This window comes from Tyto alba, unplaced genomic scaffold (assembly GCF_018691265.1).
Source record: "Tyto alba isolate M040663 unplaced genomic scaffold, T.alba_DEE_v4.0 Super-Scaffold_6, whole genome shotgun sequence".
NCBI classification, from domain to species: Eukaryota; Metazoa; Chordata; class Aves; order Strigiformes; family Tytonidae; genus Tyto; species Tyto alba.
In genome coordinates, this window is record NW_024881327.1 from 20,856,746 (window position 1) to 20,908,465 (window position 51,720).

Consider the following 51,720-nt stretch of genomic DNA (forward strand, 5'->3'; position numbering starts at 1 on the left):
CAATGATGAGTGAGCAGCCTTAAAGGAATTCTTGTACCCTAAAGGTAACTGACCAGTCAGATTCTTCAACAGCACGATTAAGCTTAGCTAAATTCATGTAATCACAACACAGAAGCAGCATCTGTTCTCCTGTCTCGGGAGGTAGATACAAGCTAAGTCTGTCTGCCACACTGTCTTCCCTTCTAGTTGCCTTGATGTTGCAGGAAGTCCCTTGTCAAGACTTGCCTCAGATCTTAACTGTTCAGCTCTGCTCTTTCCTGCTTTCCTTCTCTTGGTACCTAGGCTCACTTCCAGACTTCTTTAGATTCTGTTTGCATGAACCCATTTATTGCTGCATGGGATGTCGGACTCCAACAACAACATATGGCACTTTCACCATTCTAGTGGCTGATAATCATGGCAAGTGTCTGCATGTGTTCTGTCACTTCAGGTCTTCCCCCCGATGCTTGAATTTTGACTTGCAGTTTACAAAAACAAAGTCCAATTAGCCATGTGCTAAGTTAATAGTCTTGTTTGTATCTGAAGATCAGGTTAAGACCAGTAGGCTTCCTTTGTGCTTTTTTCTAGGCTAAGTTTTGGTGGCCTGTTTGCTCTGTGAGACACTGCACTTACCTCCCCACCCTTCTGTGCTTATAGCCCAGAGAAGCTTAAACTAGTTCTGTGCAGCAAGTGGTTACTCTAATGTTAAATATATATGTGAAATGGCTACAACTCCAGAATTTTGCCTCACTGCCTTTTGTCACCATTGAGAACCAACTCACTCAAGTTGCTTTCCTCAACCACAATGTGGGAGCATTGCCTAGTTTTTGCACTGTTCTTTTCCTAAATTATTCTCTGGACATGTGGATTGCTTTACTTTCTCTTCCATTATGAGTTTGCCATGTTCTTTCCTGCCCTTGAAAACATAAGTATAGTTTAAAGTAAGCTACAGTGGACTTATGGCAACTTGAGAGCCTGATGTCATTTCACACTACTGAAAAAAACACAGATGTGTCCATTTTGTCCTCTGTCTCAGAAATACTGTACTTGCTGAACCTGCACTAGTTTTGTATGCCCTAGAGTCTACCTTGCACAGTAGTATGTGCTCGTTCTTGTAAATCATGCTGCAAAACATCTACAAAAGCTTTGTTTGGTTTTGTTTGTTTTGTTGGTGTTGGGCTCCACAGCAAATCTGTCAGTAGTCCCAGATTTAATGGGATATAGGGTAGAGTTCCTGGTGGGCAGGCAGTTAACATACTGCTGGGGGCTGTAATTTCAAACACTTTGAATGAAGAATTAGAGCCCAAGTTCACTCTTTTTTGGGAGAGTCTGCAGCTACCCACTCTCCACTCAAGAGGGACAGCGTGACTACCTAAAAATGTAAGGGGAACTCAGTGGTGTTGGTGCATCTTAAGTATGGCTGGATGAGCCCTGCAGAGGATTCACCAGTGCCAATGCAGGTGAAGCAGCAGCACCTTTTGTCACATCCAGAAGCTCGTACTGAGGAAGTCCTCTCCAGGAAACTGATGGTCAGGTCCCGGGGAAAGCAGGGACATGTGAATTCACAAACAGTATGAAAAGGACACACATCTAAACCCAAGTTCTTATTTTTAATAAAATAAAAACTGTTTTATTACCTCTCTTAAATTTAATGTATTTCTCTCTCACATAAACAAATTCCCTTTTAGAAAGGGATGCTTTATGTGGCTCTGTAGGAACCTATTGCTGCTTTGTTTCTACATTAAAAGCGCAACATTCTTATGTCAGAACCTGCTTTTGGGGTACATCCTCGAGGATTTTCAGAGATTCTGTAATTAGCTAGGAAGAAATAGTAATTGAGCTGTAAGTAAGCTCGTGTGATGCTGCTCCTCCGTGACACGCCCGTGTGCTTTAAAGCGGTTTCTGTCAGCAAACGACAAGTGTCAGCTTCGGAACGACCTCCACCCTCGGCACCTCCGAAACCTTGCCGGTCAAGGAAATGGGGGGCGGAAGGGGGTTTGGCCCGGGGGATGCCCGTCGGGGCAGGGACGGGGCAGCCACCGCCTCCCTCCCCTCCTCTTTCCTTCCCGCGGCGCCCCGGGCTCCGTTTTCGGTTTCGCTTCTTCCGGCGCGGCGGAAACCTCTTTGCTCACGGTTTGCGGGTGCCGAGCAACTCGTGCTGTGCGCCTGGATGCCTCCAGACTGAGGGAGGTAGAGCCTGCCGCGGTAAGTGGCTGCCATTCTTCACTTCTTAGGAATAAACGCCAATATCAGAGGTGCAAAGCCAAGGGTACCGCTCGGGAGTTTGGGCCATCTCTTCGATCTTGTATTTCTCTTAACTTGCAAGTTAGAGGAGTCGGGCCACTGCTCTTTGCTCAATGACCGCGCTTTAGTGCTGATGCCCGTATGTGGTGTCCCTGTCCGTCTGACAGGAGGTGTTTTTGTGTCTTGAAAAAAAAGAAAAGGCAACATAGGTGAGGTGGGAATGCCCCAGCTTGGGAGATGCTGAAGGCTCCCCTGCTAAATTCTCCAGTTTCTTAAAGTTCTTGCTCATTAAAACTGTCGTTCTTTCTTTTGCCCATTAAATGTTATTCTGTAACACTGTCCCTTAAGTCTGATAATGGATGTGTGGTTTCTTCACTGGATCCCCAACCAAAGCATGAAACACCTAAAGGTGACTTCAGACTTCCTGCAATGAAAAAAGCAGGAAAAAGCAGCCCTTCAGGCCTCACTGGAAGTCAGCCAAAGAACTCAGTTTGTGTTTGTGCAGTACATGTCTTGCGCCTTTCAAACTTAAAGATGAACTGGCAACAGCTGCCGAGGAGCCTGAAAGCTCCTGATTTCCTTAAAAACAACCCTCAGAAGGATGCAGGCCAGAGGTAAAGCTTTTGTTGGGGACAAGCTCCCCCTTTGTTTTCCTCAGCTCTTCCAGCTGCTGGGGTGCAGAGGGATGAGGCAGGAGAAGTGGTCCTTTATTTTCCTCAGCTACAGGAACACGGGTGCTGTATTCAGTGGCAGCTGTAGCAGGTCAGGCTGTCTGCAGGACGGTCAGGTTCAGTTATTTGCTGTTCCCTCGGCTTGCCAGAGGCAGGTGAGTGGGGAGCCAGGCTGTGTGAGCTGCAGGAGATGACTCAGGCCCACAGGCAGAGCCCAGCAGGGAATTGTTTTTTCACCCAGGTTTATTTTGAATCATCTTTTGCAGTCCTTTGTGTATGCCCTTGCAATGCGTTACGTCCCTCTTTCCCTTGCTTGTATCCCCACTCCCGTTGGATTTTACTGATGTCTCTCCCCAGGTGGCCCGGTTGCTCCCAGGTTTCCCCTCTGGCCATTATAACATGTTTTTCTGGGTTCCCTCTGAAAAGGCAAGTCACCTACAGAGCCAAACTCTCCTGGGCTCTGACCTGCTAAACTCCTGTTTGGCCACAGGTTGCAGTGTCAGTTCCTCAGCTTGTTTTTTTTACGGTAGTGAAAACTCTTCTCTTCAAAAAACATCAGTTCTGAAGGCTTTCTCTTTTTCTGTGCAAATGTACCGGTTTAATTTCCTGTTTCACTGTGTGCTATTGAGCAATAATCTAATGTTCTCAGAGCTAGATCATGTTAATTAAACACAGCTAAGGAAAATGCGAGCTGCAGAACTAAGAAAGCTCATACTCCTGGGAGTTGGTCTTTTGAGAAGCTCTTCTAGATTTCTGTTAAGTCTAGTAAGGTTAAATTCCCCTCTATAGCCTGTTCTGAAGTGGGGCACTGATAGTCTTCTCTACCTGGGAGCACATCATTCTGAGACTTAACTTCTTGGTAACATGAGGTTGGCAGGTAGGTTCCGAATTTGTTGGCAGAAGCACATACAGATATGTGTATGTGAAGATTGTGGAGACACTCAGAGCTTCAGGGGTGAAATATAAGCTTTATATATTAACAAAAAAAGGAAAAATTTAAGTGGAGGAATCTAAGCTTACAGTTCTCTGCTGAGGCGTGGAAAAATATTCTGGCAAGCACTTCCAAAGTATTTGTTCTCCCCCTACTAAAGATTAATTTTATAGAGAATGATATGGAAGATACACTGGACTCTTATCTTGATTAGCAGAAATGCTATTTAATTAGAGAAGCTCTGTTACTCAGCATAGTCAAACACTTCTGAGCTCTTACAGCTCTATTCCCATCAGAATTTGGGTGGAATTAATTTTCTTCCTTATCCAATAAAGCTGTATTACAAGATCACCAGGTGAATTTAAATATTATTGATACTAAACTGAAACTGAATAAAATATGAAAAACTCCAAGATTTTTCAGAAATGTAATGCCTGAACAGGCAGAGCCATTGACGATTAGAGCACCAGTGGACAGTGACTGATATCCTAGGAAATGCTCAAAAGGTATGGGGTATATAAATTCTTAAATGTGTAAGTTTTTCTGGAAGTATTTGGATACATGTATTGAATCTATGGACAGTGTTCTCTCTACACCTTGGCTCTTTTCCATTTTTTTCTCTGATTAAGTTGGTACCGATCTCTTTGGTCTGTTCTTACTTTCTCATACGCCTTTCTATAGCCTGGTATTCCTTCTTTCGCTATGAGATGGAAAGATGGTTAGAGTTTTGTGTGGCTTGCTTGTGAAACAAAAAATGGCAAGAACTCCAAAATAAAGATGTGGTATATTAGGCATTCTTACTGCATATAACTATAAATATTTTAAGAGTAGCTAAGCTCAGAGCATAGTGATTAACACTGAGGGGCCTGTGTATAAATATTTATCAGTGTGGTTAAACTCAGAGCTCAGTGGTTAACGTTGAGGGACCTGTGTATAATTTGTCATATTTATTGTATTTTATGCATGCTAAAGCAATACAAAATTAGAAAAGGGAAAATGGTTGGAAATTTGCATTGATAATAAAGTGTTGGTAGCTTTTTGAACATAATCATTTTTATGTAAGACAGTACTATTATTTAAAAAAAACCCAAACAATTTAAAGAGATTATTAGACAGCTTTTCTGCAGAAATTAATGCTACTTTATGGGTAACAAATACTGAGTGTTTGCTCAATATAAAACTACATGGGTTTTGAACCTGGCTTACTTAGCCTTCATTTTAAGATCTGTGTTGTGTCAAAATGATTGTAACTGGTACTGTGTTCATTTTGCCTTTGCAGATAAAACAATGGGAAGTGCCATTCTTTGGTGGAGCAGCTTATCTGTCAGACTGATGTCTGCCTGCTTGCTGTGTGCATCTGTTGGAAAGCCATGTCAGATCCGAAATGAAATGGCTGACTGCAGTCACCTAAAGCTGACTCAAATTCCTTCTGATCTCCCAGACAATATAACGGGTTTGGACATTTCTCATAATCAGCTAAAACAGCTAGGTCCTGCAAACCTGACCAAGTATAGCCAACTGGTTTACTTGAATGCAGGCTATAACAGTATCTCTAAACTGCAACCAGAATTGTGCCAAAATGTGCCCCTGTTGCAGATTCTGAAGTTAGAACACAATGAATTGTATAAGCTCCCTGACAGAGTCTTTGCTTCCTGCACCAACCTGACTGAGCTCAATCTAGGATACAACAGAATAGATATAAAAAATGATCCTTTCAAACCCCTGGAGGTAAGCTTTAGAAATGCACCTTTTCATGTAAATAACGCATAGATGGTGAATTTACTGTATTTTCCAGTATGTGTACAGAACAGCTGCCTATTTGCATCCAAAAATACCCAGCATATAATCTTCCTTCATTTTTTTTCTAAAGAAAAGGCCTAGTGGCTTCTTGTGTTAGAGCACATTGGAGTCTCAGCCATCCTTATGAGTCATTGCTCTCCATCCCCTTTTCCCTGTTGCATCCTGCTGAGGCACCTCGTGTGCATCAGATGACATATAGGGCGAAGTGGATAGTGTGGAATCTGAGTTGCCTGGGATCTAAAACTGGTAGCTGGCCTAAATTCTCAAGGTCAAGGTATCATTACTAAGATCAGGAAGGTCAGTGCTTAGGCTGAATGTATTGCCTCGCGGGACTTTGGGGACTGAGAAAGAGTAAAATGGTTTTTAGTCTACCTTTGTTTTTCCTGGTAGTTTACATGTGGTTAAATATTCTTCTCTGTGGGATCTATGAGGTTAGGGGACCAGCACAGGAGGCAAGAAAAGACTATTCCATTGCCTTGGACCAGGCAGGGAATCATGCAAAATGAAGGGCCTACGGGCAAAGAAAATGGAAACAATGTGTGGGTATTAAATGTACGGTGTTCTAATGGGTGTGCGTGTTGTTTGGAACAAGTCTGAACTTCTCAGTATTCCAGATCAGTTACGTAAGACGTACTTGCTTGCGTCACAGGACTGCTAACTCTCAACTAACTACAAACGAGTACAGCCAGCTTTGGTGCTGGGAGCGGGACTGAAACTCTGGCCTTCCTCACTTTGCTGCTGCCCCGGTACCGACGGAGGCCGGGCTGGGGGCACCTCAGGGCACACTCTGTGGAGTCACCTGTAGGGCAGCACCTTCTCCTCTGCAGGTGCAGGAAGAGTCTGAGCACAAGTTGGAGTATTACAGGGCGCACGGCACTGATCTTTGTAGGCTGCTACTGCGCTCCTCTTCACACTCCTCTTCACCCTCCTCACCTTTATTTACAGGGGTGGACCACAGTACAGGGGGTGGAATGCAAGGTTGAATTCTGCAATAGTTGTAACTACTTATCTGGAGCAGGAGGGCTTTCAGTGAATTAAGGAATTTTAGATAAAGTAATTCTTTGGTTTGCAATAGATATTTTAGCAGGTTAAGACCATGAACACAATGAAATTTACAGGTGTGGAAGATACAGAAGGCTTCTTCCTGCAGGAGCTTGAAAGCTGCCATTTCTCTATTACAATTTTTTTTAAATTGTAGGATTGCAACTAATTTCTAATAAATTAGACTAATGCAGTATTTCAGAATGGTTTTGTATTACATAAAAATAATATTACACTTTTCTGTTTGCATCTTCTCCCCAGAACTTGGATATTTTGGACCTATCTCGTAATTTTTTGAAGTCAGCAAATTTAGGATTGGAGAAACAGTTGAAGAACCTTCATGAGCTTGTGTTAGATAGCAATCAAATCACTGAGTTAAAAAAGGAGGACTTCAGTTTTCTTAGCAACACCTCATTGAATAGTCTTGATTTGTCATCAAATCCACTGAAAGAGGTAGGAAGCATTTTGGAACTATCCTGATTTATCTTTTATGATTGTATGGCATTTATACTACACTTTTGATCCACCAGGGTCCCAGATAAAACCATTCTATTGTATACAGCATTACTCCTGACCTCCAGTAGTGGTACACAAAATTATTTTTCTCTTACTGAAATCAGCAAGAGCTGGTTCCATGTAGATCAGAGGTCTCAAGTAAGAGCGAGATCAAGTAGCTCTGTGAACCCTTACGAGGTATTTTCTGTGCAGGATTTTTTTTTTTGGTTTTGTATGTGCTGAAGGTGAACAGCTGACATACTTCCTAAGTGGGGAAAAGTATGATATTGTGCAAAGCAAGTTATACAGTCGAGATCTCACTTCCTAGGTAATCAAAGAGAATATTAATTTGTGCCTGTGGAGTACCCCAGAAAAATTATCACTGCAGAAAAGTATACTCACTCCTTTAGAAAAACACTCTGCCACGTACCTCTCTGTTCTCTCTGAGCCCCTTCTTGTTGTTATGCTGCAATTCTTTGAAGAGTGATGGTAAGTGTTGCAGTTCTAAGCTGTTTGACCCGCAGCATATAAATTTGCACTGAATTTGCCTTTCCTCCCTCTCTGCCCCTGCAGTCGACTGATCTGTAAAGAACATGAATCTTGAAAATAAAGGAATATTTTAAAGTGCCATAAGCTTGTACCCCTGCTGAGAGGCAACCCCGCTGTCCCCTTTCCCTCAGCTGTCTCATCCCACCCTCTTGCTGGTACAAGCTTTAATGAGGCTATGCACTGGGTCACTGGGGAAACTACAGATTTTTTGGCTTGGTTAGCTTGTGGTCAGGCTGGTTCCCTAGCTGGTTCACCCTGGGACTGCATATATGACCATACTGACACAAGGGTACAGTGTGTGGATAAGTAGATGGGACTGCTCCTTTCTTAGGCAGTGCTGCTTTATGCTATCTAAAGCCGCCCTGATTTTACAGTACTGCTGTCTGAAAAGCAGCCTTATGCATTTGAATCATTCTGAAAAACAGAGTACTTAATCATTCAGCTGATAATTTGAATCAAAATGAGGGGTCAGCGCTACATTGGAGACTTGTAATTTATATTGTGGAAGCAAGAATGTAGTATCACATTTCATGAGTGTAGCTTCTGCTCACACAGAGAAACTGGGTTTCTTCTTGGCTATCTGAAGGCCTAAATAACTTTTTTACAGTATATCTGGCTTTGCACTAGTTTGTCGGTATCCCTAGCAGATACCAATAAAAGCTGAAGAAAGAGATTATCTAAATTTCTAAGATACTTCTAGTGAAAGAGTTTTAATTGTTGGATACAAAATTGTAATTAACTTGCATCTCACTAAGAAACTTTCTATCGTCTTCTGAAAGAGTACTACTCAGAATGATGATAATCATGCTCCAAATTTTAGAACTATTATTACAAGTAGAAACTCCAAGAAGTGTTTGTCTGAACTTGGCTCTGGAAAAATCTGAGTGTAGGAGTTATATTCTGCTTGAAAATCTTGGTTGAAAACCTTTCCAAATTTTAGCTTTATGGGTCAATTTTCTTATGTAATCCCCTTGTTTAGGTCAAAACTCTTTTTTGTTTTTCTTTCAGTTTCACACAGGATGTTTCCATGCAATTGGAAATCTCTTTGGTCTTGTACTGAACAATGTTGAACTTGGTGAAAACTGCACAAAGAAAGTTTGTACAGAATTATCAAACACAGCAATTCAGAACCTCTCACTGAGCCACGTGAAGCTTTCACACATTGGCAAGTCAACTTTCCAGGGACTGCAAGGAACAAACCTCACCATTTTAAACCTTTCCCAAAATTCTCTGTCTGTGATAGAAGATGACTCATTTCAGTGGCTTTCAAGTTTACAATACTTAAACCTGAAGCATAATAACATTCATGTATCTTCACGTTTATTTTATGGATTATCCAACCTCAAACATCTGAATCTGATAAATTCACTTACTGGGAAAATAGAAGACTTTTCCTTTCATTGGTTATACCACCTGGAGTACCTTATAATGGATAATAACAATTTTCCAGGAATTACTGATAATATGTTCACAGGTCTGAAGAACCTGAGATACCTGAGTCTCTGTAACTGCAACATAAATCTACAAAGACTAACTAATAGAACATTTTCATCACTTGCTAATTCCAGTTTGCAGGTTCTCAACCTCACAAAAACAAGAATCTCTACAATAGAAAGTGGGGCATTTTCCTCCTTGGGACAGCTGAACATTCTTGATCTTGGTCTCAATGAAATTAGTCAGGTGCTCACAGGTCATGAGTTTAAAGGTCTCGATAATATACAAGATATTTATCTTTCCTATAATAAAAACTTGTCCTTGCAAAGTGAATCATTCATTTTTGTCCCAAGCCTTAGAAAACTGATGCTGAGGAAGGTAGGTTGCAGTGATTTGGCACTGTCTCCTTCGCCTTTCCATCCTCTACAAAATCTGACTGTCCTCGATGTCAGCAACAACAACATAGCAAACATAAAAGAAGACTTGTTTAATGGACTTCATAAACTTGATATTCTGGATCTGCAGCACAATAATTTAGCCCGACTTTGGAAGCATGCAAATCCAGGTGGCCCTGTTCTTTTTTTAAAAGATCTTCCCAACTTGCGTATTCTCAATTTAAAATCAAATGGGCTTGATGAGATTCCAGTTCAGGTTTTCAAGGGTCTGTTTCAATTAAAAAACTTGGATTTAGGTTCGAATAATTTGAATTTGCTTCCAGCAACTCTGTTTGATGACCAAGTCTCTCTGAATTCATTGAACCTTCAGAAAAATCTGATAACCGCAGTTGAAGAAAAAGTGTTTGGCCCAGCTTTCAAGAGCTTAAGAATACTAGAGATGGATTCCAATCCATTTGATTGCACCTGTGAAAGCATTGCTTGGTTTGCTGATTGGCTTAATGTGACCCAAGCATATGTACCTGGATTGCTGTCCCAGTACGTTTGCAACACCCCACCTAAATATCATGGTAGTCTGGTGTTGCATTTTGATAGCTCAGCCTGCAAAGACAGTGCTCCGTTTAAACTTCTGTTTATGATCACTAACAGTATTGTGATGCTATTCATTTTTATCGTTCTTATCATACATTTTGAAGGCTGGAGAATAGCCTTCTACTGCAATATTTTAGTAAATCGAATACTTGGTTTTAAAGAACTTGACAGACAACAGGAAGAGTTTGATTATGATGCTTACGTTATTCATGCAAGACAGGACAAGAACTGGGTGTCTAAGAATTTTATCTCTCTGGAAAAAAATAACCACTTTCAAATTAGGTTTTGTTTAGAAGAACGGGACTTTGAAGCAGGCATATCTGAATTTGAAGCCACAATTAACAGTATAAAAATGAGCAGGAAGATTATTTTTATTGTGACTGAACACCTCTTACAGGACCCCTGGTGCAAAAAGTGAGTATGAGATAAAATTTGATATGTAAGGGGAAAAATTTCTTAACAGATTTTGTTAACAAGGCAGTCTTTTTTTTACTGTGTAATTTAATAAAAAAAATGCAAATTCTGCTTTAATGTATTTACTTAATACATCATAACTTCAGAATAATTCCTAAGTTAATAAAGTTAATAGCTCCACACTCCACTAGTGGAAATTTGAATCTCTCAGTAAAAATTATTTTCCTAAAAGTCAAGCTGTCACCTGTGCAGATTGCTTTCCTTAAAATTACATGTTTGAGAAAGAACAATAATGGGTGACACCACTGGCATCTGAAGATGATTTTTTACTTGCCTCTAAACAAGTCTTTTCACCTTTCTTATGTAGCGATCTTGAAAAGAACTTTGATAAACAAAGCTACGTCAAGACAGTAGACTTGGATTATATTTTTAAAGGATGATTTTTTTCTGTAGTTAGAAGGCAACTAATTTAAGTAATGACAATTTGATATCATAGAATAGACATTAAGACTCCTGTTTGAGTCCAGTCCTTGCGTTTGCAATGTGCTATTATGTGAGCTATTAAAAGAAGTTTGTCATTTTTTCCTTCCACATGAAATAAAACATGTATCTTTGTCTTCTTTTTGCTTCAGTTTTAAGGTGTATCATGCTCTTCAGCAAGCTATTGAACAAAGTCGGGACTCCATCATACTGATCTTTCTTCATGATATTCAAGATTACAGGTTGTATCATGCACTTCACCTGAGAAGAGGAATGTTCAGATCTCGCTGCATCTTGAACTGGCCAGCCCAGAAAGAACGAGTCAGTGCATTTCATCAGCAATTAGTAATGGCACTTAAATCTAATAGTAAAGCACACTGAATTTTGAAACTACGAATTTGGATTGTGGGGTCATTTTATTGCAGATTTCCTATCACTGAAAAACTGACAAGCCTTCAGGAAGATCTGAAAAAGTCTGTCCGGCTGGAAAGATACATAAGAGTCACTATAATTTAAATTTACTTGTCTACATTCATGTTTTTGCTGACGTTTTAATTTACTTGCACTGAAGTGACATGTTAAAATAGATCATGATTGATAGTCATTTCAGTCTATGTATCAAAAATATGGTAGAAATTTTGAAAAGCAGTGAGAATGACTGATGTTCTAGGAAAAATGTCCATCTGATGTAGTGCAGAAAAGACATAGACTTTCTACTTTAAAGGGATATGCAGAGGAGAATGCAATAATGATAAAATAGTAAATTCTGTGTAGGAGGTAGAGTAGACACTACTGTTTGTCTTCAAAACACAGAGAGATTCAGTGAAAATAAAATTGGAAAGCTTTCCTTGTGAAGCATAGTAAGTAACATGGAAAATTATTTCTGTAGTTAGAACCAAGAAACATAGAAGAGTTTCATAGTGAGTTTTAAAACCTTTGTTTTAAGAGAAAGCCACAGAAAGAAATTTGACCCTGTGAGCAGCTTGTACAGAACATGCAGTGAAGGATTGCTTATGCTCTCTGGGTGGGGCTAGTACTGGTGACTATTAAAAACAGATTTTCAGAGTAATGAGTCAGCTGATGTAATCAATGTGGCGTGATTTTAAAAAAATTTTTTTACTCTTTCCTGCTGAAATTCAGAGAGCTGGCAGAAGGGTATTTATACTGAGAGATGTCACCTTAATTCTTTGAATACGCATAAAAGTATATGCGGGCTCTTAAATAGAACTTGAAATCAGTGTGAAACATGGCCAAGGCACAGCTGGTGGACCTGTGTAGAATGTGTAAAGGCATAGATATTTCTGTAGCATCACCAGAAGATAACTTTGTGGGAGAGGTGGTGCTACTGTAATTTCATTACTGAACACTTTGTTATTGGTGAAACAACAACTATAAAAAAAAATATAACACCCCCCCACCCCCAAAGAAGTAGTTTTAAACTGTATCAGAAATATTACTGTGACCACAGATACAGGTAGAGTGGGAGAAAAACTTCAGGAGTAGATTAATTTCAGGTTTTTTGTTTCCTTTTTTTTTATGACTGTATATAGTTTTGCCTGACAGCTAAAAAGAAAAATATAAAGAAATTGCATAGAACTGTGTAGTTTAATTTTTTATGTATTAATCTAGCTTGTTTTTTCCTTAACATACTTTATAGAAACATGGGGTAGTTGGCAATTGCCAGAGCATTAAGGTTCAAATGTATGGGCTAGTAGCTTCATCTGGTGAGAGCTGAGAACCAGCAAAGTGTGCTCTGAAAGGATGTTTATAATGTTTGAGACTGGTTGCAATTTTATGGAGTGTTTGAGCACAATTCATTGTAAATTAGACACTAAACATTCATTTGTATGCTTTTGTTAATATTTAATTGCTGCTTCAAGGACCTTATAAAACTTTGTCAATTTTTAGTAAGTGTGTGATCCATCAATAGCTCTGGAAGATTTTTAAATTGCTTTTTGCCCCCTATTATTTCCCTCACCAATTTCAATGCCACCATTACTCCAAGAATGCTGTTTTACTGCTTTAGAAAACAGCTTTCAGATAATTCAATACTTAACATTTTAAGCAGCTGTTTCCATGATTTGTTATATGCATAGATGCAAAACATTAGTTTTTACTAGGTTTGTATATCCCATTGTGATAAAAAAAATTTAAATGAGAAAAATAATTCATGAAATAGATTTTGCATGCACTGGAAGAGCGAAGGGTAGGTAGACTGTCTTCACTTGCCCAGGAAGTCATGAGTGAAAACAAAAAGGCTTTGTTTACAGTTGAAGTGATAGATGATGATTCCCTAATTACAGTAATAGGATTATCCCCATTGTGATGCTTTCATCTCATCTTTCTGATCTTTTCAGGTGAAGTGACAAATTCTTTCTTCATGCTTAGGCTGTGAAAGTTGAGGAGGCAAGTTAGTAAGGTTGGGGCGCCAGGTATGCATCATGTCAGTTGTACTGTCTCTTATTTAAAGACTAACATGTGAAAGGGTTCTTATGTTTCCTAAATCTGTAATGACACATACTAGCAGAATTTCTCATTCCATGTCAATATAAGTTATTTAGAAAATGTTATCAGTTCACATGGATATTAAGGATTATATGAAGATGCAGAGAATGCATGGGGAAATGCTGAGGTGAAATGTGATACGGAGAGGTTAGACTAGATGATCAGATGGTCTTTTCTGGCCCCTAAACCCTGACAAATGACAGTGAGTCTAAATTCTATAAAGATTTTTCTTGTTGCTATAAACACCCCAAAAGTCGGTCTCAGAACAGTGAAAAAATGTGTTATGGATGCTTGGTTTTGTAATATAGCCAAGAATCCAAACTACAAATGCTTGCTGATGAGTGAAAATTGTTTTAAATGATAAAAATATTATGATGCATTCTAAACAGGTGTTTTAGTATCTGCACTCAGTTTTAAATAATTTACAGCAGAAAAAGCCATTATAAAGGCTCACAATGAAAGACACAAAAGCAATAAGCACAGGGGCAATAGTAATCATCAATCATACTTGACATAAAATTTTCATATAAATTTCCCCTATTTGTCTGGAAGTTACCTGCTTCTGCTCTACTCCTGTGCATTTGTTTGACAATACTACTGAGAGTAAATTAATGGGCTTACCATGGCGAAGTAAGTGCTTTCAGGATTAACTGTCTATATCTAAGCTGGGTAGTTTCTTTGCAGTGGGCAGCATCAGACTGTACTATGCAGATTTGCTGAGGAGCTGGATACCAAATAAGTGAAAAATAGTTCCAAACCTGTAGCGTCAAAGACATTACCTAGGACTAGAAATCATCTTGTATTGAAAGCAGAATAACTAAAGGAGTTGCGTGAGGCAGAATGCTCAGGTCTGTAAACTCTGTGTGGAACCTGTTTCAGTGGTTCTTGAATGATGGAGAGTAATGAACAAATTACAGACAGTGATATTCATAATAGGTTCTATTCCAGGTCTTCATGCAGGGTTGCTTTGGGGCTGCAGCTGAGAAAAATACTGTACCTTTTCAGGGCAAGTGACAAATTCTTTCGTCATGCTTAGGCCATGAAAGTTGAGGAGGCTACTCACTAAATACTACACACCAACGTGCTCAATTATGTTACTTTCACTCTGGCTCAGTCGAGGCTATTTGACAGGGTGAGGAATAAATGCAGATTGTGCTGCTGTTTAGGTAGGTCTGTGTGGACCTATTCCATAAGGTTTGGTCAGAACGTATTCATTTCAGTTTGTAAGAAAAAAAGGCCAAGAATCTTCCAATTTTGAATCTCAGTCCTCTGCACGGTGTCATGGGTGCTCCACTCTGCCAGCTTATTGCACCCCTTGATGTTCTCGGAAGACAAGGCAGGGATAAAAGTCCCTACTTTTTACCCTTGGTTGTTGTCTACCAGCAGCTGCCAGCTTGAAGTTGACAGTGCAACTAGTTGCTTGATGAATGATCCTGGTATGTATAAAGCAACTGTGCTACCCTTCAGCTGGTGCTGTTCTTTTGGATGCTGCCAAGGGCTGTGCTACTTGCCATATTCTGAGCTGATGCAATGTTTGCCCCATCCCCAGTACCATCCATTACAGTGCCCCCAAACTGCTGCCGGCATGACCGTGCTTCTCTCCCTCCAGACAGACAACCACCTGATGTTGCAAAGCTTGGGCAGTATTTGCCCCAGACTCCAGCTGCCCGGTCAGTGCCACTGCTGCTGGTATTTGTAGCAGGAGAGAGAAAGGTCCTTGATCCTGACCCCCTCCTCCCCGGCTCTCCAAGCTGCCTGGGGCTGTTGGTAGCATCTTTGCACTTGGGCTCTGGCTCCTCCACAGCTCCCTCCCGCGGTTGCCTGACATGGCGCGGCAAGGTGCCTTGGCCGGGGTCCATCTCTCTCCCCATTTCTGTTAAACTCTTGCTGCACACAAGGGTGGGAAGCGGGGGCCCTGGTGACCCTGGCCGAAGGAGCCGGTTTCTTCCACTTAATGTCAGGTGGGGTTTTAATTAAAGGGCGAAGGCCCGGCTTTATTGCCTTCCCTCACAGGCTGCCGCAGGCTCCCGCCCAACTCTTCCCCAGGGCTGCGGGGTGCGCAGGCCGAGGGCGGCCCCTCAGGCTTTTCCCCTGGGCGGTGCAGCCCGCCGAGCCGCGCACCGCCCCCGGCGGGGTTTGTTTCGCCTGGCAACGCCCGCCGGGCCGGGCAGGAGGCGGCGGGCCGCTCCGGCCGGGAAGGGAGGCCGGGAGGGCCGATCTCCACTCGCCCACCCGCTGCCCGCCCGGGCCTGCGGCGGCGGGAAGGGGCTCCCGCCCCGCCGCCCGCCATGAAGGTGGCGGCGCTGGAGCTGGGCGCCTTCCTCGCCAAGCTCCGCCGCGCCCCGCCGCCGCCGCCGCCGCGCCCCACCTCCGGCGGGGGCTGCGCCCCGGGCAAGGCGGCGGCGCCGCCGGGGGGAGCGGGCGGCCGCCCCCTGCGCCCGGCCCCCCCCGCCGCGGCGGACAAGGAGCCCGGCGGGCGGGGGGGAGCCAGGGCGCTGCTCCTCACCCTGCCCGACATCGGGGAGGAGGAGGCGGCGGCGGCGGCGGCCGACAGCGACGGCGAGGAGGCAGCCCGCGCCCCGCGGCGCCCCGCGTGAGTGCGCGACCCCCCAAACCCGGGTGGGGGGGCGTGGGTGGGTGTGCGCGCCCCCCCTCTCCTGTGGGGTCCCCCCCCACCCGACCTCCCCCAGCCTATGTGTGAACATCTCCCTGCGCTGGATTTCCCTCCCCCGCGGTGTGTCAAAGGCAGTGTTTTTCGGAAAGGGGTAATTAATTCCCTCTCTAAGACTCAATTTTGGAGTTTTAGAAAGCAGGCATTCTGTATTACAGCGCCAGACGCACAGGGGATAGCTCCTCCTAATGTGCGTATGTGAAAACAAAATCAACAAGCATTTATACTAACTTAATTGTGCATATTCATTGCATTTTTATCACATTTTTATCATATTCAAAACTTTCCCCGGAGCTCATTAGCATTTGTTAATGTCGCTGGTGTGTGTCTGTTGGAGGCTTCAGGTGGTTGTCGGGGATCTTTAGATGAAGGCTCATAGTCTTCGTCGCTGTGTTCACCAGTTGACCCTAACTTCTGTGCAAACTCAGTCCTGTGGTCATGTACATTTTGTCCTCCAAGGCTGGCCCAGTCCGGTTTTGTGCTAATTTGCAGCTTCCTTATATTTCTGTTTCTTTGCACCTGCTACTACGAGGCCGAACCGTCTCAAGTAAGATTATTTATGAGTTCCTCATCCTACAGTTATTCTAACTATTCCTCAAAAGATCACTATTTGTTCTGCAGCATAATGGTTACATGGGTAAAACAGGTTAAATTGATTTTAAGAATTCCATTCCACAAATATCTATTTTCTAATCATCTTAGTTCACAGGTATCAGTAGGACAGCACACCTTCAGGAGTAAAAGGGCGGGGGGGTTCCAGGGGGGCTGTTTTCGGCGTCCGGAAGAAGTGAAATACTGGGCTGTGCTAGAGGTCCCGCTTAAAAGGCGGGCGGCGGTATGTTGAGGGAGCGGAGGTCAGAGCCTGGCCCCCCATGGGCATGAGGGGAGCCCCTCGTCCCTGAGGGGAGCAGCGCCTCGGGCTTGGGGGGGCTGAAGTCCGGGGCGAGCGCTGGGGGTGCTGAGCGTGGGTGGGGATCCACCGCCGGCGGGTGGATGAGGTGTATCGGCCTGTCCCGGAGTTACAGCTGTGCATCAGAGCCCGCATTCCCGTCCCTGCCTCGTGGAAATCTGAAGCGTCGATAACGGGTGTGAAACTTCAGATGCTTCTGTGTTTAGTCATCAAGCTGCACCTTGTTAACGCTTAGGTGCTGCTGGAGGTAAAAGAAGCCTGTTGAGTATGTGTGCTGTAGGATTCAGTTGGTGATATTTTGCTGAAGCGAACGTGTAAAGCAGAAAGTGGTTTTTTAGCATATGTAAAGCAGAAGAGCTTACTAAAGTGACTGATACTTGTATTACTGAATTGGTGGAGTATTTTGTGTACTCTTACCAAAAAAAAGAGGCGACTGTATATGTTACATGAACACCTGTAACTTCTGCCTCTGTAGAACTAAACTATGCTAGTCTTTGATATTACTGACAATCAGAAACGCATTACTATTTTGTCACATGTTGAAAGGAATTAATTTATCTTGGAAAGTTAAGTTTTTAACTCTTTAGGACTGAAATCTCTTTAGTACACTGTTAAACTTTCAGATCACCTTAAGGACCTCTACTTTTAGTTTGGTTTCTGTGTAGCATCATATTTTAATGGCAGTCCTCTGATTTTTATGAATTAGTGTCTAGGTCTTCCCTGGCAGAGAAACTGTGCTTATTCCCCAGCATCCATGGTCATTAGAGTAGCTATGTTGGAAGGTAGGCACCTATTTTTTGGAATCAGTTTATGGGCCTGATGTCTGTGAATGTTGCTGATCTGTTTTTGAATGTGCTAGCAGTATTTCCTTCTGTAAGCTTTAGTAGCAACAATGTCTTAAAAGTCACTGCTTGCTCTGTTTAAAAAAAAAAAAAAAGGCTTTTTTCTTTAATGCCTGCTTAAACAGATCTACTGATTTCAAGGAGTGTCTCTAGTTCTTATGTTGTAAGGTATAGTAATCATTCATTCATATTCTAATTTATCTACCTTCTTTATGATTTTTTTTAAACCTTGAGCACGTCATTTCTTAGCCTTCTCCAAGAGTCCCAGCTTTTTAGCCTTCCTTCTGAAGGTGGCTCTCTATTCCCTTAATTATGTTTGTAGCCCTTCTCTTACCCTAGTATATCTTTCTTGAGATGCAGGGATGAGAACTGTTTGCAGTATTCTGTTTGTGGACACAATGAGGTTTTACACAGAAGCTAAGTGATGCTTTCCATTTCTTCCTGATGTGGATCAGTGCTTTGGTGGTGGCTTTGGTTGTCATTGTATATTGAGTCCATGATTACTCCAGGATTGCTTTCTGAACTGTAACTGCCAGTCCCAAAGTCAGCATCATGTAAAGGTGCTTTGGGTTAGTTATCTGGGAGAAAAACATTGGCAATGCTTATTTGTAAATACATACTTCTTTCTAGGTATTTATAAATTTAATTTAGCAAATAGTAAATTAATTGAAATATTATAAATGCCAGAGAACTAAGCTATGTAATGCTGTGGAAATAATACAAGTAGGAACACAGAGCTTCCCTGATGCACTTCTTTTATTTCCCCCTACTCCCATCTAACGTGTTTGATTTTGTTTCAGAGTAAATTTTAAGCTCTTTCAGGTTTAAACATTTTCTGCATTTGCGTAGAATAGCCTTTCTGGAATAGGGAGGTTAATCTGGTTTGAAGTGTATTGACAGAGTTCTGTTTAGAAGGTATTTGATGCTTTATATAAACAATAACAGAGCCAAATCAGTGTTGTTTGTCTATGATTTTCCGCTAGTTGTTTCTTTTTTTAGTACCACACTTAAAGCCTAGTATAATGCTGTATGAGCTGTTATTCCTGTTGAAGTGCTGATGACCTTCATCCTTCTGTTTTTTTTTTTTTTAATGATAAAATTAATTCTTAAGACAAAATAATTAGTTGCTTTGGGATGAAGAATCAACCCAATTACACTAAAACTGGTTGTGTGCAGCAAAATGATTATTTTCGCTTGCTATTGAAACACTTCTGATATCCCCTAATTATCCCTAACTCTTATACTTTTGTACGCATGGTGGCATTTCAAATATTTTATTTATAGCAGTCAAGCTTATTCTGATAAGGTATTGTCTGTCTTCAAAAAAACAAAACCAAACCAGAAAGATGTAGAAGAAGGAATAAGATACATCACTTTGACAAGGAAAGTCTATACCTCCACATTAGCATTTTTTAATTAGATGGTTCCACTTAAGCTTTTAGAAGAAGCATCTTAATTAAATATTTAAAACTTTAGTATTCCTTGCCTAGAGTTCAGATTCGAATTTGTGAGTTACAGAATATGATATTATTGATAGTTACACATAGGAAGCCTTATCCAAATGAAGTTCCTCTGTGACAAGTTTTATTGCCATTTAAATGTTTTAAAAGACATTATCAATGGCCAGTGTACTTTAATTACTAGCAACTTAACTAGGAGTACTTGGTTAATAAAGGAAAGGATCCATTTTATGTCTTTTTTCTTAGACGCTGACAAGTTGATAGCAATCAAAATACACTGAGTGCAAAATAGTGAAAATCTGGCAATGTTTTTTTTCCTGTCCTTCCCAGGTACTCTGAATTTTCTGAACTCTGCAGCTACCAATAACTGGTCCTAATACTTTGTAGGGCTAAACTATAGCAGTACTTTATTAAATTTTACACTTACTGTTTATTTACATAGTGATTTCATATCCTTCTAATAACATTGAAGGAGCAGTAATGAATAAATCTCATTTTCTTCAAATGGAGAAAAAGAAAATCCACTTTTACTACTATTTTTTTTTTTTAATAAATATTTTCTACTATATAAGATCATTAAATTCCTTGGGAGGATAATACCTTGCCTTATGCTACACTTACCACAGTATGCTGGTAACACCAGGACACAGATTCCTTTATTAAGAAACATAGTTATTGCTATCCTAACATGTTGCAGTAGCTAGAGGAGACAACAGCCCTTCACTGATCTAAAGGTAAATTGGGCAAGGCTTAAGTTATGCTCTTTAGAAGTGGGTAATATTTTGTAGAAATTAATTGCACTGCTCCCCATTTTCAGGATAGTTCTAACACAGGGAAAACGTGTTTGTGAACTTGGTATGAGAATAGCTTTAGCTGTGATGTAAAAATGTCACAATCTTCTGTCAGCTTTCATTTCTCAGTAGCTCAAGCTTTATCCTGCAAAATGAATAACTGAAAATGTGGGTATAAGGAACTTGATGAGCTGCAGAAGAGGATGGAAACTCAGATTCCCTGTCTGCCGTTTTAACCACTAACAGCAATAGATCTTTTTCATGCTGTAATGCATACTAGCCTAGATAGAACTGCAGTGTTACTTAGCTGCTCATTTCCATTGTTGTACTGATCGAAAAGTAAGAGTAGTAATGTGGTAGTTTGCCATGGTCTATTTTTTTCTTTGCAGATAAGTGCAAAATGGCTTAAAAGTAAATTTTAGTTTTACATGATACTACGGAAGTCAATATTTCTCCAGATGGATGGAACTAAAAATAATTCCTAACATTTTATAGTATTATATGTAACTTTAGGTTTTTGGTAAAGTCCACGAAGTTTCCAGCAAGCAGCTAATCAGCAAGAGAATAAATGTCAAAAAAAAAAAAAAGCTGAAATCAGAGAATCCAAATTTTCCTCAAAGTGCTTTTATTACTTTCAGATGCTGAGAATTTATTCTTGTGTGCATTTAACATTAGTCTGTGTTGTTTATAGGAAACTAAAGTGATATAACCAGGCATTTTATTTCTGATCCAGTGCTCAGTGAGCTGGATCACTGGTGTTAGCCGTGGAAATGAGAAGAGAAAGGGCCCTTGGCTTGAGCTGTTACACTTAACTGTGATTGTGAATTCCTCTAAAATCTGGTGAGTTGGGGGACTAGAAATGCATTCTACTTTATAATGTCTATAACTTTTTTTTAATTGATCATCAGTGTAGAGTTCAGTGTGCAGTTGTTTGTGGGGTCACACATTTTTGTTTAGCTTTGGGCTGTAGTGGCACCAGCTCAGGTTTGGTTCGATTTGTTGTTTTTTTTGTTTTTTTTTTTTTTTTTTTTTAATATTTCTGGTAAGGTACATCCTTGGATCCTGCAGTAGGTTGTTGGAAGTTCATGATATTTTCAGTGGTGATATAACTCCTGTCAGCTTGATTAAGTTCTAGAGGAATTTGAGATTTCTTGTCTTCACAAAATACTGAATTTGTGACTGAATGAGTCAGTCTTTTCTAGCTGTTGTCATAATTTTGTTGGAAAATTTTATAAGTGGTGTGAATGTATACTTGTGTATGTGTGTATATTTACACTATATGGATAATAGGGGTGGGGATTTCTGTGCTGTTTTGACTCTTTAATTTGAAAACAAATCTTTGTAATGTACATGAGTTGGCACACAGTTCATTTTTACCAGATAATTTTTTCTGAAGGGGAAGTCTTAAGTAACCAGTACAGGAAGTAATTGCTAAAAATTAGGGTTTCTTTCCTCTTAGCCCTGATTTTTTACAATAGTATGTTCTAAATAGTTCTTAAAACCTCTGTAACTATGCAAGGATTAACATGTAAAGCTTTTTAGCATTTTTGCTAAATATATATATGTATACACATACACTTTATACTCCATTCAGAGAGTTTGGAATGTTTTGGTAAATTCTTTTATTCTATAAACCGTAGGGGATAAATCCTAAATAGTATGCTTTGAACAACAGCATGAGTTATGTTGCAGTGAGACAGTTTAACAATCTCTGAGAATATCATGACAGTGTTTTCTTTCCAACAGAAATCTTCATAGCAAGGCAAAATTAAATGCAGCATTCAATTGTATGGTAAGGAGATAACTGTCCATTGGTAAATAAAAGAGAAGCACATATAAAAGTGTTTCACAATTTTAGTCAATTAAAAATAAGGGATTATGTACATCAAGGTTGAACAAGTTCTATCTCAAATCATCAGCATGACTACGATAACCTGTACTTCTCACTAAAATGTGTCCCAACTACCTAAGCAGTGCAGAAGTAAAAGGTTAAATAATGCATAGCTACTGAGATGGAGTACAAGCAAGCCATGTCTACTGTTTTAGAGAATACAAGTTTAGAGTTCTACATATATTTACAAAATATGTCTGGTTTGTTGCCAAGGAAGACACATTCCAATCAAAATATTTGATGTGACCAATTGCCCAAAGTGACTCTGATTTACTATTTTAATATTTTGAATGACATGACGATATCCCAGCTCTTTACAAAGAGCGTATTGGGAACTTTTCTACACCAAAATGTAAATCCATATGGTTTGTTTATTATGTTATTATGCTACATGACTTAATATAGAAAACCTAAAACATTACAAAAAGAACCCAAACCTTCAGTGGCTCTTCTTAATAATCAGAAAGTGGCAGTGTGCATGAGGGATTTCTCATGGACACACAGCAGGAGATTACCTAATTGAACACTATCCATCATCAGAGTGTAATCCCACTGCTCTGGCTGATACACCTCTATTTCAGTGTACTTAAATAGTGAGCACTTGTGCTTTAAAATGTGTGAAATTTGCTGAAATTTGCTCCTGAATACCCTGATATGAAAGAAAAACATTGAAATAAGGATGTGCTCTCTGAGAACTTATTGAAAGATTGATTAGTACTTGAGAGAAGCACTGGAAGAGATGTGTACACAGTACTGACAACATTTCAATTGTATCCTTATTTTTGTTGCTCATGGCTACAGAATTGGAGGGAGAGGCTTCTGCTCTGTAGTATTTTAGCAGAGTATTGGAGCACTTGCTGATGTTTGATACCAAATGTTAATGGTAAACTGGCAGATAAAATATTGAGCATTATCTGATAGTTTCAGTGAACAAAAGTGAAAGTACAGATTTGATCATGCAAAGAGCAGACTAGATGTGGTAGTTATCTTTTTTAACGTTATTAACTCAGTGTCTTGACTTCGATGCAAAATTCTGTAAGGTATTTAAAACAGAGACTATTAAGCAGCTTTATTGCTTGAAATGAAAGTTGTTTGTATTGTAAGCAGACAGATCATGTTACATTATGTGCTGGGTGTAGTGATCTTTAAACTTTGTGAAATCTGGAAATTTCAACATAAAGGGTATGTTTTATAAAAGGAAAAACAAGCCTTAAGAAGTTATTAATTTTTTTTTTTGAGGAAAGGAGTTGATGTTGTAGAATAGATGAAGTGTCGTTCCTTTTTCAGTAGTGCCTTTCTTCCAGTGCAACACCATGGAAGTCACAATATAGCAGGAGTAGAGTAGAAGTTTCAGGTTCTCAAATCTGTTGGGCTACAGAAGGTTTTAGAGACATGATGTGACATCGTGACATCTCAGGCCAGGGGTGTCAGTGGTCCCAGAGGAAGGAGAAAGGTACTTAGTATACCTCAGTATATACAGACTAAGGCCTTCCCATACTCACACTGCTTCAGTCTGTACTGTAGAGCTATTGCCACACAACATTTCACAAATTTTTTTTTAATTCAGTGTTCAGAGAGTAAGAAGTTCTGCACCTGTTCTGAATGGCTTATTATATGTCTATTTTTCTTCAAAGATTAATGAACAGAATGGAGGCAGATATTCTGATCTCTTTGATGTTATGCTGATGAAAGAAATCTGTTAAAAACTATTAACTGAATTTCCAAATGTACATCAGTAACAAGCATATACAGGGAAAATCTTGTGGACCACTTCCAAGTGTTTTGTTAGGGTGCTACTCCCTTTCTGTCTGTTCAGACATTTGATCCTGCAGCAGTAAATGCCTCCTATCAGATCCAAAGAAATAAAACACCTTCTCTAAGACACTAATTAGCATTCTTTATTATTTCAGTTAATTAAGGTGATAGTATTTTTCTTAATGTTAATTCATAATTTATATTAAGAAATCAGATTTACTTCTGTAAATAGAAGAGGTATTTAACATGCATATCTTGCTCAGAAATTGTTTAAATTTCCTAGAACCAAGTATTATACTTGTCTTTAATCTCAGTTCACAGTGAAAATGTAGGAATAGATTTAAAAAAATACTCAGTAAGCTTATGCCATTTTAAAGGCTTTATAATTTTGAAATGCATTAAAAATTTGCAGAAGAATAAAATGACTATATACAAATAAGCCTGTCTTCAAAATTGGAACGGTTTATTGTTACTCTGTCTTGTAAAGATAGGAGCAGAACTCAACTCATAGTTGCAGAAGCCTTAAATCTATTTCAGGATTCAATATAAAAATGCCTAATAGTAGGCATTCCACTTCAGTGTATGTAGGACAAATATCCACCAAATATGCTGTGTTGTATGTACATGTATTGTTATTGTATTAAAAATTATGGCTTGTTTTTCCCTTGTTCCACTTCTGTCGAAGTAGACTTGAAGATGCAGGAGGATGCTGTATGTGTGCTTCTCTGTGTGTTGTCAGTGGTTTAAAAAAAAACAAACATACATATGTTCACTTTTATTTTTTATTTTTCTTCATTCCACATGCAATAACAAGTGAAGACCTTAACCCTAAGGAGAAGCAGGTCTTGGGTAAAAGAGGTGATTTTAAGTGCAGCTGGCTAATGCTGCCGCAGAGGACTAACGAACTGCCGCTGGTGGTGGGGGCAAGCACTGGGGAACCTCCGTGCTCTGGGAGACAGGTTCTGAGAGAACCTGCTGCTGCCTGGAATCGAAGAGGAGTGGTAGCTCTGAGCTTCAGGGGGGCCTTCTCTTAACATACTGCTGGCCAAGACTTTGTTTGTTTGTTTGTTTTGTCTAGCCTTTATTCAATTGTTCCCCAAAACTGAGATACAAGATCAAATCATAGTCTTCCTGGAGGCCATCTGCCTACATAGTCATTGCAGTGTTGTTAGGAGATAATGAGGATGTATATTGCTGGTCAGACCAGCAATGATATTCCTTTGGCAAAGACTTTCAAGGTTAACTCTGGGGCTGAAGGCAATGTCTTTCAAAACCATCTTCTTTTTAAAGCAAATGTAGCTTTTCTGATTATTTAGCAAAAGATTTTTAGCTGTATATGAAGAAAATGTACATTGTGGCAAATTGTGTTATTTTGGTCAAATCAAAAAGATGGTCACCTGAAAACTCACTCACAGTTCAACTGTATGAATGCTCCCAGGGTAGTCTAATCATTAAAGCACCAGTAACCCACATACAGCTTCAAAGATAGTAAGTGCCTTTTACGAAAAAGGTAGGGCCCAATCAAGTGGTATGATTAAACACTAACAGTAGGAAAACTCTGATAAAGGTTTGTATTTTCAAATTTCATATAAAGCCAATACTTCTTTGAACAATGACTGATGACTGAAAGCAGTGAAATGGTTTTGACAATGCTCATTACTAGATAAGAGAGCAAAATTAAAATAATTTCTGGGTCTGGAGTGGCATTTATTAACAAAGATATGTGCTATCATTTTTTGGGGTGTTATCTTTGCTAGCTGTCAAGCCTCTGGCATGTTCAGTAATGATGATGGTAAAGATGTTGTGTTGCTAGGAGCTTAGAAGGTAAATGTTTGCTCTACCACCTTCCAAGGCAGATATTTTTTTTCTTCCCCTCATTGAGCCATGCCATTTCTAAGCAAACAGACCATATGGATATTATAGCTGTTTTAAAATAATTTTCTGTGGAAGGCTGGATGAAAGATCTGTTAAATTTCTCAAGATTCTGCTTCATTTGCTGCACACCTAGGGGGGTTACCTCAGCTAAACTGTTCTGGGGATGACTTCAAGATATGCCACAATTGTTTTAACTTTGAGAATGCTGAGGAAAAGGGACTGTAAGCAGGAACAGGCATCGTTGTCATCTACCTCGATTTCCTTTGTATCTCCGCAATAACTAATTAAAGGCTGAGCCAAAGTGGCTGCTTTCAACAGCAGTAAAAGTCACGGGATCTGTCAAAGGTCCAGACTGCTGAGGGGAGAATTCAGTGCAGTTTTATTAACCATACGTAAGTGTGCTCAGCCCAGAGCACAGTCATTGCAGCAGTCTTCAGATAGATCTCCTGTAGGATCTGCCAACGATGTTCAGTACTGTCTGTCATACTTGGCAGTTTGTGGTTATTGAAGTTGTTAGAAGAGGGTAAAAGTGCATTTATCTTCTTGAAGGTCCTCTGAGCCTGTTTAAAACTCTGTTTTGTCAAGCAATACAGGGAGAGTGTACCATGGTTGACTGCAACCAAGTTGGACAGATAAATACCTGGCCTGGAGGCAAAAGGATGTGTGTATTTTTTATCAACTTTGTACTTTCTGTGGTATAAATGTTCAGCTGTAATGCTGCATTGCATGACTGGAATGTTGTTCATCATTGATGCAGAAAGTAATCCTGTCATATCTGTTTTTTCCTTGCTCCACAGGTGGAGCAGCGTTAGCTGGATGTGGAAGGGCCCTTTTGTACACTGGTGATAACTGTGTCGTTTTAATGAAGTTTGTAGGTTCTGCTCTGTGAACAAGAGAGTGACCAGGAATGGTCTGTTCACTTCCATGAAAATGCTCCTGTAAGGTGGGCGCTGTGTTGGGAGTAACCCTTTACAGAGGAATATTTAAGCAGGCTGGATTTGTGGAGTAACAACTTCTGTTCATTGTATCAGTTCAAAGAAGAATAAGAGATAGACTTGCATGGCAGTTGTCCCAAACCAGTGTAAGAAAGGATGGAGTGATTTCTTAACCAATTTCTTCCCACAAATGTATACATTAATGCTAGAGAGAGATTATATTTTGACTTTTTAAAATAGTTTTACTCATATCAAAGTTTTCTATAAAGCTGTCATACAAATAACAGTTATCTCTTGGTTTTACAAACTAAGTGTGGGATAGAACAACCAGCAGAAAGTGCAAATACAAATGAAATTAATAATGTCTGGTTATAAGATAAAGCCTCTTCTTATTTTAGGTTAATTCAGCCTAGCATGGGATTATTTTTGTGCATTGACTCTGTGCTATGAATGTTGCTTTTAAAGGAAACAAATTACATGCAGTAGAACCAGTTTAATCACATTTTACTGTTATGGCTGTCCCACAAGCTTTTGGGATTTAGGGAAAAGAGCGCAGGGTTTCGTTCTGTTTTTTTTTTTTTTTTTGTTTTGTTTTTTTTGTTTTGTTTGTTTTTTTGTTTTTTTTTTTTCCTCTTTTGTTTTGTTTTTATTTATTAGTATTATTAGGTTTTTTTTTTTTTTTTTTTTGCTTTCATTTGTCTGCACTGTGGAAGTGCTTCTTTTACTTTTTCAGCTAGAAAAGGCTATCCCACTGCCCTGTTTGTGCTTATGTGTTCCCCTTCTGATATCTTTTGTTGAGCTGAAGTCAGTGCTGCCTTCAATGTTTTGTGCCCCTGGAGGTAACACAAAACTGGAGTTCTGCCACTGTGGAAATGCATTTTTTTAAGTGTTTTAAAGTGTAAATTTTAAGGTATATTGAAGGGGGAAGAAGCTGAGGTGACCACAGAAGTGAGCTGGAGGACAGATAAATACTGTGGATGTCACTCTTCCTCTTGGTAGTGATTTTGTAGGATTGTTATGTAACATCTATACCCTTGACACAAGGATTAAAAAAAAAAAGTGATTGATAACAAGCAAAAATGCAGATACAAAGTTATCCTCTGCAGCTTGCATATCTGAACAAGAGAAGTCTGCAAATACACATTGTCCCTGGACTGACAGTGTCAATCTCTGCTGCAAAGCCTCCCTGCTTGCACTTTGTGGGGTGCCTGGTCTTGGCCCTTTGATAGACAGTATGTTGCTTTACTTCTAATTTGTTCTAGCAGACTATAAAATAAATAAATAAATAAATAAATAAATAAGTAAAATACTCTTAAAGGGCATTTATGTACATGTGTGGGTAGGTCTTTAGGACAGAAGTCATCAAAAGCTAGATGATAGCAAAATCCCTTTACAGCCTGCATAGCACTACAACATTCAGTTCCCTTAGCTCAAAACAGGCCTTCAGGATACATTGAAATAAGATGTAGAAAATCTTCAGAAGGTTTCAGAGAAATAATTTGCTTCGTGTTCTAAATATTCTTAGAAGCAGAGTTGTAGTTCTCAGAGATTTACAGTGTTCTGTTTGTAAAAGTTGCATTCCATGAATGTCTATCTGTGCAGTGATTTAAAATTGCATTTTCTTAATGTGGAGGGAATTTGCAATTCTAGATCTTCAGCTGCTTGTTGGATACATGTAGTTTGACAAAGAACTATGCTTTTTTCTGTGTGCATTTGAGATTTTGGACAAAGCTGGTCTTATAAGAAGAACGATTGCTAAGGACAAGGTGTGTTGTTACAACACATGTAAAAGTAAAATCTTTCTTAATGTTTTACTGGATCAGAAGAATGTGGAACTTTTTTAAGGCTATGTTTGGCAAGAATCCTTTAAATATCAGGGGAAGAATGCATAGTCATTTTCCATACACCTTTTTTAGTGTGTAGTATTTTGTTTGGTTAAGAAACTTTAAATATCATTTGAATGTTGCTGTTTGTTTTCCTGTAACAACAGGTTTCATACACCATACTTTTTCAGTCTTCATTTTCAGCATTTTTAATGTTGCCTTTCTGCTTCTTTCTCAGTAAGAATACTTTTCTTCTTGCTTATGAGCGGATGTACTTCCTCTTCTGAGAGAGGCTTTCAGCAGAATACGTAGACACCAGAATTTATATGCTGGAGCTCGAGATGAATGGTGTAGTGTAAATCTGAAGCTGCCAGCCTACGCTCTGCCCTCTCACCCATGCTCTGGGAGATCGATGATTTGCACAGGGATAGTTTGGAGTAGAACTCAATTAATTAACAGGGAAAATTATTTATTCAACTGTCCAGCACTGCATAATTTTTTTTTTTTAATGTCTCATCTATAAAGGCAAGGGAAACCTTCTGTTGGCACAAAGACCCTAAATTGAGCTTTTTTTGGCCGCCTGTTCACAGGCGAGAGGTGTGTGGGGGAGGGGAGACGCGCACCCCTCCCGCTCAGGCTGAGGGTTAATTTTGGGGGCGCCCTTTTGGGTCGGCGGCCCTGAGGGGGTGATGAGGGGGAACCCAGACCTTGTCCCCGGGGCGTGTTGGGGGCGGGGGGGGGGACGACACACACACGCTACCGAGCCACCCCGGCGCTGCCCGCCCGCAGGGCGAGGGCGGGGGGCGAGGCGAGGCGAGGCGCTGCGGGGTGAGCGCCGCCGGGCCTCCTCCTCCTCCTCCTCCTCCTCCTCCTCCTCCTCCTCCTCTTCCCCGTCCCGGCCGCCCCGCAGCAGCCGGGGGCGGTGCGAGGGGCCCCCCCATGCGCAGGACGCGGGGCGCCGGCCCGCCGGGGGGCTGCAGCCGCGGCCGGGGGCTCCTCGTCGTGGGGTGAGTGCGGGGCGGGGGGCTGCACCCCGGTTCTTGCCTGAGTGCGAGGGGCTGCGGTGTGAGGCGGGGCGGGGGGGTGGGCCGGGCCGGGCGGCTGTGACCCCTCCCGGGGCGGCTGTGACCCCTCCCGGGGCGGCTGGAGCCCGGCGCGGGTGTAGGCGGACAAACGTTGTCGTTTTGTACCGTCATGTGTCTCAGCTACCGCCTGCAACAACCGCAGGGACCGCGGTTGGGGCGGGGGGGGGGCAGGCGGGAGCTGGGCGGCTGCGGTCCCAGCGCTGGAGGGGCGGGGAGGGGTTTGTCCTTTCGTTTTGTTTTGCTGCCGTTGTCTCCCGGCTCATCTTCTAATGGCATGTGGTCCGGGGAGCCAGGAGGAGGAGGACCACTGCATGAGGTGGAATAATGCGGGAGAAACACTTTGTACCTCCATCTCACATCATGTATTATGCCATGAAGTATAATGCATATGCTTTGTTTCACAGAAAAAGTCCATGAAATTTTATTGGTGCAATTTCTTTTTTTTTTTTTTTTTTTTTTTTTTTCATGCTTGTAGGTTCAGATTTCCTTCAAAGCCACAAACACCACCCCACCCCCATCCGGGATCTTTGAAAAGTCATCAAGCCTTGTAGATATAGATATCCAATCAGCGTAGTCAACTCAGATTGCCAAAAATCTGTCAAGTAAAAGGAGCAGCTGGAATATAAGAGGAAAGGGCTCTTGCACAGGCAAATCACTGCAGGAGTAGAGAGGGCAGCGGTAAATGGTTTCATAGGAATCTGCCCTGGGCAGTGCAAACCAGCAGACCAGGTAAAGGGGTGAGCAGTGAAGTGAGAAGGCCTGGTGGTGATATAAGCTGTGGAAAAATACTAAGGACAAGGGTCAGCTACGAAAAAAATTGAGAAAGATGTTGTAAGGTTGCCTGGGCAATAACATGGCAGATGAAATGGCAGTAACCGAACAGAGGGAACCAGCTTTCCACATAGAAGATAGGCTGTGAGCTCACCGTTATTGCCTGGGAGACAGGTCTTACGACAAAATGAAGTCTTCATGGGACTGGACTGTGTCACTTTTCATAAAGGCCTCTTGGTTCTGACAGTGGCCGAAAGCAGATGCCTAGGGATGAGGGAGGAAGATTAGAGCAGGCTCATAGAGCTGCTTTCCACTGCTGTTGTCTCAGCTTCCGAGAATTTGCCATTCAGCGTCTTCCCTGATGAGAAGTTTAAACTTGTGGTAGGTTTTGGGTGGCTTTATTAGCCAAGGCACATGGTATAGCATGTGTTACGTGGCCTGTTTGAGTGGGGAGTTAGATTTTTGACATATGCATCATTGTAATCTGCGTGAAGACAAGAAGGCAGAGTAGTCCTAACTGTTGCAGGGCCGATCTGCAGTTCTTGGCTAAAGAAATCAAGGAAACTCTTAAAGCTGTCAGCTGTTTCCTTAGTTACTCATTCACAAATGTGCTTTGGTGCCATCATGTTGCTATTCATGGTTATGACCTGAGGATTTTATTCGATGAAAATAGGAACTTCCACAGAGGAAGTAATCTGTTGCTCTAAAAGTGTTTTTGAGGAACATTTTGATACATCTGAATATCTTCTGAAGAGGTTTTGAAGTTTGAGCATGTGTTAAGGTATTTGGAGTACCAAAAAAGGCAAGTTCTAGGCATCTCATGCTGGAAAGGCATAATATTAGAAGGCCTGTGTCTTGGTTTTTAATACAGTGTTAAGGAGTCTTTGGTATTGGAGGAACTGATGCTTTGTGGCCTGTAAATGTATTGAGAATTTGCCCATGTTTCCTGATGTACTAATATCTTGGTTCACTTAAAACAGCCAAGTTAAGAGTTCATTGTTTTAGTAAAGGCCACTGTTTGCTTGGCACCATATCTGTAACTTCTTTTTATGCAGAGAGATATCTGAGAAAATGGTCTCTATGTTAATGATTGAACGGAAACACATAGGTAAATAGCTTTGGTGTGGACAATTACTGGTTTGTGCCTTTGCTCTGTTCCTGCAGTAGTGAGGTACTGTTGTGGTTGTGTGCACTCTGTGCAAATTTTAAAGTGCAAAACTGAAGGAGAATGCCTATGGAGTAAAATAAGTCTCAAATTATATGTTAATTTTTCTGAAAAATATTTATGTAAATAAAAATTATTTTAAAATAAGGGAGCTTGCTTCAAGCAAATGTTTGTGTTGATGGGTAGGATTGAAAAATTGAAGAGAGTTGCTGTCATCCTTCTTTTTTCTCCAGTGGAAGTGTGAGTTAACCTTGTTTAATGTTATGGAATTATGTGTTTCTGTATTTATAGGAAGGGATTGTCCAGAGGTTCCACACATCAGTGTCTTTCTGGAAAAAGTGGAGAGTCTCTTCCAGCAGTTTTTGAGAGAAATGTGCAGGAAGCCATTGACAATTACACTTGGTATGCATTCATTTCTGAAGTTGTACTTCATTAGTAGACTCTTGACTTAAATAGTTATTTAGATTGGTACGCATTTGCACTAATCCTTCTTCTAGTCATTCTTGTGGATGACAACTATTAAGTAAGGAATTTAACTTTAGAGATTATTTGAATTTGCAGACAAAACAACACTTTAATCAGGTGGGATAGCTGTGTTCAGGCTTCTGTATATGTCAATTTAATTTATTATTAGAGGACTAAGAAAATATGTCTGTTAACTTTGCTTTCTGTAATTTACATGCTACTTTTGTATGATACTTGTTGCTTAGAATATATTGTTGTTTTCTGCTTCTGCCAGCAGAGCAATTCATCTCTGCGTACGTAAATGTGCAGATTACGCATAACACGGGATATGAATTGATTTAAACCATTGTTGAGAAGGTTTGAACGTCTGGTTTGTCTTATGGGCGTGCATATTTTTAAAGCATAGTGAAGGGCACTAATTAAACCTAGAAGGGAAGTCAGACTTCATGGTTAAGTGCAAATAATGCTCACCAGTGTTGCTAGTCACTTAACTTTCAAGAAGTTTTATTCCAGTTGGTGTTGGTTGGGATTTGCCTGGCCTGTATGTCTGACTGCCCTTGCTTTCACTGCATCCCAGGGCAGGTGGCAGCTGGCACGGACCAGCTAGAGCTTTCTGAGAGCTGGAATCCCAGAGCTCAAGGTTTAAAGTGCACCAGGACTAACAGCATAAAAGACATGGTGTACAGATAGGTAACTCAATGCTATTTGAAACATTTGTAGAGATGTTACGCCTAGTTTTGCACAATTTTCTTGTGATAGCTTCTAATAGACCTAAAGAAGGCTTGTGTTATCTTTAATGTATAGTTTCAATGTGACCATTAGCTGAACTGGTCAAAACAAAATAATTGTTAGAGGTGTAAATGCCTGGTATGTGTTTGTGTATATATGTGTGGATATATTCTAGAGTGCCTTTACAGTTGCAATGATATACATACATATAAAAGCATAATGCTGTAGAAGGAATTACCTTTAAGGCAGTAAAGGGTACAAATGAGAGCATGCAGTCACTGCACTCTACTTAAAAACAATAAATTTGCAACTCTCCACATTGACTCTAACAGCATGTCCTGAAAATCTTGCATCCAACAGGAATATCTGATCACTGTTCATGTATGTGATCAGTTGCGTTATTTTTAAAATGTTTATACAGAAAACTATTGTGTTCTTCATTTTAATTTGTCATCTTTTGACAGTGAAACGCTTTCATCACTTTCATCTAGTGGTTGTACAACACCCACGGAGTTGAATAATTCTTGGTCTGGAATAAACAGCTATACTACTGGTTTGTCTACTGAAAGAAGTTCAGTTTACTCCTGGAGGGATGATGTATGTCATAGAAACTTTTACATTGGACTTTGTCTAAATATTGTAGAATAGATTACTTTTTACAGAAAATGGACATGCAGTACATGTCCTCTGGGGAAGTTAACCACTTTCATTTATTATAGTCTAATGAGCAAATATATCAGTTGAATCTTTAAAAAATAGTTCCTGTTTGCAAGTTAATATCAGTGCAGCTGATGAGTAAGAGAGAAAAACGGGATAAAAATTTTAAATAATGGAACTTGGGGAAAACAAATGTGTTTTACCAAAGAAGGTGGGCTTAGGTTTCTGGGTCCAAGAGAATGATAAAATACGTGTTTTCAAATATGGCATAATGCAGGCAGTGTCTAAATGAAACTATTCTCAATGTTTTGAGTCATAAAGTACATTCATGAGCATGCATGTAAATGTCTCAGTCTAGATAAATATTTAGCTCTTACTGAAGCTCAGTTCTATTTCATAGGTGATGCAGAGAGAGGTTAAGCCTGTTAGGGAGGCTGACCTGAGGCATGCCTGATGCTGGCTGGCAGCGTTGAATAAATCCAAAAGCACTGTGGTCACTGCCACTTTAATTTTTAAAAAGCTGTCTGTGGCTGTTAGTGGTAGTTCTGCCGTATCTTCTGCATAATATGTCTTGTTGCCAGCCCTCCAGCAGAAATCCTGGGTCTGGATCATACAATAACCTGGGTGAGAGTTATTGTCTCATTCCTTTTCAGTGTGATCCCTTCTGTAGCCTGAGGTGGTTGGGACACTCAGCTGGAATTGAACAGATACGATTTGGGTCCTGAGTGTTGTAACTTTTTTCTGGTTTTCAGAGTGTCTAATGTAAGTGGCCAGATATCATTATGAACACTGCCCCAGCTGAGGAACCCTCAGCCAAGTGCTTGTGTCCGCATCACTGATTGAAGTCAGGCTCTTCCCTGCTACTTTTATATGCCCCTGCGCTCACCTGGTGTTGGTTGCGCTGAGTTGTAGCTTCAGTGGAGAGGTGTGGAAGGCCACTTCTCACACTGAGGGCTGTTTCCTAACTGCCAGACTATGTCATGCAGAAGGAAAGGGGCCCCCTCTTTGCCCTCTTAGCTGTTTTACTCAGAAAGGAAAAATGCTGCTCAAAAAAGCAGGGAACTTTGGTGCTGTGGGTCCTAGAGGTGTGGTGTGTGTGTTTCACTCCATATTGGAGCAGGGAGGCAAGCAGGCGTCCAGACACCTTGTAACTCGTGTTTTCCGTCGGGTAGTCCTAGGCAGCTAGTTCCTTTTTGCCAAATCACCTTGCTCAGGCCAGCTACCTGGGTTGTTGGTTAGCTGGGTTTTTTTATTTGTTTTGCAGTACAGTATATGAATTGTCTATCCAAAGTAGGTAGCCTGAAGATCCATTCTGAGATGCTCAGCCAAACCTGTCCAAATTGTCCTGTTCTTTAAATATTGTGGTTTTTGATCTAAATATATATGCATATTTAGTGACAACTATTGCTTTTATAATATGTAGGAATTTGATAAAGCCAACACACAGAGAGTGCATCAGTTATTTTGGGAGATTGATGAAATGCTGTTTGAAGGAAAAGTGACCTCCCAAACTCAGAGCCTGCAGGCAGAATGTGCGGACTGGGTCGAACGATTTCCCCATATAAGGTAGGGAAGTTTCTTACTGGTACTAGTTTTAACCAGTTGTCACTCTAACTTAAATTTTTGGGATACCCTCATATGAATTGCTCTTAATATATTATAGCAGTAACACTTTTGCATTCAGATCTGAATCTCTGGGACTGAACAGTGCCGTAGTTATGCGGTACATCTGGGTGGTGGTGCACTAGCAGCTAATGCTCTATTTTACTTAATACAATGACTGCAGACAAAGATGTTTTAGTAGGATGTAATGAGAAAATGGTGCACCATTTCTGTAATGACTTTTTCTAATGAGAGAATACATCTTATAAAGAAACATTTGTTTTTACTGTAAGTGAAGACATTCTATGAAATTCCAATAAGTTAAATATTAATTCTTTTATCGATTCTCCTAAAAGTAAATAAAAAATGAAGGTGGCCACATGCTTCATACATGGTGCACAGCCATAATGTCTTCCTAGGCTATGTAAATCAATTTAAAACAATGCGTGATATTAACCTGACAATAGCTAGTTGAACAGAAAAGAGGATGCGTATGTGATTAATGAGAATTGTTTTGCATGGATGTGCAAAATGTCTAGGCAGCCTGGTGACTGCTTCTTGTAACATAGGGGACAGAAGTCAGTATTGCATTGTGTTGTACATTTATGACATTCATAAATGATGGCATGCCATTCTTAGTGAGTTGTGGTGACCCTGAGCTATTCTAAACATAGACTTTCTTGTGCCTATCTTCTAGTCAATGGTTTGTTAACACCATTAAAGAGAATCCTGTCATTAACTGCCTTGTGCTTTCATTGCTTTTAGGTAATTTGCAAAGGCTTATTACTAGTAAATATAAACTAAAATCAACTAACAAAGCTTGTCACATTTTGTCAGGCACAAGAGAGAATTATTAAACAAATCTGAGGCAATTTTCACTAGCATTAAGCCATGCTTTGCCTTCTTTAGATACTGTAAAAATTAATAGAGCATGCATAAAATGGAGACAGGTTTTTGTGCTGTGTAATTAATTCAAAATACAAAGTCATTTTTACTATATTTTCAAAATATTTTCATTAGATGGAATTTTTTTTAAGTGATTCACTGTACTTAGGATTTTTTGATTCAACTCTAATGGTGGCAATACCAACAAAGTCTAAGAGGTTGAAAGTGAACTGGAGAAATTTCGGAGCTCTGTGTCATTTGGTACTAAGGGATGTAGTACATCCTGTGGTTTAAAAAGAAAAAAAGAAGTTATTTTCATTATTAAGCTTAAACCTTAAAACTCAGTTTGTGTTGACTAGTTACTCAAAAGAATAGCTTCTAGAATGCCAGATTTATTTCTGAGAGTTGTGCTTCAGAGAGCTCACTGGCTGTCCTTTTTGTAATTTGTGAAACACCTATGTTGATAAACAAATACTTAGCTCAGCATGTGGGAATAAATGTACTTGAGAACTGCCATCAATAAGAGAAAGATCAGATCTATTCACAGAGAAAGTTTACAAAATAAAAAAGGGCTATTGCTTTAGAGCTTTATATGGCATAAAGTGTTGTTCTGTAAAAGGTAGTCTCGAGAAAATGTATTCAGGTGAGTCTGAACATTGCTGCTTGCACTACAGATGTGACTGGTAAATTCTTTTGAGATCCATTGTGAATTCTAATGAAAACAGTTTACTAAGCAGTGATTATTATTTACCTATACTGTGTTCAGAAATTACAGAGGAATTTTGTGTACATTTAAATAGAGTTGCTTTTGCCTCTTTTCTCTGCCTCTGTACATCATGCATGTTGGAGTTTGTGCATTTTCTGAACATTAAGTCCACGTAAACATTTTGGGTTAGGGCTTCTGCTCACATTGATGGATATTGGAGTTTGGTAAGTGAAGTCACAGCAATGTCATTTGTCTTCTGCATCTGTTTTTAAACATTGCTTATGGAGTTTTGATAAGAAAATAAGTGTTTACTTTATCTGCCTTTAGAACAGTCTAAAAATTTTGACTATTTTCTCTTAAAAATTATAAGCTAGAATCTCATCTTGCGTAAATCAACTTAACTTTAATGAATTAAATACTAGGCAATGTTATTGTATTACACAAGTCTCTGACCCCTTCATAAATTGCTTTTTTAAAGCAAATATAATGTGTGCATTGCCTACTGTTTGCAAGTATTTGTATACTTGATATTTGCATATGGAGTGGATTTCCATCTAAGATACTGCTCACTCTCTACTTTTTATTTAGGGTTCTAGGAAAACAGCTCCTATTGCCGGAGGATGAAGGCTTTCAGCATTTTCAGAGCAGAAGTGATACCTGTGTGGATACTAAGAATTTACCTGGCCTCCGTGAATGTACTAATAATATAAAAGAGTATGTTAATTTTTTTGAATTTTTCTTTTTGGTCTTCCCTCTTTAGAAATATGTACAAATATTACTTTTGTATTACTGAAACACTTCAGTATAATTAAATATGCACTTTCGTCTTTCTTTGAATATTTAATTCTCGTTTTGTTGGTATTTTTTCAGGCTCTGCATTTCAGGCTCTAAACTGATCCCAACAGCATCTCCAATACATAAATCATTAGATTCAAGTTCCGCTAGGATTTCTGCCTCTGACTTATCCATATATTCATTCCTGGAAGAAGAAATCTATGATGTGGATGGAAAAATAGAAGAATATCTTGCCTTTGACAACAAGGAGCTGTAAATAACAGATATGTGTATTTCTGAAGAATATAATGTAAAACTATTAGTGAACCCAGTCAGGGTTCATAAAATACGTTTCTTTTCTGTAACATACAGTTTCTTCTGTCCCTGTGTTTGGTAGCGCAGTGGTCAGAGCACACAGTGGGCATGTGAAAGATTAGGTATGTTTTTTTAGTGGCTCAAAAATCACATCTTCCATGTTAGAGGAATATGTTTTAACCACTGGTTGCTTCGAGGTGTTTTGTGCATGGAAATTCAGTAAAATGGATATTTAATTTTGAGATAGGGAGTAGAATGAAGGAATCCCTTCTCCCCAGGTGAGTGCCTTGACCACCAGGTTGTTCAGCATCATTACACTGCACGTGTTTTCACTGTGTGCCCTAATGAATCTTAAATTCTTTCTGTGCAGCGTATAACAGCTTTTGTGAGGAGAGGTGCAGGATACAACCTGCATTTAGAGCACTCTTGTGAATGACATAAGTCATACAGCTGTCATCTTGACATTGCAACCTAGGTTTCCTATGAGCCAGCTGAATGCTCCAGCAGCTAGGCTGCTGGGTGGATGAAAGACCATAACGTGCTGTTTTCTAAAAGGCCTCTATGAGGGAGAAACTTTGATAGGACTCGTGAGGCACAACACCTAGCTTCTTGTGCTGAAGCTTGATACACTTACAGGAAAAAGACATGGTGGTTCTGAAAAACTGAGGAACTAGACTTAGACCCTTTCAGTCCTGTTTTTGAAAGAGAGGGACTGGGTGGCTGCCTTTTTGGAAGGAGGTTGTGTTTAAGAATCTAAGGGTTCTTCTCTCTTCGTTTTGCTAAGTAAGCAAACTTCATTTGAGAGAGAGGCTTGACTGAAGGTGCATTTCTCTCATTTGTGTCACCTTGATATGTTGTTTCTTGTTTCCTTTAATTCTGAAATATCTTGTTCTCCATAACCAAAAAATTAAGTGTTACAGAGCCTGATATGAAAATACCTTGGTCATTTTGTGAGTAGCACCATTTAGCCAAGTCTCAGTTATAGTTAAGAAGTTTGCAGTCCAGTTTGAGGAAGTGAAAAAGTGACTGAGAAAGGGAGATAGTAGAAACCAGTATGAATTTGGGATCACCCTTGTAACCTCAAAAAAATTGCATTTCCTTAGGAAGGAATATTATGGCATTAAAAAAGGAAAAAGATTAAAACCTTCTTTCTGAGAGGTATGTTAGAAGACCAAGTTAGGAAATGTTGCAATGCTGTGCTTCCCTAGGTAGGGTGGTCGGAAAATATAAAAAAAAGTAACCTAGTAACTTCCCCTAGTGGAAGGGGAGGGGGGTGAGCGTAAGGCTATGGGCTCTGCTATTCCTATCAGGCTGCAGAAATCATTTGAAGTTGTTTGTCACTGATCAGTGGTGAACTCTTGCAGATGTGTGCAGGTACACAGGACGTGATAAAAAATAAATGTTCTATGTGATAGTCCTCCTGCCAAATGCAACAGACATTAGTTCCCTTATGTTATCGTAAAAAGCATAGGATTTAATCTCAAATGATTAAGTGCCAAGTATAAAGCTATTCCTTCTAGAGCTGCAGATCTTACTGTTGTAAAGCCCTGACTGGATTTTTTAATTTTTCACCTGCAAGCAACAGAAAAAGACATCATTATAAGTGTTTGATAGATTTTGTTCCTATAGGTACTGTGCATGTTTGAATTTGAATTTTTTTATGATCTACGTCTGACTGGCTTTTCTTCTATATGTATGTTTCTATTCATTGAGTACATTAGAAGGATGGGAAAAAAAAATCAAAACCCATGGGAATTAATTTGAGTTTCCTTCCTCTATTAGTGATGATGAGAGCTGGGAACAAAAGAAAATGCATCTTGCTGAGAAGAGGAGTAAGCGTGGCCTTCCCCCTGTTTCTCCTAATGCCTGTATCAAAGATGCTGTGGCTTCTGAAGTATTTGATTGTATCTGGAGCAATGTAATTGGAATATTGGAGGAACTGATTAAAAAAAAATGGGAAACTAGTATCACAGGTATTTGGTATTTTCAGATACGGTGTTTATCGAATATAACTCAGAAAAGTGATTTCTGCCCCCACCCCAAAACAAAGCTTGGGAAATCCAGTTATTTTAAGATAACCGTGTTGATAGTACAGCACTAAGATATGAAATACCTTGCCACAGGTGTGTGCATACACACACATACACACCTAAAATAAAAACATTCCTACTAATTTTCAGGGAGTTTGTATGAGAGCTGTAAAAAAAGGAAGAATACTGTCTGAAGGAGCTTCGTTGCAGGAGAGCATGTTTTAAAAAAATAATCACTGAGCATGTTTTAAAAAAATAATCACTGGCTTAGGATACAAATTGATGCTGTTAGCAGGGGATCACTGACAATGTGGTCTGAATCTGGAACCTAGGAATCAAAGTCTCTTAGTCCTCATTGTTTGAGCTTTGTTAATAAAAAGAACCCATTGCTAGTCAGATTGTTGAAGCGAGGCGGACAGTCTTTCTGACAGTACAGGACTTCATGAGTTTAATATAGGATGAAGAAATGGTGATATTATTATTCTGTGTTTTCGTATTCTAACAAACTGTAGTGAGGAAAAGCAAAAGCTGGGGATATTAACTGGAAATGAAATTCTGTTTAGTGTGCATATGTTCTTTGGAGTCTGAGAGAAATTTCAGTTCTTTCAGTGTAAAGGACAGTAACGGAAGAATACTTGGGGGTGGGTTTTGGAAATTACCTTAAATGTAAGGTACACTCAACTTCAAATTTAAGTGTACAACAAAGTAAGAATTGGGAAAATTTCTCAGAGTACTTGCAGCATCAGAACTTAACATTTCAGGTGTTACTGAAATATGAAAGGGCTTTTCATACCACAGGTGGATTGTTTAGCTCAATATTACAGCTTAGGGAGGATAGCTTAGCAGTTTTATAATAGGTGTGCTCTTTTATCTTTATGAAGGGCATAAACTTAGGACAAATAGCTAACCCAAGTATTTAAACCAGGAATGTAAAAGAATTTGAGTTTATAATGGAAATAAGATGATGGTATACACCCAAAATAAAACAGTGTGTAGCTGCTGTCAGGCAAGGATAGGATCAATAGGCTTTTTTTTTTTTTTCTCACTTAAAATAATATTTGGGAGTTTTTAAATAACATTCCAAGAGTCCAAGCAGTATTTTCTTAAACAGACACCCCCTTCCGACTCTACCTCTACAGACCAACTTGTTTGTCAATGTCAGGGAAAGCATAAACAAATGTGAATGCTTTCAGAAAAACATCATTTATGGTAGATTTTTAAATATCATGGAAACTTAGAACTATATGAAAGTCTTTATTTACTGTGAGGTGTAATACTGTTTGAATCCCAATGAATGACGGCTGGTAAACATATAAAATGCCTCTTATTCCTTCTACTTTTTTTTTTGCTGGTGGTCAGAGTGTGACAAACAGGTGGAAAAACTGAAAGCTGTTACAGGAAAACTGCCACATTTGCCAGTTGTTTGCATTACAGCAGATGCTGGGAGTGTTCCTCTTTCCAAAGGCTCTGAAGCACGAAGTGTATCTTTCGGGTCTCATTTTGTTTCCTCCCAGGTAAAAATAACTTTCTGTCAAATGGTGTTCTTTTTTCTGCTAAGCTTGGACAGAGTCCTGATTGAAGTTAGAAAATGCTCTTTTATTCCTTTTTATTTTTTTTTTTTTAATTTTTATTTTGAACCAATTAGATATACTTAAAATAAGTAATCTCATTTAAAATGAAGGTTCATTAAATGTACATTTCTTGTTTACTATCACTTGCTCCTCTTTGGTGGTTCTTAAAGGTGCCATTTACCATTAAGATATTGTTGAAATTGGTGTACAAAAAAACACTTCTTAGACTGTAATCTGCCCTTGGAAAATATTCTGCACTTATTTTGGTCAAGTAATTTCCTCTTGGTAGAATTAAGAAAACAAATCAGGCTCTCCCCTGGATGTGAAGTTGCAACTTGAAGTGCTTTACTTGCAACCTTGGGAATTTCAGACTCTCATGCTTTTTTGTTTGCTTTGCCTCTTTTAAAAGGAGACTCTGCAGTACATTCACAGCACTCTGGCAGTAGGCCTTACCTGTCTTTGTGGAAGCTCATGTTTGTATTGATGAAATGCCCTTTTTTCTTCCACTTGCTGCCTCCTCCCTCTGTCCCCTGGCTCCTGTTTTGCACATTGTTTTGTTGTTTGTTTGTTTGGTTGTTTTTTTTTCCAGCCAGTGCTTCTCCCTGACCTCACCCCATGTGTCTCTGTTCAGTTTAAGCGACTTCATTCTCTTCTGTCAGCTCTTTTTCCATGCTTGTTAGGTAGTGAGGTAAGAAACACAGAAGGGAGAGCACAGTAGTCTCAATGCTCCTGGCTGGTGCTCTTGGTTCTGTAGTGGTCCCAGCAGCCAGAAGTAAAATGCTTAGAGAAGTAATGCCTAGGCTCTGTGCCCTTGGGCTGGCCTGTGCTGAGGGAAAATGGAAACTTTGGAGAATGGAACTCCAGTTTCAACTGAAACTTTTATTGCAAATTGAGTTGCAATTCAGTAACTAAATATTACCCAAGTTCTGTTTATAACAATCCGATTAAAATAAGCAAAACAACATATTTGCCTCATCTAGTATTGAGAATTCTATTGAACCATCTTAACAGAAACTTTTCTAAGAAGCAAGCGAAATATCTTCTAACTATGTGCTTTTTGAGGTCTTCCTTCAAAAATAGTAAAGGTTAATACATATTTGTTGCTTTTACTAGGTTCACCGTTTCTCCAGCAACTTCTGTAGTGATTTGAATGGTGTGATGACAATTCAAGCAAAACCACTCCAACAGAGGCATGTGGCCACAGCAGAAAAAATACAGTAAGTGTTGGTGTTGGCATTTTCAAAATGTGGCATAATCCATATTATATAAAAGATGATTTACAATTATAAAAAGGCAATAAGAAAGCAGTTTTCTCCTTTCGTGTGTATCACAGGTGTGATAATGATTTGTAGAGGTTGCAGTGATAGTCTGTTAAGAAATCCTTTTTTTATTTTTTTCATCCTCATTCCCTATCTCGTTCTTGTTCCTTTTTCCCTAGGAATGAGCAAGAAGACAAACAACATAGTATTGGCTCTGGTGCTCCAAATTCAGTGCAGACTAGGTTGAGGAGAATTGCTGATAACAGTGTTCTCTCATCATCTCAAGTACTGCTGTCATCTTCTAGGAAGCTACCAAGCCATTGTAGGTTACCTTCTCTCACTTCTGACCAACTCTCCTCAAAAGCTCCTAATATGTACAATGATGAAATCCTTAGGGGGACTAAATTGTGAGTTTTTTCATTTTATTCTTTGTTTTCCTCAACTTTACTGAAATTTCGCCAGTGAAGGATTTTGCAAAATACTTGAGAACCAACCTGAGATTTGTTATTGGTTATAGAATTCAGAGAGAAAAAGCAAGCAAGCAGAACCATGTTTTTTGAGGAGAGGCATTTGTTTTTTTTTTTTTGTAGCTGTATTAGATACTGTTACTTTGTGTAGCTGAGCTATATGACGAAGTGTACTGTTTAACAATTTCATATTACTTCAGTCGAGAAACCTTTAATATGAATTTTCCTAAAAGAGGAACCCTTAAAATTCTGTAGGGGTGCCAGCTCGGGTCGTTTATCTTCTGCTCGTGCACCTACAACCAGGAACAAGTTACCACCAATAAACTCAGAGGCTGTTGAACAGTATCTTTCAGTACCTCGATTGCAACAGAGCTCTGTAAGTTGTGTTCATTTTGTACTGGTGAAGAATTTCTAGGTATTTGGAAATAAATTGCTGTGTGTCAGTGGTTGAAATGAGCAATTTTACAATTTGTGTTTGGTTTGTATTTAATACATGGTCTTAACATGCTACTGTGTGTTACATTGGGGTACCATTAGAATGCAAGACATTGGGTCACAAACAGATCATGGTGGAAAGACTTTTCTCTGACAACAGAAAAATCTGTTTTTTTTTTTTTGTGTTGTTTTTTTTTTTTTTTTTAAAAAAAAAGAGAAAACCAACCTATCAGATAGTAACCTTGCACTTACATGCATCTGGATTTAAATATCTCTTTTCAGTGTTTTACTCGCTAATGTTAGGTTATAAGAAGTAGAAAATTATGCTGACTGTAGTAGAAAAGGACGAGGGGTGATGGTTTTAAACTGAAAGAGGGTAGATTTAGATTAGCTATAAGGATTCTTTCCTGTGAGGGTGATGAGGCACTGGCACAGGTTGCCCAGAGCAGCTGTAGCTGCCCCCTCCCTGGCAGGGTTCAAGGCCAGGCTGGACGGGGCTTGGAGCAACCTGGGCTGGTGGAAGGTGTCCCTGCCCATGGCAGGGGGGGTTGGAACTAGATGGTCTTTAAGGTCCCTCCCAACCCAAACTGTTCTATGGTCCTATACTGACTGAAAAAACCTCCAAATTTTACTGATACTGGCCTATTATTGATAATCAGGGAATAGATCACCACAGTTAAAGTAGATTGGCGTGTTAATATTATTTTGCTGAATAATACTTTGAGACACATGTAAAGTCTATTATTACTATTTTTCTTTTTAATTAATATAGGCCTTTGGGGATTATAGGTTAGTATTAGGGGATGGTCTCAAATCTGTTTGAAAAACATGAGTTACCCTTAAATTACCTTAAATAGGTGCTTTTAGTTAGTGAAAACATATTTTTCTTTTCTTATTTTCTCCTTCCCTTGTATTTTTTTTTATATGGCAATGGAAAAATTAATATTTTAACCAATTCAATTGCTGTACTCTCTTAATGCTCTTTTTAATTCTCTCAGCTTCAAGGACGATGTGCTCATAGCAGAGTGTCAAGTGCAGTGCCTGGCAGTACAGAGCAACGGCCACTCAGAGAAAGAACTGTTATTATCGATCAGTTTTCAAGGCCAAACACAACTCATACATTCAGACTACGTTACAATGTAAGTAGAGATATGGGAAAGTGAAGAATCTTCCATTCGTGCCCACTGCTAGTCTACAGAAGATCTCATTTACTGGGTCTCTCCCAGTTTCTGATGTACAGGAATTCCTGCTGCCTGTAGGGAGAAGGATGTTAAAATACTTTGGGAGGGTGTGGGGCCTTGAAAAGGAGGACTAGTGTACGAGGAAGAGATTTTTTTCAGGTCTGATGCATCAAGCAGTTCCTTTGAGGGGGTCTATGCACTAGAAGTGTGCAGTTTTAGTACTGCTTGGAGCTATACAGTGTGGTAGGACTCACTCTGCTGGACTAGATTGTAAAAGCTGTAATCAAATCATTTCAGTAGATAAGCATATCATACTAGATAATAGTATGTCTTTCCTTTTTGCAGACAGACACACCTCAGAAGAGATCACTGACTCCCATGGATTTTGCTAACCACAGAGGGACAGGCCAAGGATTTTTAATAGGTAGGCAAAATTAAGAATCACTTGGAAGGCAAAAGGACAACAAAACCTATTAACCCATAGTACGGTTGAAAAGTGAAGTGCTCAGGGAGAGCCATCTTGACATAAAAGAACAACAGGTGTGCTTGGCAGGATCTTTGGTTTGGTTTTGAAGTTTCGTCTCACTTGGTCTGAGATGGCCCTATCTTTGACTGTTGGGAATCCTTCAACGCTTCTTTTTGTTGTTATGACATGGAAGGGAAAGGATTCCCCCTGATCTTAATTTTTCTTTTTTTTCTTCTTTTTTTTTTTAATTCCATCATATTTACAATTATGGCAAGAGTATGTGGTGTACAGGCTAGATGTCTTGCAACTGCTAGAGTAGCAACACAAGTACATGTTTTTGAACTGTTTCATGAAGTAAATTTTATTTTAGCCACCATATAAATTCACGAAATTAGTAAACATTTAATGTGGGGAAAAATAAAATTGCAAATGTGCATTTTTAATATAAGTATAAAGCTCTCTTAAATAACTAAAAAAAATCAATCTTGATTGGCAACTATGTCTTTCATTTATAACACCGAAAAAGAGAGCAGCCCCATGTGGCTTATTTAGTTCCATTGTTACAATAAAGCTGCCTAACTAGTTCCGAAGGTATTTGAGTGCTTGTCTGTAACCTTTATGTGTATGTAAATTCCTTGAGTGTAAATAATTATATGATTGACATAAGTATATAAAAGGTGATGTAAGAACAAGGGCAGGTTAGCAAACATTAATCTGAGCAGTCTGATGGAAATAAGTCCTACATAATCTTAGAGTGTCTTTCAGATTCTACCACAATTAACAAACAATGTTTTATCTTTTCTAGGCTCACAGCATTACTACAGATCCTTTCAGAGAAATCCTCCAACCTCAAGGAAGAGATTTCAGATTGCTTCTTAACCCAGTTTAGTAAGAAATAGAAACCGCCTGCACTGAATGGAAGACTGAAGCACTAACTTTGCCAGCTAGTATCTTGTGTAACAAAGAACATGTGCAGTCTGCTGGTTTCTGCTGAACTTTGCAATCCTCAGGATGCCTGCATTGCCTTCTTTGAAAGTTGTCTGACCATGGGTTAGATTAAAAACTAGAGGTAAACGAAATAAAAGGTTGAGGTGTCTGCTCTGTTTGCAGCATCCGAGTGTTGCTGCTGCACTTTCTTCTCAGACATTTCTCCTTTTTCTGTCTTTCATTAGGGAATTATTATTCTACCTATAGGAGCAAATAAGTTATGTTTAGGCCATGAAGTCCAGTTCCCACTTTTTCATGTTTCCTCAGTGTGAAAGATGTTCCAGTCTATCCAAACATCAGTCATATATAAAATTTATACTTTCAAACAGGAACTTCTGGTATCTTCTCTTGAACCGCTGTTTTAATATTTCTCCATTTTTCAGTCTGTCTGCTTACTGCAGTTGCTGTCTTGTAAATATTGTCTGTCCCTACTTTTTCTTCTTCCTTTAAATCTTTCGAGATGGAATTCATTTATTGCTTCTGCTTACACTGTTCTAATTGCCAGTAACTATAGGAACTGCTGGGATAAACTTTTTTTACAAGAAGCAATGTTTTCCCTGCCAGGCCAAATATATTTATAGATGCTGGGCAATTGGATCTGCATGCTGACAAGTCGGTAAGACTGTTCCCACTTCTTGCGATTCCATATAAAATGTTGCCTGTTATTGTACAGATTAATCATATTTTGAAATATCTGAGCCTTCAAAGTTTTAACATGAAAATATGTACTTAATGGATGAAAGCATTATTTCATGTGTCTCTGTGTAGACCCAAATGGGAAGATCAAAGAGGAGATTGGGATTGTGTTCTGCCCAGCGATCACAGCCCTGATCAGGTCCCTGGCTAGTAGTACTGTGTGCATTCACAGTTAGGGATTCCTCCTTCCATCAGAGAGCCAGCAGTTTAAGTCGATGTGGTTGAAGTGCTGTTGTAGAGGAAAGGAAGGAGCAGAACAACTTAATTATTTGCCCAAATTGTGCAGTTAAGAATAGAATTGGTTTCTTCTACTTGGGAAGTAATACCAATTCTCCTCACTTCTTTCTATGAGTGTTCAAGGATTGGTAATTAAAGAAAAAGCTTTTGTAATGTATATTTTATATCTGTATTGTTAATCAGATTTCTGTTTTTTGTAAACGGTGATCAAGGACTGCATTCTTTTGAGTAAATGAAAGGATTTTAAATTACTTTCCTGGCTTAGTATTTATGTTCTTTGGCTACACTAAGTTTACTCACTGGTGATATTATGGTATAGTATCTGAGAAAGCACAATGCTTTTGTTTTGGAGTTGCAGGTTGATTTCATACAGTTGCAGGTTAATTTGATTCAGTTTCTTCAGAAATCTCAGGTCAAAGATGACATAATATTCAGAACTCCCATTTAAGTCTTTTTCAGCTGTGTGTCCAAAACATACTTTTGTTCTCGTGAGTGTTACCTCCTGTACTATATAGACATTGACAAGAATGCACAGAAACAATGGCAAATTGTGACCCTTACCATCTCATGGCACTTCATGACAACCCAGATCTTACACTGTGGACTAAATGAGAAGATGAGTATGTGCCAGTTTGGTTCTGTAATGGCAGAAGTGGGAACCACACAGTGAAGAGTGGTTCATCATCTGGCACTTTGTGAAAGAGAGAAGATTGCTGACCTCTGTGAAGTGATGGAGTTCAGTCACTGGATTTCTGAATGGAGAGAAGAGCAGAGCAACGAGCATCTGTTTCTGCATCTTGAAAGGAAAGATCTGCTAATTACTAGAGCAGCAATGGAATGCTCTCAGGTGGCAGAGGCGGGGAAGAGGGATGTTTGCTGGCTACCAGAAGTATTTTAACACTCTTTCCTTTTGGTCAGTATTCAGGCACCTGACAGAATCATGGGTCATCTTAAATCCTGATAATCACCGTATCATATAGAATTGTAGAATCCCAGGTTGGAAGGGACTTCAAGGGTCACCTGGTCCAACCTTTCTTGTCATAACTTACGCCCTGCACAGAAATCCCGAGATCTTCCCTGACCTGGAGAAGTTCAGGCCTGAGTGATTCTTCCCTGAAAATTGTAAAGGAAGGCACCTGTATACTTTGCAGATATTTAACATTGTTTATAGATTGCGTGTATCCATCACTTTGTAGCTGACATCTCTGGTGTCACTAGCGGGGCAATGTGGAGGAAATTTCACCCCTATTTCCCCCTTCAGTCTGGCAAGGGTTTCACAGTAGGCTTTTCAGCTTGATATAGGTGTCACGATGTTGGCAGTGGGGGTGCTGCTGGGGTGGCCTCTGTGACAAAAGGCCAGAGAAGAGAACACAGACAGTTCCTGCTGGCTCCATAATGGACCCACCGCATGACATAGCTGAGCCCAGCAGCCAAGCTGGTGGTGCCTCTGTGAAAATATAATTAAGAAAGAGTATGAAAGATGCTGGACAGGCAGAGGAGTAGGGGGAAAAAAGAGAGAGCAAAACAGCAGTGCAAGCACCAAGGTCAGTGAAGGAGGAGGAGGAGGTACTCCAGGTACCAGAGCAGAGATTCCCCAGCAGCCTCTAGAGAAACCATGCTGGAGCAGGAGAAAAGTGTGAGGAGGACAGAGTGACAGAGAGGAACTTCTTGTTTCTCATTTTTCAACTCTATTTTTAATGGGCAATAAATTAAATCATATTTCCCCAAGTTCTGTTTATTTTGCCCAGGATGGTAACTAGTAAGAAATCTTCCAGTCTTTACCTTGAGCCATGAGCTTTTTAATCTGGTTTGCTTTCCTTACCCTGTTGAGGAAGGGGAGAGAATGAGCAAATAGTTGGGTGTCTGGCTGCTGGCCAAGGCTAACCCACCACAGCTTCTAACAGGCTGTACAGCTGACTGTTATATGCAGGCACATGAAAAGTGGACAGTGAATTTCCTAGCGCAAATGTTGGACACTAAATCTTCCATGTTGTGAGAGTGCAGGTTGGCAAATTTCCAGTATCATGTGTTTCTGTGACCTACCATCACAAGTTCTTCCAGATCTTAAACTGTTCCTTTTATTTGTGCTCCACGACCTCTGGCTTGCTTCATGTAATGTCTAGCGTGCTGCTAAATGCTTTATTTAAACTTGCTAGAGTTTAGCAAGGAGGAGGCCCTGGAGGATCTAGCCAAACCACAGAACAGTGGACAGAATCTCCACCTGTGACCTTGGGGTGGCTTGTGGCCATCCAACTTGGGAGTATGCTTTTTCCTTGACGCATAAATAAACAAACATAGGTGTGATGCTTTGGTAGCTACTTAGCGTTAATGTCTGTTAGTTACGAGAACATCACTGATACATTATCAGAATTGCTTTACAACAGTAGGCTGTGTTCTGAGGGATGGGTGGTGGCCTCCTTTGTTGCAAGACATGTTATTATCCTGGCATGGAAGATTTTTGTTTCTTAGAGAGGAGACTTTTGTATTCTGGTGGGGATAATTGATTCATGCAAAACTTAATGTAGTGAAGGAGCCCAAATGATGGCTACAGAATGGAGCAGTTGTTGCTGTACAGTGAACACCAGGTTACAGAAACCGTAGTAGGACATGCTTGATTGAGGTGGGCATCACAGCAATCAGTCTGTCTCTGAAAAATTTAGCTGTGGTCTCTGTCTCTCAAGTGCTGTTAATCTCCTTTACCTGTGTGAGAATAGCTTCAAATCCTTCTGTTGGATTATTTTGAGTCTTCCTCAAGCTTTGGGCTTTGAAGCCTAGGTTTTTGGGCTATATTGGCATGAAGTTCAGCACCAGGCCCTAAAATTCCTCTCTGCGGATTGGGGGAGATCTCAGGTGTTCAGCAGTGAAGGTGTCTTTTCAAATGGAGACATGCTGTATTATCTTTCCTTTGTGCACATGATGGCTGTTGTGGACTACAGATTTTTTCAGTGTGAGTAATGTTCTGCATAAAGTTTAATCGTGCCTTGGTCATGTATGTTGATAAAGGGGGAAGCTCTTCCTAAGGGAAGCCCTTCCTAACTGCAGAATAGTTGTAGTGATTGCTAAGTTAGCAGCCAGTTAGTCTGGCTTACTGTGGTTGCTGTGTTTTTTGCAAGGGATGGCAAAAATGTGAGGTATGTCTTAGCTGGGGCAGAGGACTAATGTAAAGAGCACACCGCAGTTTTTCAGGATGTGTTGTGTACTTCTCTTTTGTCCTTCTGTCTTATCAGATCCATTTTAGCCTTGCTTTGCTTTGGGTTTTTGTTTTTCTTGCCAGTAACAATGATTCTATCAATTTCCTCATTGAAGGATCTAGACCTGCGTTCAAAGGACCAGCAGAAGCCTGTGTTGCCATTGTGCCTGTGGGCTGACACAGCTGCCTGACGCGGTGCGTGCCTTCTATCAGCACAGACAGACAGGCTTCCACTTAGGAGAGAGGTTGAGTAAAAGCAGATTTTCACTTGTATGTGCATTTATAAAAGCGAAGATTCACTACCCAGTGGAGTGCTCATTGAAATCCAACACTGATCAGATAGCTCTCCAGGTGAAAAAGGAATGTTAATCACAATCTGGTAAACTCCTCTCCTACAGAATATCCTCCAAGGTTCGTAATGATTGCAAGTCTCAGTGACATAATTAGGTCTCAGAGATACCAGACCTCTCATTTCACCTTTCTTGGGTGTATCTTTTACATCTCATTCCAGTGCAGCTGCTGCCTATTGTTAGCAGCATCACCATTGCCAGCCACTGTCAGGATTTTGCAGTTTGTTCTGTCCTGTTCCCTACTGCTTTCCCTGTGGCTTTTCACCCTGTTCCTGCTGTTTCACTGCTGTTAATTTTTTTTTCCTGCAGGAGTTATCAGCGTTTAGAAACACAGATTTTGATTCAGAATCACAATTAACCACTTCATCTAATGATCAAGCAACAAACTACAAGGTTATTTATAAAGAAAAGAGTATAATTACTCACCTGATCTCCATGTTACAAAGACAAACAGCGAGCCTCTTAATCCTGCATGCTTGCTTTCTTCCTGACATGTCACCTGAACAAAAGAGGGGACTGATGGCTATGTAGTTTGCCTTATGTGTTTGCAAGACAGGGCATATATCTGCTGCCTTTTGTCACAAACTATTACAAATAACAGCAAGAGTAACAAAGTTCGTTTCCAGCTGTTTACTATGCAGAAAATTGCAACAATCAGCATTTATGAGAAAGTGTTTGCTGGAAGATTGCAGAAACAAAGTGCAAAAATTTACTCCCCTCTGCTGCCAAGGGTCATCACCCTTCCTTAGCTTCTGATGTTCTGAGCTTTCTCTATTTGTGTTTCTTATCTTAGTTGCTTAGTTTATGCTGTTTGTTCATTTACTTCAAATGCTGGTGCAGCCAGTGCAGTCAATTTAGGTACAAAACAGACAGGAGAAACATGACTATGGCTATAAGAAGCTTTTGTGGTATATTCAGGGGGTAAAGTTTTGCAAATTGTCCGTAAACCTTGCTGTCTTTTCACCGAACTGCTGTTTGACCACAAGGTTTCTGAGCATTGGAGACTGAGTATCAAGTGCTCAGCAGCCCTGCAGCGGTGAGAAGAGATCCTGGATCCTCCTGAGGCAGGAAAGGTAGCTGGATATACGGTGGGTATGGTACCACTTCTACCCAAGCACTTTGCAAGTTGTGACACAGGTGCTGGTGCTGCCAGTCATGTTACTGGCACCCTTTAGACTGTGGCTGAGCATCCAGATCAGTGAAAAGACAGTGAGA

General features: G+C 39.9%; 2 protein-coding genes across 5 annotated transcripts; both read left to right on the forward strand.

The window, feature by feature from the left end:
- The first annotated feature begins 2,116 nt into the window (after positions 1-2,116).
- TLR3 (toll like receptor 3) lies at positions 2,117-11,483 on the forward strand. Of its 2 annotated transcripts, none has more exons than XM_009970053.3 (5): positions 2,117-2,184; positions 5,105-5,553; positions 6,928-7,119; positions 8,719-10,544; positions 11,177-11,483. In XM_009970053.3, exons 2-5 carry the CDS (start codon positions 5,113-5,115, stop codon positions 11,403-11,405), a joined length of 2,688 nt encoding a protein of 895 aa, XP_009968355.2. In that variant the 5' UTR covers positions 2,117-2,184; positions 5,105-5,112; the 3' UTR covers positions 11,406-11,483. The 2 variants fall into 2 exon arrangements, with proteins under 2 accessions (XP_009968355.2, XP_032855162.1); XM_032999271.2 differs by lacking the exon at positions 2,117-2,184 and adding an exon at positions 4,312-4,331.
- A 4,215-nt stretch (positions 11,484-15,698) lies between these two features.
- Positions 15,699-47,217, forward strand: FAM149A (family with sequence similarity 149 member A). Of its 3 annotated transcripts, none has more exons than XM_042808377.1 (14): positions 15,703-16,122; positions 31,795-31,905; positions 33,162-33,294; positions 34,778-34,920; positions 37,136-37,261; positions 37,418-37,594; positions 39,419-39,609; positions 41,026-41,180; positions 42,351-42,454; positions 42,676-42,903; positions 43,219-43,339; positions 44,397-44,537; positions 44,925-45,003; positions 45,851-47,217. In XM_042808377.1, exons 1-14 carry the CDS (start codon positions 15,818-15,820, stop codon positions 45,922-45,924), a joined length of 2,088 nt encoding a protein of 695 aa, XP_042664311.1. In that variant the 5' UTR covers positions 15,703-15,817; the 3' UTR covers positions 45,925-47,217. The 3 variants fall into 3 exon arrangements, 2 of the variants coding, with proteins under 2 accessions (XP_042664311.1, XP_042664312.1); XM_042808378.1 differs by lacking the exon at positions 15,703-16,122 and adding an exon at positions 29,385-29,489; XR_006167048.1 differs by lacking the exons at positions 44,925-45,003; positions 45,851-47,217 and having other exon boundaries at positions 15,699-16,122; positions 42,676-42,818; positions 44,397-44,507.
- The last annotated feature ends 4,503 nt before the right edge of the window (positions 47,218-51,720 follow it).

Coding starts and splice junctions, on each gene's coding strand:
- TLR3 (XM_009970053.3), top strand. CDS start 5,113: ATGGGAAGTGCCATTCTTTGGTGGAGCAGCTTATCTGTCAGACTGATG. Junction 5,554..6,927: donor ATCCTTTCAAACCCCTGGAG/GTAAGCTTTAGA, acceptor TCTTCTCCCCAG/AACTTGGATATTTTGGACCT. Junction 10,545..11,176: donor CAGGACCCCTGGTGCAAAAA/GTGAGTATGAGA, acceptor TTTTTGCTTCAG/TTTTAAGGTGTATCATGCTC.
- FAM149A (XM_042808377.1), top strand. CDS start 15,818: ATGAAGGTGGCGGCGCTGGAGCTGGGCGCCTTCCTCGCCAAGCTCCGC. Junction 33,295..34,777: donor TTTACTCCTGGAGGGATGAT/GTATGTCATAGA, acceptor TATAATATGTAG/GAATTTGATAAAGCCAACAC. Junction 42,455..42,675: donor GCCACAGCAGAAAAAATACA/GTAAGTGTTGGT, acceptor CTTTTTCCCTAG/GAATGAGCAAGAAGACAAAC.